Source organism: Phyllostomus discolor, chromosome 9 (genome assembly GCF_004126475.2).
Source record: "Phyllostomus discolor isolate MPI-MPIP mPhyDis1 chromosome 9, mPhyDis1.pri.v3, whole genome shotgun sequence".
In the NCBI taxonomy this organism is placed as follows: Eukaryota; Metazoa; Chordata; class Mammalia; order Chiroptera; family Phyllostomidae; genus Phyllostomus; species Phyllostomus discolor.
This window is the reverse complement of record NC_040911.2, coordinates 102,338,297-102,407,295: the sequence shown is the minus strand read 5'-3', so window position 1 is coordinate 102,407,295 and position 68,999 is coordinate 102,338,297. Positions and strand designations below refer to the sequence as shown.

The 68,999-nt window shown below is 57.5% G+C and overlaps 2 protein-coding genes across 2 annotated transcripts; one reads left to right on the top strand and one right to left on the bottom strand.

Annotated features, from left to right (window-relative positions):
* Window positions 1-10,696: 10,696 nt before the first annotated feature.
* On the bottom strand, window positions 10,697-16,043 carry PCK1 (phosphoenolpyruvate carboxykinase 1). The gene is made up of 10 exons (XM_028524066.2): window positions 15,990-16,043; window positions 15,526-15,790; window positions 14,853-15,034; window positions 14,243-14,446; window positions 13,722-13,909; window positions 13,220-13,382; window positions 12,577-12,801; window positions 12,356-12,487; window positions 11,882-11,977; window positions 10,697-11,661 (listed from the first exon to the last, which is right to left on the bottom strand). The coding sequence occupies exons 2-10, from the start codon at window positions 15,747-15,749 to the stop codon at window positions 11,207-11,209; spliced, it is 1,869 nt and encodes a 622-aa protein (XP_028379867.1). The 5' UTR covers window positions 15,750-15,790; window positions 15,990-16,043; the 3' UTR covers window positions 10,697-11,206.
* A 22,964-nt stretch (window positions 16,044-39,007) lies between these two features.
* On the top strand, window positions 39,008-55,674 carry CTCFL (CCCTC-binding factor like). The gene is made up of 10 exons (XM_036009465.1): window positions 39,008-39,544; window positions 39,971-40,178; window positions 41,217-41,387; window positions 41,923-42,056; window positions 44,448-44,568; window positions 45,145-45,294; window positions 45,696-45,856; window positions 48,860-49,042; window positions 54,109-54,232; window positions 55,486-55,674. The coding sequence occupies exons 1-10, from the start codon at window positions 39,008-39,010 to the stop codon at window positions 55,638-55,640; spliced, it is 1,944 nt and encodes a 647-aa protein (XP_035865358.1). The 3' UTR covers window positions 55,641-55,674.
* The last annotated feature ends 13,325 nt before the right edge of the window (window positions 55,675-68,999 follow it).

Genomic DNA, 68,999 nt, shown 5'->3' with positions numbered 1-68,999 from the left:
GGCCAGGCAGCTAGAGAGCGGGGTGGACCGTGGGACGACGGAGAGGTGCACGGGCAGATGAACGCATGAATGGGCCCGTAGACCACGGGTGGGTGGGTGGATGCCCCTGCGGACAGCTCGATGAACGGACAGATGGAGGGCGAGGTGGCTGAGGCCTCAGACCAGACGCTACATGGCTTCCCTCCTGAAGGTGGCAGACAGCAATTGCTTCGGCCCCTGCGGGGCACCGCGGACATTAACGCGGCCACAGGGGGCCGGAACACTGCACCTTCGCAAGCTGCCGGCCACTGACTCACAGCAGCTCTCCGCCTCCTCGCAAACCTGGGGGGGAGGGGGGCGCAGCGTGACATTTGAGATTGCCTCGCAGCAATCACCGGCTCGGCCTTTAGCAGCGCAGGGCGCTGGGGCGCTCGCCGGCTGGCATTCCCCTCGGGAGGTGTTTGCAGACACCCCGAGGGCAGGAAGGGACCTGCTCTCCCGGGGCGTGCGGGGGCGTCGTGCCCTGAAAAATTGGGGGCCCCTCCCCCCGGCTGCCTTGCCACCTTCTCTCTCTGCAGCAGGCCCAGCTATTACCTCCATCACCCTTCGCTGGTGGGGGGGGGGGGGGTTAATTGACAATGTGGCGGCGAAGGAGGGTTGGAGAACTGGAGTTTCCCTGGCAACCAAGTTTCTCAACACAAGATGCTCTGGGTTTTAAAAGCCACTTCTCATCGAATTTCTCCCCCGAACATTAGCTCAGAACTTTCCCGACGCTGACGTTTTCAGCACACACAGCAGCAGGCTAGTTCTTTCGTCTGACACCCCAGATTTGTCCCCTGAAAGACCCTGGACGTCGTTTGGTTTCCTCTGCCATCTTGTCCCCGGCCCATCCGCCGGGACCGCAGTGACCACTGGGGAACTGCCGGGGACATTTGTCAGCTGTGGTCGGCCTCAGCTCCCGTGCCCCTGACCCCAGCCTGCTGTCTGGACTCCACCCTGCCTGCCTGGAGACCCTGGGCCAGCCAGCCAGTCTGGGCCTGTCCTCACTGTCAGCTCTGGGCCCCTCCCGACCGGCTGAGGAGGACCGTGCCCACCTGCACCCCCAAAACAGAGGGCATACACTTCCAGGACCTGCTCTTTGGCGGAGTTGGGTGCTTCCATCACCCACCAGCTCCCCGTCTCCCTGGGCCCACAGCATGGGTCCCAGCTGAGTTATCTGGCCTGACTTTCAGTAACTGTGTCCGCAAGGTTGGGGGGCAGCTCCCTTCTCTGTCCGTCGTCCACACCCTCGATGCTGACCGAGCCACACCCCCTTCCGTGGAGCCTTCAACTATCTGCCTATCACCTGCCCTCCACCCCCCACCCCCCGCCAGACACGCTCCACCCTCGCCCCACCCCACTCCTGCTCACCTGGAGTTCCTACACTTTGCCCTTTAGATCTGGCTTTCCGAAGGTGATATCATTTCATGAGCGCGCTCCAATGCCGCTTCCTCTGAAAACGCCTCCTGACCCCCCCCACCCCCGTCCTCTGAACCCCCGCAGCTCCCTGTCTATGCCTCGGGGACACCCAGGTTTCTGCTCTGGCCGGCATCGCTGTCACGCTGTCCCAGAGGCCCGAGGGATGGGGGTGGGGGGAAGGTCAGGCCGAGCTCCTCCACCCTCTGGCTCTCAGTGCGGGGTGGGGGCTGCACGACCTGGGTGAGGGGAGGGAAGGGTGTATGGAGGGCGGGTGTCAAGTTGACAGCTGACTGCGCCCTGGAACGGCAGATGGGCCCCCGAGTGCTGGTGGGATGGCGGTCCTTTGGACAGACGGGCCTATGGATGGAGAGTGAGGGGGGGCACGGACGGCGGGAGGGGCCAGGAGTGGGGGCCCAAATGGAAGGGCAAAGGCTAGAGCGATGGGTGGAAGGAGGGGAGGCGGGGGAGGAAGGAAAGAAGGAAAGAAGGAAGCACGGGAGGGAAGCATCCAGCTGCCCAGGCAGAAGGACAACGTCTGGGGCAGGGGCGGGCCAGGAGGCTGATGGCCCCGGAATTCTCCATGGGACAGGGGAGGACATGTGGATTCTCACCCACAGGAAGTACCGCTCCCCGTAACCAGAGGCTCAAGGTTTTCCGTGGCCCGAGGAGAGAGACCAGGCGCCTGTGGGACCCGGGCATTAGAAGGACTGTCCTGGTCAGCTCCTCTGAGCACGTGGGCCAACCCGAAGCGCCAGGCAGTCGGGGGGTGCTCAGTGACTATTCATTGGAAAGTGGCGGATTGATCTTGGGGAGCTGCCACCCAAGGGAGCGTGGCCGGCTGGAACCGCACCCCATTCACGTGCCAGAGCGTGCTTGCTCTTTCTCACGCTCTCTCTCTCTCTCTCCCTCTCTCTCTCTCCCTCTCCCTCCCTCTTCCTCTCTCCCTCTCCCTCTCTCTCTCTCCCTCCCTCTCATTCTCTCTCTCTCTCCCTCTCCCTCTCTTTCTCTCTCTCCCTTTCATTCTCTCTCTCTCTCCCTCTCTCTCTCTCTCCCTCCCCCCCTTTCTCTCTCTCCCCCCCTCTCTCCCTCTGTCTCTCTCTCCCCCTCTCTCTCCCTCTCTCTCTCTCTGCAGCAGGAAAGCTCCATCCTGCTGCACCTGCCCCCTCCATGTGTGTGCGTTGACTGGAACCCACACATTGGAGGGGCCCCGGAGCACCGGCCTCCCTACCGGAGCCAACACCCCTGCTACAAGGAGGTGTGGCCTCCTCTCACCCATCTGGGCTCGGAACGTGAAGGGCACGAGGCTGGCTCAAGGCAGCCCAGGGCAACTTGAGCTGTGACCCGTCCCCGGGAGTCAACTCATCGGTGAAGCCAGGGAGACCGCAGACAGAGGACCCGTCCCCACACACAGAGTGGATGGGAGGAGGCTGGGGGGCCAGAGGTGTCCTCTGCACCAGGTTAGGGGGCCGTGGGGACACAGTCCCTTTCTGGCAGGCGTGGACCACAGACACACTCAGGGGCCGCAGGGAGGTGCCCTGAGCCTGCACCCAGCCTGTGAGCTCCCTCTGGCTTCCGGGTGCAGAGTCTCCCCTGGGTGGCTAGGAGCGGTGGCGTGCACAACCCCAGGGGGCACCCTTTGCCCGGACGGTGGGAAAGGGGGGTGCGTTTCAAATCTTCATCGTGTGTGGGGGGCGGGGGCGGGGCTCTGTTTCCCGAGGGTACACCTGAAAGACACACAGAACTCCCTGGCACAACGCCCTGAACTTGCACTGTTCATGACACTCTTCATTCACCTCCTCCGTCGGACCCCTCCCCGTGAGAGTGCAGGGGCAGGAACCAAGGAGGCCGGTGACCTCACTGCTACCTCACCTCAGAGCCATTCCCTGAGGGTCATCGGCCCGAAACGAGCCCTCCACAAATGACCATTGCCGGGGAGGAAAGATGGAGGACATCGGGCGGGCCGGGCTCAGTCCTTCCTCGCAGAGGTGTGGGGCTCCTGCCCGAGGAAAAGGAGAGGAAGGGCGTCTGGACTGTCCATCCCCTCGTCTCCGAGACCAGCCACAGCTGCGAGGGGGTGCCCTCCCGTCCCCTTGCACCCGCAGCCCGTAGGAAAAAAATAAAAAGAAAACGCCAGTGTGGTATGCCTGACTGAGTCCCTACCTCTCCGGCCCACAGCTCCCTCCAACTTATGTTTCATTTCCTTGGGTCTGATGATCCACTTAATTCAAAATGCAAATTTCGTGCCCTGTGGGCCGATGGCCCGGAGCTCCGCTTCACAGGGCAGCAAGCAGCTGCCGCACCGAGTGAGTCACCGGGCCTCTGGCGTTCAGCTCTCTGCTCCTCACAGTGGCAATGGCCTCCCAGAGGCCTCTGGTGGGTGCAGCCTGAGTGCCCACCAAGGCCAGACCTGAGTTCGCCTCTGAGGGCAGAGTGTTCTATTAACCAGGGCTGGGGGCTGGGGCGGGTGGGCCAGGAGGTTAATGGCAACCCCAGGGGCCATGCTGAGCCCAGCTGGGCCAGACCGGTCTGTCTCAGGGGCAGTCTTGGGCAGCCCCAGACAGCCTGTGCCTGCTCCCCTGATGCAGGAGCCTTGGCCCTGGCGGGGCAGAGAACTTCACCACCGGCCAGGGGGGAGCTGTCTTCACCCAGCCCTGAAACGTAACCTTGAACCCTCCAGGGTCCGGCCTTGGAATGGCAGCCAGTGTCTTCCGGAGGCTGGCTTCTCTGTGGCCGAGGTGGTCCTGGAGCTGCCCCTGGGCCACAGAACAGGCCCCTCTGTCTCCCCAGGGGAAGTGAAGGGCTGCTCACTGCCCCCTGGGTATCCCATTGCTGGAGCTCCCCGTGCCCCTGAGGACAAAACAAGCAGCGGGGTAGGAGGGACCAAGGGGCAGGGGACCTGCAGTGTGCCCGAGAGTTTGAGCGCCCCGTTCCCCACCTCCCTTCCCAGGGTTGGGGGATCCTGGCTTTAGGAGAATTCGGGGGGCATATGTGTCATCCGGTGGAATGAAGAACGGGGGGCGTCCAGGGGGTGGGACGGCAGCCATGCTGAGGAGGTCCGGGTGAACCCTTGGGGTTGGAGCGTACCCCTGGCCCTGGAAGTCAGCCCCGGGCCCCCTGAACCATCACGATCCCCACATCTGCGCCGGCCTCTTTAAGTCCCAATTCTAAGCCCCACCCCACCGCCAAGAACCACACGGCCCAGACCTCAGGGCAGGTGAGAGGTGAGGGGACTTCTGTGGGGCCAGGCCAGGCTCTCCGGTACAGCTGGGGAAACTGAGGCTCAGGGAAGAAGGGCCTGTCCCCTGGCCACGCCAGGGGTCTAGCTGCTGTGGCGGGCACTCATTTCACAACCCAGCACCCATTCCTCAGGCTTCCACCACTTAAGTGAGCGCCCTGCGCGCTGGAGCCCCGGGGTCCAGACCCTCCAGCACCTGGTGACGTGAGCCCGACCCTCCCTCCCTGCACGGGCCTGTGTGAGTTTCCTGATGCACTGTCAGGGCTGGGGCAGGGGTCCTGGCCTCCTGCCCCTGGGGTCCTCCCCTCATGCTGGAGACGGGCTTGGACATCAGCCCCCGGGGCCTCAATGCCAGTGAGCTGCCTGCAGCCTGGGATGTGGGGCCTCTGGGTGTCTCAGTGCTGCCACCTGCTGGCCTCTGGCCGTTGCAGGCGTCTGTGCTCCACCTGTTTGATCTCTGGGGCTCCAGGATCACTCACAGATGGTCCCCGGCCTTGACGCTGAACCCCACAAGGAGAAAGCCTGTCCCTTTCCCCTGAGGCTCCCTGGTTCTCTTGGGGACAGCATCTCAGCGGGCTGCCTCTGCCCCAACGTCTCCCTCTTTCCTGGTCACCTCTGTCTCTCTCTCTTTTTAAAAATAGTGTTCCTTGATTTTAAAGAGAGGGGAAGGGGAGAGAGAGAGGGACATCAGTGTGAGCGAGAAGCACCGATCAGTGGCCTGCCACACGCACCCCAACCAGACCGGACGGGCCGGGGATGGAGCCCGCCACCTTTGGGGGCATGGGGCGCAATGCCCCAACCAACCAACCAACCAAGTGAGCCCCCCGCCCCCGCCAGGGCTGGACAAGCCACTCTTTTTGGACAAGGTGGATGCAGGCTTCGAACTCAGAGCCTTCGGCAAACAGCTGGCTTCTAACGCACATGCAGACACAATCCTGTCTTCACTGTATTTATTCTCTCCCAAAACGACTTTTATGGCGCTGTAACTCCCGTGCCGTAAATCCACCCACTTCCAGGGTACAACTCGGTGGTTTTTCACATCATCACAGGACTGAGCGGCCGCGGCCACAGTCTAGTTTTAGAACATTTTCATCACCCCCAGAAGAAATCCTCTTCCCGTGAGCAGTCATGGCCCGGTGCCACCACCACCCCTGACCTCTGGCAACCTTCTGTCTCTGTGGCTTGGCCAACACGTGGCCTCTGGTGTCTGGGTGAGCGCGGTGTTTGTGTGGTCACCTTAGAAGGAAGGCTGGCTTTTCACTCATGAATGGGTGGAATGCAGTGCTTCCCTCTCAGGCAAATCTCTTTCAGTCCACCCTGATTGCCTTCTGCCTCGGGGAACTGACTATTTGCCCGGGTTACCGGTTATCCACGGGAGCTGGGAAGTGCACCCGGCATCCGGGAAGCACAGGGTGGATTCCGTCCCAGGGGCTGGGGGTCCCTTTGGGGCTGGTCCTCTGATCTGGGGGACTCCTCCTCTCCTTCCTCTCTCCAAAGCCCCCCCGAGCCCCCGCCCTCCCTCCTCTCTGGCTGGTCTCAAAACCCCCACGGTGGGGACAGGAGATGCGGCCACGCGTCGTCTTTGCAAACACACCGCCAGGGCCTCTAATTAACAAATTCGGAGGGACAGCTGCGGTCCCAGCTTCTTTTCCCCGTCGTTTTGTCCGGAAGCGTAATCGACAACGAGTTTAATTATGCAATTAAAGTCATTTTCCTGGGCCGAACAAATATTTACAGCGTACTCCGCCGCAAATTGCTTCGCCTGGAGACAGGTTCTACCACTGGGGCTGGCACGCCGGGCTGATGCATGCATTCATACCCACCCCCCCCCCCCGCCCCCAGTACCAGGCGGCCACACTGGGCGAGCAGGTGGCAGGCCAGAGGGCCCCCGAGAAAGAGTGTCCCTGTGGGGACGTGGCAGGTGTTGGCCAGACAGACATGCTCTTGCTCCCGCCGCCTGGCTTCGGAGAACTGGTGACGCCCGCCGGCGGCCCCAAGCCCCAGCTCTGCCGCGTCAGAGCTACCTCTGGGCCCTGCCGGCCCCGCGGGGGCCCAGCTCAGTCACGGTCAGAGCCGCATCCATCCCACACACACGCCTGCCGTCTTCCTGTCGTCCGGGCGATGGCCGGGAGCCGTCCTGAAGGAGAGCGTGGGTGGAACCTCTCTCCCAGGCCCCCCAGGGCTCCGCTTCCCGTGGGAGCCGGGGCGGGAAAACTCCAGGCGGAACTTCAGAACTGCAGAAGAAGCCGCTCTCTTTTCCTCCTTCTGAATCCCGCCTCCCTCTCAGGCCCTGTCTCACCCCTCGGGGGGGGGGGGGGGGGGCGGGGGGGGGACCGACCCAGGTTCCTGGGTGTGGGGCGGGGCTGCTGACTCGGGTTTCTCCACTCACAGGCCCTCTCTCTCCCTGCCAAGCTCTGCGTGTGCGGCCAAGCTCTGGGTGGGGTGGGGGGGCTGGTGAGACATCAGGCACTGGGGTGGGGTGGACAGGAGCGACCCATTGGAGACGACCCAGGGCTGGGTTCAGAGCCCCGCCGCTGTGCGGGGAGGTCTGGGGGTCCCGGGAAAGGACCTGGGATGCAAAGTGGACAAGGCAGGGTGGCAGGGGGCAGGGGCAGCGGGGCATCCAGCAGCGGGGTCGGGGGGTGATTTCAGTTTCTCCCCTCCAGCCCCGACCCCCTGTTGAATGTTAGCCCTGAGTGGAGTGGGGGGCTGGTCCTCTCCCCGCCTTGCTCTGGGTGGCTGTGCCTGGCCTCTGGGGCCAGGGCGGGCTGGGCTTACACCTTCTCAGTCCCAACCAGCCACACACACACACACGCACACGCACACACAGCCCTGCACACAGCAGGGGGCTCTGAGGCTTGGCTGCACCTGGAAAGCCGGCAGGGTCCCCGCCCAAACAGTCGAGCCTGCCCGGACCCATCCAGGCTCCCTGCTCAGAGGTGCTCCAGCATCCCACCCCATCTCCCTGGCCTGCTGAGCTCGGGGACCAGCCGCCCCCGGAGAGAAGCAAGGTGATGCCTGGCAGGAGGCAGGGCTTGGGGTCAGCCTGACCTCTGGCCCCGCTCCCCGTGGCTCAGGCTGCTGGTGAACCAGGGCTGGCAGCAGGACCTCTCTGGGCGGGGCCTCCTCAGTGCACAGTGGGGGCGACCTCAGCTTCCGGGGGCTCTCCTGCGGAGGGCCCACCATCGGCCTGAGCAGGGTGGGCCCTGTGTCCCGGAGGGTGGGCTTGCCCCCTTCCCTCGGCCAGCACCCCTGGCACTGCATGGCCCCTGGCGGGGGGCATCATGTACAGGTCTGGACAAAGTGGTGGAAACACACACGACCTTCCTGGGATCAGCAGTGAAACCCAGGGTGGCCGTGCGAGGCAGACGCCCGCCCCTGAGCCAGGGCTGGTCCCCGGTGGGCCAGCTGCTTGGGGGGCCTCGGGGTCCCTGTCCATAAATGTGGCACCATCACATCCCTTCTGAAGATCCGGAGAAAAATAAATGGGAACCACTGTCCCCATGGGCCCCCGCTGTGGTCAAGGTCCCTTACACACCTCCCCTCCCTGAGTATCTGCACCGGCCCTCCTGAGACAGGGCGGTTACTGTGCACCGCTGGGGGCGCTGAGGCTCGGGGTCTGTGCAATCGCTGAGCGCTTAGCCCCGCTGGAAGAGGGGTCTGTGCCGGTGGGGACATTTCATTTCATCCTCCTCTGACCCCGGCAGGGACACGGTTGCCCCATGGCACAGGTTGGAGTGTCACTCCAGGTGACGCTGCTGGCCAGAGGCAGCATGGGACGTGTCCAAGGCCGCCCGTGTTTACCACCGCTCTCCCTGCCCCCGCGGAGTGCAAGAGGGCGGGAGGGAGGGAGACGTGGCCGGCCCTTTCCCTCAGATGCCCTCACTGGTGCCTCGTTACTGCCACTGGTGACAGACAGCGACCTGGCAGCCGAGGTCACCGCTGGGGCTCAGGGCCCCTGGCAGGGTCAGGTCAGGGGGCCTCCAGGGCCCGTGCCCTGTGGTCTTAAAGCCCCAGAAGGCGCACCCCAGTGGGGGCCCACCCGCCCGCCAAGCTCCCCGATACCCCCAGTGAGTGCAGGGCGGGCTTGCTGCCCTGGCTCGGGGTTCACCGTGTGCGGGCCCAGTCTGCCCTTTCACCCCGGCAGGGCTCCAGGAGGCCGCGGGGGTCAGGGGCAGCTGCTGTGCTGGACATCGAATTCCCATGAAAAACGTCATCCCGGGGTTGATTTGGGGCCTCGAGGGGAGGGCTGACCAGAAATCAGGACACTGGGTTTCCGTTCTGCCAGCGGTGAGCCACTCCCCCTCCTGGGGGCCTCAGGGCAGCCTCCTGCCAACCAACCAACCAACGGGCACCGGGGAAAATGCAGCAGGGTCCTGAGAGGGGTCTCACATGTGCCCGGGGGGCCGGGACTGGGAGTTGGAGGGAACACTCAGCTGGCTGGCTGGGGGAAACTGAGTCAGGGACCAATCAATGACAGCTGTTGAGGCAACTGTTGAGCCCTTCTGGTCCCTTGAAAACTCTTATTCTATGTAAGACGCCTCCTCTAGGCTGTCCTCCAGGCTTCCAGGGACTGGCACAACGTGGTCGTATGCAAGGCTGATGGGTGAGTGGGTGACGCTGGGCGGGGGCCTGAGGAATTCCAAAATGACCAGTGTTGCCTGGAAAGGAATGAAACCAGCCAAGAGCCAGACTAGGGCGCTGGGCCCGAGGCGTGGGTTTTAACTGTGGTGCCCAGACTGTGCCCCGGACGCCCCTCGTAGGGGCCCAAGGAACCACCTCCGAAGCCACTGGACCGTGGAGAAACCGGAGCCGGGTGGCCTGGGCCCCCCCACCCCCGCCCCTGCTCAGCCTCAAGTGGGCTGCCCTCTGTTCCGTGTCCCGTGGACGTTCGGTCCCCGAGTCAGAGGGCATGCCACGCCAGGCTCGCACGGAGACACAACAAGTCAGTGTGAAAGCCACTGATTTAAAGGAACAGCACTTCATTGCCTCAGTGCCTCCCCGCCGCCCTGCCCCCACCCAGGTCCCGGCCTCAGAACGCGACTCCGGCAGGAGAGCGGGTCTGCTCTTGGCTCCCTAAAGGGCAAGAAAACTCTGGCCGCTGTTTGCCAGCCCTGGGGACAGTCCTGGCCTCGGTTTCCCCATCGATAAAAGGTGGGTGGTCAGGGCTTCTCTGTCCACGTGCAGCTGTTGCGGGGTGCAAGGCTGTTCAGGGGGTCGGCCGAGTCTGTGAGAGGAACGCCGGGGCGTCCGATCACCCTGGAGAGGAGTGAGGCCACTCGCACCCGAGCCTGGGCCCAGAAAGGGGGTGACCTGAGCAAGTCACGCTTCTCCGGGTCGAGTGTGTGGCTAGTTCGGGCGCCCCCATCGGCACCCAGACCTGCTCTCTGTGGGAGCAGAGCGGCCAGGCGAGGCTTCAGGCTGATGCCAGGGGCAGCCCCCAGCGAGCCCCCTGTCCACCGTCGACGCCAGGCCTCGGAGACCCCCCCAGCTTCCCCTTCTGAAGGACAGTGCTCTCTCCGCCCTCCCCCCTGGGCAGAAGAGCCTCATCCCTCAGGAGACTGTGCAGGCAAAAGCCTGTGACACTGGCCACAGTCTCAGCCTTGCTGAGGCCAATTCCCAGACTCGGGTTTGGGTCCAGAAGCACATTTTGACCTTCCCCATTCCAGGCACACGAGACCCCCCTGTAAAGGTCCCTGGGCCCTGATGAGTGGTTAAGTCAGGAAAGCCACCAGGTGGTGCCAGGTGCCCTCTGGGTGGCGCTCTCTGGTCAGGCATCCTCGTCAGACCCCCTTCTCCTCCCTCCATCCCCCCTTCACCCCTGACCTCCCCCCATTCTTTTCGGGGGGTTTGAATCACGTCGTGTCTCCTCCAGGAGCCCCCTCTCCTTGGTGGGCCGAGTTTTCAAAAACCAAGCGAACAAATCCGTCTTTCTATAAAAGTTTATTTTGTGATTTTCTAAGAAGTGATAAAGGGGGAAAATTGAAATTATGCCAAGGTAAGAAACAATGGTGTACAAAAAAATAATTTAAACACACGTATTAATAATAAAGCGACATTTCCAGCAACAACTAGTAGGTCACCGTGCCCGAGATTTTTCCAAAGGTATTAAATATGTGTTAGATATGGATACACACACCCAATACACAAACACTCCGCACACACACACATGCACACACACTCCTATATACAGCTCAAGTCCTCTTTGTTCTGTGCCTCGCTGCTAACTGATACAACTACCGTGAAAAATGGTGAAATGCCTGCGTGCCCTTCAGATTGAACCAACGTGCACGGGATCGTGAATTTCGGAGACATGCTAAGTAAGATTCCCGCCCCAATCTCGCGCGCTGCTAGCCTGTACCCTTGCAGTCTCGTCTGAACGATTAAAGCGTGCCCGTCGGATCTGCTCAGCGGGGTGGTCACTGCGGGGTGGCAGACGGCGCCCCCTCAGGGGACCCCGCTCTCTCCGGCTCCCAGCCCACCCCCCGGGTCGGAATGGGAGCACTCCGGCGGGCAGAGGGGCTCTGCGCCCGATCACATCTGGCTGACCCTCTGCTTCAGGGCCAGGATCTCCCTCTCGATTTCGTAGGGCAGGTCGGAGTTCACTTGCTCCTCCAGGTACCTCCGGACGTCTTCCGCCTCCTTCTCCCAGAACTCCTTGGAGACGTGGAAGAGCTCCTTCACATTGACGTCTCCCAGGCCCTTCAGGTTCAGGGCACCCTCCTTGGGGACGTAGCCGATGGGCGTGAGCTCGGCGCCGCCCTCCCCGTTGACCCGGTTGAACATCCACTCCAGCACCCGGGCGTTCTCTCCGAAGCCGGGCCACAGGAACTTGCCTTCCCGGTCCTTCCGGAACCAGTTGACGTGGAAGATCTTGGGCAGCTTGGCCGCGGGGCGCTGGGCCATGCTGAGCCAGTGGGCCAGGTACCGGCCGAAGTTGTAGCCGAAGAAGGGGCGCATGGCGAAGGGGTCATGCATGATGACTTTGCCTGTCAACAGAGAGGGGGCGCTGTTGGTGAGTGACACTCTCAGGGGACAGCGTGGACGCGGTTATTGTGGACACGAGCATGCTTGGCTTCCTGTCTCTCTCTGCACGGATGGAGAGAGGGAGACACCGACACAGACAGACAGAGGGACGCAGAGACAGAGACAGACAGAGCGCACACCCGTCACCGTCCCTCGTGGTCTCAGACTCCGACTGGGATTTACCTTTGTGCTCGGCAGCCGCCGTGGCCTCGGATCGCATGGCCGCCCCCACAAACACTCCATGCTGCCAGTTGAGAGCTTCGTAGACGAGAGGGACACCTTAGCAGGAGAGAAGAAGCGTCCTTAAAGGCTCTGACCCTCAGACCCTTCCGTCGGCGATGCCAGCTCACAAAGCGGGAAGACCGCAGAACGGCATCACCCTGATCCCCGAGCATCCTGCATTCTCAGACCCCAGGGCGGGGAGCCGCCAGCCACGCCCCCAGGCCATGAGGCCGGAAGGAAAACAGATGAGGCTACACAGGATCAAGGATCCAGCGAGGCTCTGGGTGGCCCCAAGGGGAGCTTGTGCAATACACCTGAGCTCGCCCATCGTGCCAGATGCTCGGAAAGCAAGCTCATTCTCTGGCACCCTCTGGCAAGACCGTGGAAAAGGATCAATGTCACAGACCCTCCCGGCCTGGGTCAAGGGGGGCTCACCAGTAGGTCGGCGCCCTCCGAAGATGATGGCCTCGATGGGCACGCCCTCCGGGTCCTCCCAGGCAGGGTCAATGATGGGGCACTGGCTGGCGGGGGTGCAGAACCTCGAGTTGGGGTGAGCACAGGGTTCCCCTACAACAGGCAGAGAGGAGAGGCCCTGAGTGCCTGGCCCCAACACGGGGCACCCAGGGGCCGGGGCCGCGGGCCTCCGGAGGGCTCACCATCCTCGGGGGTCCACTCCTTGTTCTTCCAGGAGGTGAGCCTGACGCCGGCCGCCAGCGGCTGGTCGATGCCCTCCCAGTAAGCACCCCCGTCGCTGGTCTGGGCCACGTTGGTGAAGATGGTGTTCTTCTGGATGGTCTTGATGGCATTGGGGTTCGTCTTCACCGAGGTCCCAGGAGCGACACCGAAAAACCCGTTCTCTGGGTTGATGGCCCTCAAGTTGCCTAGAAGGTTTTAGACCCGAGAAGCAGAAGTGAGCGCCGAGGAGTCAAGTGCTCTGATACTTTCGTCCCAAATTCTCAAATCTTTTTTTCCCCTCCTCCTTAGACTCTGTCTGTCTTTTCTCATCCCAACAATGTCATTTCCAACTCCTCCTTCCTCATCAGTTTGCCACCAGTGCTACCTTAACCTGGGTATTAGATAAACCAACAGCCACCGAGGGGCCCGTTTCGATCCAGATTTGATATTAAACGGAAGAATGCTTGTGTAAAATACGTATTTCTAAGACTTTGCAAGCCCTGAAATAACGAAATTCAACATCCCAACCGTGTGAACTTAGGGGAACTCGGCACGTTTGAAAAAAAGCCCAGAGTTCCCCGAGATCCAGCTACTGTCAGCCACCGGGGGGCCTCGGAGAGTCACCTTGCTGGTCGAACTTCATCCAGGCGATGTCATCACCCACACACTCTATCTTCCAGCCCGGCAGGCTGGGGTTCATCATGGCCAGGTTGGTCTTCCCGCAGGCGCTGGGGAAGGCGGCTGCGAAGTACTTCTTCTGGCCCTCAGGGTTGGTTATGCCCAGGATCTGCAAGACCGGAGTCCTCCGTGAGCTCTTCCCGCCTTTCCTTCCCACTCAGTGGTCCCTGCCTCAGCCTCAGACTGCGCCTAGAAGCCCCCAAAGCCTGGGTCCCCGACATCTACGTCTTCAGGTAGCCACCCAGATATTCTGGGTGACGCCCACAGGCTCTCTCTCGGTGTGGTTGTGTCTGAAGTCCTTCTAAAGAGGCACCGGTGAGTGTGTTCGTAACTATGGGTGGAGTTTCCAAGTCTGTGCTCTTGGCTGACGGGCTCGGGGATGCCCCAGGCCTTGGGCAGCCCCCGCCCCGCCCCCGCCCCTGCATGCTCGGAGTCCCCCGCATCTCACCAGCATGTGCTCGGCCAGCCACCCCTCCTCCTTGGCCAGCCGGCTGGCGATCCTGAGGGCGAAGCACTTCTTCCCCAGAAGCGAGTTCCCGCCGTACCCGCTCCCGAAGGAGATGATTTCCCGGCGGTCGGGCAGGTGGGCGATGAGCGTCAGCTCCGGGTTGCACGGCCAGTTGTTAACCAGAGGACCTGCCGAGGGAGACACCGGTCACGTCAGCACGGCCTCACGCTGCCGGAGGTCCCCAGGGGGACACGGGCTCGCCGGGGGTGGAGGCTGAGCTCGCTTTTAAAAATTCTAGCTCTGGCCCTGGCTGGCGTAGCTCAGTGGATCGGGTGCCGGCTTCAAACCAAAGCATCGTAGGTTCGATTCCCAGTCAGGGCACATGCCTGGGTGGCAGGCCACGGCCCCCAGCAACTGCACATTGATGTTTCTCTCTCTCTCTCTTTCTCCCTCCCTTCCCTCTCTAAAAATAAATACATAAAAAAAATTTCTAGCTCTGGATGTTGAAACAGTGTACTTACTCTTTAGAGGCAAAGGGCACCCCACGGAGTGGAGGCACTTGATGAACTCCCCGTCCCCCAGCGCTTCCAGGACAGGCGCCCCCATTCTCGTCATGATGCGCATGCTGGCCACCACGTAGGGGGAGTCCGACAGCTCAATGCCGATCTTCGACAGGGGCGAGCCCAGGGGCCCCATGCTGAACGGGATGACATACATGGTGCGACCTGGGGGGCAGTCGGGGAGGGGGACAGATGAGAAAGGACCCTGGACTCACAGCAACAGCACCGTTTTCTACGGGGGACTTCGTGCCCTGCTTGCCACCGCCCCCCCACCCCCCGGGTTACGTGAGTCCATCGGAAAGCCGACAGAGTGCCCAAACAGAAGCGTGTTTATAAATGTGTGATTCGGCTTCCACCGTGCGTGGAAATAGTGTTCAAGTTCCTAGGAGGCAGTGTGTAAATCTAAAACCGGGGTGTACGTTTTCAGGACGTTGCCAATGTCACGTACGGTACGGAACCTAAAGACCTAGGAGGCCGTGCATTTCCCCAACTGTTACAAGTACCACGAGGACAAACATAACAGGAAAAGGCTTGTGGATATTTTGCCCAGTCAAATAAACGTCTTATTTACCTTTCATGCACCCTGGGAATCGGGCGTTGAATGCCTTCTCAAAGTCCTCCTCGGACATCCAGCGACCCAGCTGGCTGGGGCCGCTTTGGGGGATGGGCACTGTGTCTCTTTGTTCCGGGGTGATGATGACCGTCTTGCTTTCAATTCTGGCCACATCCCTGGGGTCCGTGAGAGCCAACCAGCTGCAAGCATCAAAAGCAGACACATAGAGTGGGATTGGAGAGGGGCGTGCAGCCGTTTTGAAGGCACCTGTGTGCTGGGTCCCGTCAGCCGAGCGTCATTCAGGACCACACCTGTTCGCTCATCGTCAGGTCCCTCCCACACCTAGCGGAGGCCGGGCACACTGATGAAGTTCTGCCAACGAGGGCGGCGGCCACACCAGCTGAGACGTGGCCCGGGAAACATTTACTAGGCTGGGAGCTAGCCTGGGAGGACAGGGACGTTCTGACTTCCATGGTTATCCGGGATCTAGTTTGCAAAAAGCGTCTGTCTGTGTACGCTGTCTCGTCGAAGACGTGGGCTCGGCAAATGTGGTTCAATACAAGTCTGTACGGTTCTGGCCACTATACAGTTCCCCGAGGGCCTACAGCCCCTCCTCCCCAGAGATCCCTCCCTCTCCACCAATCCGGCACCGGCGGGGGCGGGGCGGGGGCGGGGCTGCGGGCGCACTCACCAGTCGTCGTACTTCCGCAGCCGCCGGACGGTCCCGGCCTCCTCCATCTGGTGCAGCAGCCGGCGGTTCTCCTCCGCAGAGCCGTCGCAGATGTGGATGTGCTCCGGCTGGCACAGCTGGGCGCTGCTCTCCACGAACTCCCGCACCGCCTGGGGCAGGCTGTCCAGGGTGCCCTGGACCACCTTGGCTGAGCAGTCGAGGCCGTTTTGGATCTGAGGAGGCATTTCTGCAGAGATGGGCTGAGCGTCCCGGGCACCAAGGTTCCCTGCAACAGAAAGCACAGGCGTTCTGGACCTCGCCAAGAACCCACGCCTCCAGCCAGCGCCACGCGCTTTGCTGGGGCCTCACACCTGCAGACGGCGGTGGCTGGAAAGGAAAAAGGTCGTAGCTGGAAGGGAAAAAGGGCGTGGGGTGTGTGTTATCTCTGGGATTTTTAGCAGTGTAAATGCAGAAGCTCGACCTACCTTCCTTCTCTCTGGGCGACCTCGATCAGAGAGCCAAGGCGCGCTTTCTCGGTGGGAAGGCCGCCTCTGGTGTCTGGTGGCAGAACCGCCTGGCTTTATGGGCCCTGGGCAAGAAGGATCCGCCCCCGGCCCCACCCGGGAGGCTCGTCTCTGACGTCAGGGTCAGGCTTCTGGATCGCGGCCAGAGTCGGTGCGCTTTGGCCCGGCTCCCCACAATAAACCCCAGGAGATAATCATTGAACAGCTGGCTGTGAACAAGTTCTGGAGGCCTCTGACCCCGCCACCGGCCACAGCAAGTCCTTACACAACTTCTGATGGACTAAACTTTGCCCCAGCTCCCTGCTGATGCAAAAACCCGGGGCCCTGCCATTGACAGGAGCGGCTCCTGAGTTTCGCATGTGCCCAGGGCCCGAGCTGCCAGCGCGGTGCGTGCGGATGGCAGCCGGCGGGCGGGACAGCACACTGGCAGGTGTCAGCCCCCGGGGAAAGGCCCCAGGGAAAGATGCGCCCAAATGCTGGCGAGTGGGTGGCTTGGTGGCAAAGGCCCGGCCTCACTGGGGGCTCGTGAGCCTCTACTGAGTGTTCACTCTGTGCCCCTCCCCAAACAGAAGGGCAGGGATTTCTGCCTATTTTGTTCCTTTTGGGGAGGTACAGTGTCTGGCACATAGTAGGCACAGCATGACCACAAGGCGAGCGTTGTCCTGAAGTGGCTTTGCGTCAGCTGACGCACAACCGGCCTCTGAGATGGGTCAGACATCTCTAGGTGCAGAAAAAGAAACCGAGGCACAGAGAGGCAGAGCAGGTGCTCCCAGCTCCCTGGCTGGAGGGCGTCAGGGGGAGGGGTAGAGGGCAAGCGAGCTGGGCTCTGGAGCCCTTGCGAGATGCCAGGGCCACTTCTGGAACTTTCCGTGTATTCTCCAAGGAGTTCTGGGCCAGGTACAGTGATTCTGGTGCCAACTCTCACTTTTCATTGCCCTTGAAAGCCTGAGTGTCTGGGGGGGAGAGCAGGGAGGGGCTTGGCCGCCTTGCCAGATCGCCCTTGAGCAACAAGGCCTTTGTAACAGTTCTTTCGAAAAATGTGCTTTGCAAGCCGTCGGCACTGGGGTCCAGCTTGGTGAACCGTGCAGCGGTTGCTGGTGTTCAAGAGAACTGGGTGAAAAGTCAGGAGAAGGAAGCCCGGCCCCCACTCCCCGCTGCCAGTCCAATGGCTCAGGGCCCCCCCCCCCCCCAGCGAGGTTGGGCAGGGACTCGCCCACCCGCCCCCCCGGGGGTGTGCAAGGAGATGAGCCAGTGCCTGTGAGGAGCTGCGGCAGACGGGAGGCCCTGGGACGGGCAGTGTCGGACCCAGGGCCATGCGAGGGCTGTCCTGGAGAGCTGCTTTCTCATGGCAACATTGCACACACGCTACCACCTGCCGCCAGATCTGTCGCTGCCCCCCGACCCCCGGCCTTAGCTCCTGTCTTTAGATTTTCATCCAACCAGTGGAATCTTGCAGTGCCCATACACTGGGAGCTGTCGTTGTGTTTAGTTGTGGATGACTGCCCGTTGAGGTCCCTGGAATCCGTTACCAGTGGCATCGCCAACCACACACAAGTGCGTGCCCCGTTTACATTCAACCCTGATGTAAGCATGCAGCATTGCTGAGGGGCTTGCTTAGTCTGCGACATCAATGAAGTTAGCCCGCCCAGTGCACAGCCGTGAAGACGCAACAGTGCCCTGGCCGGGCGGCCCAGTTGTTTGGAGCGCTGTTCTGTGCACCAGAAGGTTGTGGGTTCAATCCCAGGTCAGGGCGCATAAAGGGGGCAACGGATGGATGTTTCTCTCCCACATCCCTCTCTCTCTCCCCCTCTTCCCCTCTCTTTAAACTCAATAAATACAGCCCTGGTTGGCGTAGCTCAGTGGATTGAGCACGGACTGTGAACCAAAGGGTAGCCGGTTCGAATCCTTGTCAGGGCACATGCCCGGGTTGCAGGCCAGGTCCCCAGTGGGGGACACGTGAGAGGCAACCACACATTGATGTTTCTCTCCCTTTTCCTTTCTAGAAATAAATAAATAAAAATCTTTTAAACAATAATAAAATTCATAAATATATCCTTCCTTAGATAAGGATAAAGAAAAAAGACACATTCATACCAAAGTGTGGTTCATCTCAACAAATGGGTCCAGCGTCTGTTCAGCTGATAAAGCTGTAAGAGGTCTGGTTCCCTCCAGGAGCACACAGGCCGAAAGCCAGAGTGTGAAACCGGAACTCATGAGCAGTTCTAAACCCTAGCTGTGGTTTGTGTCCCGAGCCTTCCAGGAGAGAAGGAGGAGCAAGTTCAATTACAATTAGGCGCAGTGAGTGAGTGAGTCACCATGCACAGTGCTTCCGATTGCCCCAGGGGACCGAGCAGGGAAGAAGGCCGCCTGGGAGCTTGGGTGGGGCCCTGGGAGACCTCAAAGGTGTGGGCAGGTAGGCGTGGGGGTGGAAACGGCTGTGTTCTAGGTACCTGATGGAGAACAGAACCTTGACCTTGCGAGGGCTCTCACAGAGGGTTCTGAGGAGGTGCGTGACAAACACTGAGGTTTCTTGGTAGCCTGGTGGCCAGTGGAAAAGCAGAGATTGGCAGAGGGTGAACAGATGGCCCAAAGACCATCAACGCCGGCGCTTGGAGCTCCCCCAGAGCCAGGGCGGGTGGTCTCCACGCTGCGCGTGAGGGAACTGGAAGGGGTCCACTGAGCCCCAGCATGCGGGGGCGGGGAAGCCGAGCGAGATGCGCTCAGCACCCTGCTCATACTGGATCTCAGACCGAGGAGTTTCAGGGCCCGGACACGTTGGAAACCCACAGTCGTCCTTTCCCTGGGGACAGGAGCCATCTGAGACCCAGAGAGGGTGAGGAGACCACTTTCCCCAGCGAAGGCTCCTACTGTAAGGTCACAGCCTCCCCGCCTCCCCCCACTGCTGACAGAGGGGACCCTATAGGCTCATTCCATCCAGGGAGTGGCCCCCCAAATGCCCCTCGGTTCTAGAATGGGAATCCATAGACCCTTGTCTGATAAAGACAGAGGGGACGGGGGTTTTCCAGGAGGGGATAAGAAACTAACAATGGAAACCCCGTGTCTTGTCCCGAAGCCAAAGATCCGCGTCCAAATCAACTCCAGGTCTCCGCTGCCAGGGAGCCCAGCTGTGGAAATTTCCAGCACTGTTGGGCTGTGCCAGGGATTGGCCAAGGAGTCACCTGCCCCAGCGGTCCCTCGTCCACCCCTGGTGTGTTTGTTAGGGACAAATATTTAGATGTCCCACACCAACGAGGCAGCCTTTATGTGTCCGCAGCCCAGAGGGTATTGTTACAAGACCTGAGTGAGTCGACTTCCCATTTTGGAGCCAGAGAATTATGTAGTCGAAAGGGTCCTTAAAAGATTATGTTAAGCCAGCTGAATGGGTAGGGGGTCTCCTCTGGGGGTGAAGAAAGTTCTGGAACCATTAGACAGAGGTGGTGGTTGCATAACTATGAATGTACTGAATGTCACCGTCTTGCTCACTGCGAAATGCTTCACTTTACGTTACGTGAAGTTCACCGCGATTAAGAGAAAAGAGACCGTGGAGTCCAGCCTGTTATCTTGAAGGTGTGGGAACCATGGCCTGGGGTGGAGGTGGGAGTATTGTGGGAGGGGCTTTTTAAAGCCTGCCCTAGGATGCAGGCAGCTCTCCTGCACCCCCACACCCCCACCAGCCCTCTTCTTAATCTTTATCGCTTCTCTCGATAGCCTCACAATGTCTTAAGACACTAATCTCGGGCTGAATGCAGAGAAGACCATTTACATCATTAGGAGACTTTCCCCAGGGAGGGTCATGATTTGTTGGCTCGTTCTCTCCACAGTGAACAAATAAAATGAAACGAGAGGTAAACCCCACCTCTTGGCGTGTGCTAATAAAACATGAGTCTTGCAGACGTGCGCACAGAAATCATGTCAAATGAATGCTAACAGGTGGGGCTCTGTGTGGCTGCAAAGTGCTGGGTCACCTGTATTCTCGTCCATCTCTGGGATGACCGGCGGAAGAGCGGGCAGAGGGCCAGGTGTCCCCACGCTGGCCCCGCCCAGCACTCGGTGTCCCTGGATGGGTCACTTACGGCCTCGGTTTCCTCATCTCTCTCCCGACACGGCCATTCTGACTCTGAGTGCCCCTGATTTCCAGAGTTCTACAGCGAGCAAGTCCGCTTTCCGAGCGAGTTTTTGTGGCCAACACAGCGAGAACAAATTTGCCACCGAGTTCTGTTCCAGACACACGCTCAGAGGAACGGCGGCAGCCCCAGGCACATGTGGGGCCAGCAGGCCCACTTGCACGGTTCCCAGAAAAACAGTCCACGGTGCTTGTTTTGCAGCGAGAAAATGGACCCACTGCGTGGCACAGTTAATTCTGTTGGAAACAGCAGTCATTGCCGGGAACGGACGGCTCCCTGGTAACGAGGCAAATCCCCCCCTTCCCTGCAAGGTGGAGGCTCAGAACAAAAGACGTCTTTTCTGATCCGGGCTGAGATAATTCCCAAACTCAGAACGTCTAACTCACGCTCTCAGCTCCTCTCCCGGGGCGGGGGCGGGGGCGAGGATTCGCACCCCCGGGACTTGACAGCACCCCCACCCCCTGGCGTGTGAGCCGGCACGTCTCTCCGGGGGCTGGGGCTCCTCACTTGGCTGCAGAACCCTGAGGTATCTCCAAGTTGGGACAGAGTGCAAACAGCCCTTGGAACCAGTGTCCTCACATGCTGGCAGTACGGGAGCAAAGCCCGTCTCCATGCCCCCAGAAAACCCCATCCGTCTGAACAAGGACCCCCGAGTCTGCCAGCCCCTAACAAGCCCCTTGGTTCCCCAAACCAGCCTGCACGGCTTGGAAGAGGCAACCAAACACGATAAATGGTGAAGGGGGAAAGAAACGTTCATTCTGGAGTTTGGGTCGTTTAAAGAAACAGTAAGATGGTTGGGGACCGGCGCTGGGCTGCCAGAGCCCGTGTGGGTGGGGGCGGGGGGCTGTCGTTCTGTTGGCGAGCTGGCATTCCGGGTGGAGGAACAGGCAGCAGGGGTTGAGGGGGCCTCCGCACCCTCAGATGGAGTAGATGCTGGGACTCTTCCGTTTGCAATCAGGCCGACTTCTGTCCTACAGCTATTCTGCTGAAAGCTGGCTGGGCTTGTATAGTCTCCTTCCCCGGGCTCGGACCGAGGAAGCCGGGGTGCCGCGGGCCCCTTTCCAGCCCTCTCTGCCCGGCCAGAGCCTACCGGCCAGGACCAGCAGGGTCTAGGGCTCATGCATCTGAGTCGGGGCTGGCCGAACTTGCAGACCTCACGAGCTCTCTCTGCAAGCGGCCGCCGGCCACCCCGGGGCTGAGAAGCGGTGGGACACCGGGCCTCTCGGGCACCACCCTCTGCACAGAGGTGGGGCAGCCCCACTGGGCATTCCATCCTGTCGGCCCACCGAGGCCGCCCGAAGCAGGCACTGGCTCAACATCTCCGCCCGCAGGCAGGGCTGTTGGCGTCCGTGGGGAGGAGCCCCCGGGGAATATCACCTGTGGCGGGACACCTGGCGGGACAGCCCTGGCGACCAGCCGGGTTCACTGTCCGCCTGGTCCCCCTCATCCCGATCACAAGCTGCCGAAAACATCCTTCTCCCTCTTGCCTTGCACTGAGGCACAAACGAAAGTCCATCCCTGAGCTGGGTGCCTAGTTGTCACTAACACTATCTTCTCTCCACCCACCGTCGTTAAATAACAGGCGCACCTGGAGAAACTAGAGGATATGGCGGCCCAGGGCGCGTCCCTCCCTGGTGAGTTCCACGGCACCACCTGTATCCCCGGTCTGCACGGTGACTCAGGCCGGCCAGACTGGACCTTCTGGGACAGAGGACACTTTCTCCCTTGGGGGCTCTTTCCTGGGCCAGCAAAGGCTTCTTCTCTGTGTCCTGGGACCCCTCCCCGCTCCCCAGCAGCGCCGGGACAGCGGCGGCTCCCTGACATTGCGGGAACCGGGGCTGGTCCATGCGCCATGGGAGCTGCCCCGTCTGCAGAGCTCAGCCAGCCTGGAGGTCGGCCTTCAGCTCCGAGGGCTCTTCCCGCAAGTCAGGCGGCTGCGTTTTCTCCCGAGGGTGGAGGGGAAAGGAGGAGGACGATGGGGAGCCGAAGGGAAGGCTGAGCCCAGGCACTGGGCGGGCTGTCCTCTCCCTGGCGTCCCGGGGCCGCCTCGCCAGTCCCACCAGAGCACAGCAACAAGGAAGCCCGCCATCTGCCCCACCACCCCCACGCCCGGTCCAGTGACACCTCAGGGACACAATGGCTCGTCGTGGACAGGTCCTTTGGGGGCTTTTGTTTATTACTCCTCAGCAAACTGCAGCCTTCAGGATAGAGGTTCACCATCCTGCACACGGAGCCCTTCTTGACAAAGCGTGACGCCCCGAGAGCGACTTTCCGGTGAGCCGCCCGGGGCGGTGACCGAGGAGCTCGCGGGCTGCGGCCAGAGCGTGTTCCCAACACACGTGCACTCGAAGACGGGCAGCGAGCACTCCCACGCCCAGACGCCGCTGCGTCCCGTCAGGGTGTCAGCATGTGCAGGGACCATGCGAGCGGCCTGGCCACTTTGCTTCTGTCCCCAGGGGCCCGTGACGTACACACGAGTCTTCCCGGCCCCCGTCTGCAGAGACCGGGAGAGAAACGAAGTCATTGCACCCAGGAGGCGACCGAGTATGAAGGAGCTTATGTGAGTCCTTGATGATAAAAACCAAGGATTCTTCAGGAAAGAACAAAGTTCATGGATTCCCTTTGTTTCTCTCTCAGCCCTCGAAGGTGACGAACACCAGCCGGACGTCCCCTTGCAGGCTGTCACCTTAGTTAAAGGGGTGTTTGTGTGACATCTCCAGGGGCATCTCTCAGTGGGTTCTGAGAGGGAGAGATGTCCCAGTGTCTTTGACGGGCGCCGGCTGGGCTTTTCAAAACAAAGGTTCTTGAGCATTTTCATTTCAGAGTGACGTGCCACTGAGATTTTAAATGCTCTCAAGGACTTGGGGGGAGAACAGCGAAAAAGTTCTGCACTTCGGCACAAACACACCAGCGCTCCACAAGTGACATTTGAAAGACGCCGGTGCTGGATAATAAGTGCTCAGAATATACTTAGAAACGCTTAGCTCCTCGTTGCTCTCTATGTGTCTAATTATTCCAGGTATTGTCATGTCAAAGAAAAGTTTCCTGCGACATATGTTGTTCCTTTCAACAGAAAAACTCCAAGTCGGAGAGGAAACGTAACTTTTCCAGGGAAACGGAGGCCCAAACGGGCCAGCCCTGTGCACTCGGGGACTTCATCACCCCCAGCTGCAGACAATTGCATTTTAACAAAAGAGCCTGTATTTGCTGCTCCTTGGCCCATTGTTGCTTCATGTCACTTTCTGCAGGGCCTGGGGCACTGATTACTGATTAACAGGTGTCTGATTAACAGACCGAACACTGTGTCCATGTTGGGGGGGGGGCGGTGAGGGGGTGTGGGAAGGCACACAGCGCGACCAGAAGAATCCCGAACCTTCGTCGTCTGTTGTTTCATAACTGTTCCATCTGCCAGCCCTGCCCTCGAGACCAGACCGTGGTCAGCTCCCGGGACCTCCCAGGGTCGCCTCGGAACTCCAGCATCAGCTTTTCTCGTGTGAGTTAAACTCGGGCACATCCCGGAGACACCTCCCTTCGTACCTCAGGGCCTTTGCACCTGCTCTCCTGCTGGCCTGGAGCCCTGCACCTGGTTTGTGCACGGCTGGGCCACCTGGCCGTGCAGGGCTCAGCCTCTCCAGACCCCCACCCACACACAGTCCCCCGCTGTGTTTCTCTCCTGGCGTTTATGACTATCTGACATTAGTGTCTTCATGTGTCTACATGTTCAATCCCAGGATCCCGGACTCAAATATGAGCTCCAGGTTGGAAAGCACCTTGTCAGTCCCGGCCACAGCCACGTCCCAGTCCTGACGGTTCGGTGCTCAGTAATGCTTGTGGCGTGAGTGAGTGAACTTGGTCGGTCTCCCCAACCCCTTTGCTCCCATTCTGTGGTCCTGAGCTCCGTGAGTTGTAACTGGGTTTCCAAAGGCCAGTGGTCCCAGCCCAGACCTGGCTCCACTGCGGACTGGCACGTTGACTTTCTGGTCCGAGACATCGGTCTCATGAGTTGGCAGAGAGAGCCCCCGCCCCTCCGCAGGGAGCCACCAGTGGCCATGTTGCTCATAACATTGCATCCAAGGGTGGGAGCTCCAGGACATCCCTGGGGTGCATGTCCCGGCCTGAGACCCCTGCCTCTGTCATATCTTCCTCGGGCTTCTAACGGATCACTGAGAAGGTTCCAGGTTCTATGTGTATGGGACACTTTGCCCTTCTCCTTGCCTGAGACCCCGGCGCCTGTTTGCACAAGAATTCTTCCTTCAGAACACAAAACCCGAAAACAAGTGTCTGGCAGGAATGAGCAACAACAGCACCAAACTGGACTGATTGTAGGTTGGCCACGTGACCGACACCGAGGACGCCGACGGGCATTCAGCGCTACGGGCCGCAGCAGGTCTGAGAGCCCGGCCAAGCCTCACTTTCCGGAACCCGTTCCCTCCCAGGGGCAGAGCCCTCAGTCCCACCCGCCAGGGGGCCGCCTTCGGGACCGTGGGGGGCTTTGGGGGTTTTCGCAAAGACAGGGAAGTCCGACTGGCACTGCGTGGGTGGGAGCCAGAGACGCTCCTTGTCCCTCGAGGCACTGGACGGGACCCCGCGCCTGTCCTGCCCTGACGCCCTGGATTCTCGGTGCAGCGCGCTCAGGGTGTAAACCCTGCCCACACGTGCGGCTTCCCGCATCCCCACGGCTCTCGGAGGAGCGCCAGGTCGCCAGGTCGTCTGTCAGCTCGCCCCGGGCCCCAGCTCGCCCCGGGCCCCAGCTCTGAAGGCGCAGGAGGGCTGCTCCGTGAGTCACCTGAGACCTGCAGGCGTGAGGCACAGGTGCACTTTGCATCAGTGACTCATTCGTGGTTTGGAAATTAAACGCTAATTCCCCTCCTGCTCGTTTATATAACTGTGCCAGCCAGAGCCGAGGGGGAGCGGGGGCACCCGCAATAGCATCGACGGTGACAATCAAGGAAAGAAGAAAGAAAGAAAATTATGTAACTTTGCCAGTGAAAACTCTGATGAGTCAGGAGGGAGAGCGTCAGAGAGACATTAAGTGCGTCCTGGATCATAAGGCCGTCAGTGACCATTCACCCAATGTCAGCTGAGGTCCCCAAACACCATTTCCTGGGAGCTCTCCCTGGTCCTTATTACTTCATTCATTCGTTTATTTATTAAACCTTTCCGGGTAGTTTGCTTTCTGAAAAGAGAGATGATGGCAGAAAGACAGGTTTGGTGAGGAAAGGCCACAGGGCAAGCCCGAATGAGCCACTGTAGAACATTCTGAAAATGTTTTTTTTAAAGATTTTATTTATTTATTTATTTTTAGAGAGGGGAGGGAGGGAGAAAGAGAGAGACAGAGAAACATCAATGTGCGGTTGCTGGTCTGTGGTCTGCAGACCACAGGCATGTGCCCTGACTGGGAATCGAACCTGCGATGCTTTGGTTCCCAGCCCGCGCTCAATCCACCGAGCTACGCCAGCCAGGTTGGAAGCAAACCCTTCGGCAAGTCCCGACTGTCCCCAGGCCATCAGAGAAGGCCACCCCCAGGACCCTCCAGTGCCACGCATCACCCCTGCCCCCCAGAGTGCCAATCTCAGGCTGCGTTTCCAGGTGAAAGTACACCTGATTCGTCTGGCTTCTTAATGTCTCCCAAGACGAAGCGACAGACACCTCTGCTCTGCTTGTGGTGCCAGCTCTGAAGATTTCTTCCTTGTGTTCTCCACCCTGCCCACGTCTCCCCAGGGCTCAGCCCCGTGCTGGGTCCCATCCTTATGTCGCTGTTAGCCCCCTGTCTGCCTGGCAGCCCGCCCTCAGGCCCCTGTTTCACAACTCGGTTTCCAACCCCGATCTGGTGACTCATCGAGAAACTTCCCTGGCTGTAACTCTTTGCTGTTCCTTCCTTCCTCCTCGCCAGCCTCCTCCCCCTCCCACTTCGAGAGGTCTGCCCAGCCTGAGCCCCGGGTCGGCACTGCCCTGGGACACGGGCTTATCTGCGGCTTCGGACAGCCTCGGTTTTCACTAATCCGCCTAATCAGCTGAAGGGCTGCACCTCGAGGTTTCGAGGCTCTGTGAGTCAGGGCAGGAGAGATAAACAGGGACCGGGAAGAAAAACAAAGCGATAAATCCATCCGGCAGGCAGGTGCGGGGCCCCAGACTGAAGTCAAGACTGTTTTCTAACCTGAGCTTGATTATTATATAACCAGGAGGTTACGTAAAAGTGGGTTAACAGTCACGGTTCTGGTGACCCGGGACTAGGGCGTCTTAAGAGTTTCTAGGCTCATAGAGGACAGCTTGAGGAGAATTGGGAACTTCTTGTTCTAAGATGCCCCAGTCACAGGTGAAATACCCAGAGTCATGTGACACCGTAGGCTCTCTTCGGGGAAGTGCTGGCCAGAGAATTTCCTGGCGTGGTGCTTGGGAAGAAAGCGGTGTGTGTGTGTGTGGGGGGGGGGGGGGGAGGGAGACGTGTCGGGGGGAAGATCTTGGCGATTGTAGTCTTTAGAGCCAGAAAGGAACACGTGGATCCTTTTCTTATCAGACTCCCTAAGACTTCGATGAGGAAACGAGGCCCCGGGAGGCAGAGAGACTCGGCCAAGGACTAGAACCAGGTCTCTTGACTGCGGAACTCAGCTCTTTCTAGCAATTCGGCTTCTGGAAGCAGATTTTTTATTAGCAGAAAGAATGATTATTTTGAAAGTCCAGCCCTGGCTGACATAGTTCAGTGGGTTGAGCACCAGCCTACAAACCAAAGGGTGGCTGGTTCGATTCCCAGTCAGGGCACAGGCCTGGGTTGCAGACCAGGTCCCCAGTAGGGGGCGCATGAGAGGCAACCACACATTGATATTTCTCTCCCTCTTTCTCCCTCCCCCTGCAAAATAAATAAATAAAATCTTTTTTGAAATCCTACCTCAAGTTTTTATGATCATAACCTTCAAGTCCTCTCTTCCTCTGTCTGTCTGCATAACAACTTTGCTGAGATACAATGAACACGCCCTAAAATTCGCCCTTTAAAATTACAGAGGTCAATGACTTTTCATATACTCACAGATTTGTGGAACCATCACCCCGATCACTTTCAGAGCATGTCATCGGCCCCTAAAGAAACCCCTTACCCCCCACCAGTCGCTCCGCATTCCCACCTGCCCCTTGGCGACTGCCAATCTACTCTCCATCGGTTCATCCTGCCTGTCTGACCCTCAGACACGCGAAACCGAAGACCAAGAACCCCCCGGGCCAGCCCTGCCCTCCTCAGCAGGCGCTGTGGCTCCTGCCTTAAACTTGACATTGTCTCTAAATGGCAGCATGGGGTTATGAAATGTCCCTCGAGACGCCTGCTTTTTCTCCACAGCTGCCCTTCTGTACCCCCTCGGAAAGATCGTTTCAGGGTGCTGGCCTGCCAACCCACCCACTTTCACTGTGCTAAGGGGCCCTGTCGACAGGCGTTTATGTAAAATATTTCTGCTTTTAGTCTTCGCACGGTGCACACCCCCCACCCCGGCCCCCCCGCCCACATCAGCTTCCCAAACTCCATCGTCACAACTCTGGTGGCTGGGAAGACAGAAGATGATTCAAAAACAGTGAAGCTGAAGATCGAAGACATCGAGGAGCCCCCAGGAGACAGAGCCTGAATCCGGCCCCAGTCTGCCGACGCCCAGGACCGTGAGCTCGCCGGCACGGCGCCCCATGGCAATCACTCAGACACGTACTGGAAACAGGTAGAGAGCCAGCGCCTGGGAACACGGATCAAACACCTTTTCGCAATCACTTCTTTCCAAGGACACGTCAGTAGGTGAGACAGGGCACAGCTACACGTGGGCACCTCACGTGAGATCCGGTAAAGCCTCTGCAATAACTGGTGTGACATGAACGCCGCGCACCTGGGACACGCGACAGGCTGCCCTCAGAAAGGAAGCGAGCTAAATAAACCGCGGCGATGCCGGACGTCTAATGGGGCCTCCGACGGGGGCCGGGTTCGAGTTCGCCTCCTGAGATCTTCACAGGGTGCCCTTGCTGAGTACACTGACAGTGCCGGCCCCGTCTCCGGGGGGCTGTTGGAACTGTGTGGGAGCACGAGCGATTCTCGAACCCACGAACAGAGCTGGGCTCCCACTCGCACTCCCCTCTCCGCGGGGTTTCTGCACGGACTCGGACGGGCAGTCGATACGGAATGAAGTTCCGAGTCACTCTCATCTGTTTCCTTAATAGTTCCCTAAGGAATGGTATTGTCACCGTTGCCTGGCCTGGTTCTTGCTCATTTTGAAGATAATGAAACACCTTTTTTTTTAATTGGAAAATAATTTGGACTTTCGCTCATTCAGCCAGGTCTTCCCAGACGGCTGTCTAAATTACAATGGGTCCAGTTACTCTGGTCGCCATCGGGAGCTTTACGAACCGCCGTGCTCCGAGGGCGGGGGACATTTCAAGGGGAACAGTGATGCCGACGGATACAGGCGCTGGGACGACGGAGCAGAAAGGGGGAGCTCAGGCACAGCGAGGGAAATTCCGTCCTGAGAAGCCACTCCATGGTGAATATCAAGGGGCCTGGCGAGGTGCAGCTCCGGCTGGGAGTGAGGTTGACATCGGCGAGGAGAGAGGCGAGGGAAGAGCCCACGGGATCTCGGGACCCATCTGCCTACAGGCGCTGCTGGGCACCGTTTCACTGTGCCTATCCTGCCTAGGAACCCGAGACCCAGCGTGGTAAATTCACGTCCCCAAGGTCATTACGTTAGTAAACATCGTGGGCGTCTGCCCAAGGAGAAAGTCGAGCTCTCGGAAGAAGTCACTCCCTGCAGACCGGGTTTGTCCCTGCAGGGCCACGTCTGGACAGCAGCAAGGTTCAGGAGGCTGTGACCTAGTCAGTGGCCTTGTGACCCTTGCGAGCAAGGGGAGAGCTGCCAGAGGCGGGTGGGAGGGGTCTGCAGGGGCATCCCTCAGGGCAAGGGCTGAGCCTTGCTCGCCACTAGATTATCGTCCAAACGCTTGATTCACAATGGCCGCTTGCTATTTGTCTCAAATGGACAAAAGAGATCAAATCTAGGAAAAGGAGAATCAAAGAAAAACTCTGGTGGGAGTGTGTAAAGGTGTGGACATGCTCTGGGGGTCCTTAGGCTCCTCCACGGTCTGGGCGAAGAGGTCCCCCCAGACCCGTGCTTGTCAAGCGGGGTGAGTCCACCCCTTCTCTGGGGATATGTGGCAACATCCAGAGACAACTAGGCAGTGCTCTGGGCGTCTGGTGGGTGGAGGCCAGAGATGCCACCGAGCACCCTGTGGTAGACAGGACAGCCCCCCACCAAAGAGACCCAGTCAGCCCAATGCACCGACAGTGCCCGGGTTGGTTCCCCAGACAGCCCACCCCTTGGCTGGGGCCTCTGCCCACCGAGCGACCAGCACCTGCTGGCTCTCTGGCTTGTGCGTGCTGCCGAGGTCACTGCTCCTGCTCATTTCTGCGCATAGGCCTAAAAGCCACGGCAGCTGCCATTCCTTGGAGACCCCTCGACGTCCAGGGGCCGTGAGCACCAGGCCACACGCCTTCCCGTGAGTGGCAGCTCATTGGATGCAACGGCAAGTCCTTGAGTTAGACGGCATTCCCGTCCCAATGCACGGAGGCAGATGCTGAATCTCAGGAACGTGGAGCGGCTCATTCGGGCGGCCGCCGCTGCGATGGTCATCCACACGCTGACTCCAGGGTCTGTACCCTTCACCCTTGCACTCCGCTGTCTCGCCAGAATCGTCTGGCACTTTCTCTCAGACCCAGCTGTTTACAGATGTTCCCTTTTGCCCTTTGCTACCGCCCTCGGAGTAGCCTTACACAAGGGGAAACTGAGGCTCAGAAAGGTGCAGGCCTGTCTGAGGTCATTCGTGGGGCTGGGACCCTGTACTGGGTCTCTCTTTCCACCTGGTCACAGCAGCTAAAGGAACGGGGCACCCTGGACGGCAGCGCTGGGGTCTGTCTCCCCGGAAAGGTAGAGCTTTCTTTGTAAAGTACGAAATTGGCACCCTGGCGGATACAGCAGTGCCTTCTGAATTTGGTTAGTTCCACCGCGGAGTCCGAACAGAGTCAAATTTCCGATCCTTCAAGGCTGCCCATCAAATCCTGAGCCCCACTCCAAGGTCACCCCCAGGTCTTCCGAGACATCAGTCACCCTGTGACATCGCCCCGTGTTAACACGCATCCATTCACAAAGCGAAACGTCCCCCAAACAATTGCAGAAAAAAGTCATGACACCTTTGCCGATAGCGAAGGCGCAGAAAATCTGCCCCGCCACAGATAAAGCTCCGGTGAAAAATGCCCCCGGGCGTCTTGAGGCGTCGTTATCTAGAATAGGCGGCGATAGCTGTCGCAGCCGCGGCGTCTGTGCTGCCAGTCCGGGCTCGGAAGCGCTCCATCACACGAAGATGAAGAGTGTGACGCCGCAAAGAACGCGGGCGCCCTTGGAGGCTGTCATCAGCTCTGCTAGCTCCGCTGCCACGGCTGGCCGTGGCTGAAGTCCATCCGCAAGCAGCCGGCGCCCGCCGGGTGCCACGCTCACGTTAGCCAACGGAGGCGGAAGCTAATGGGTGTGTGAGCCGCTGATTCCCCGCATCCATCACCGAGGCGCGCCGACCCGCTCCCGCAGCCGCCGGGGCCCCTGCGCGCGGGGAGGGAGGCTCGGCGGTCTTTTGTCTCCGCGTGTGCGGCGGCTGCTGGTAATTGGAAAATTGCCTCTAAATTCATCTTTCAAAAACAACTTAAGTCCGGTCTAATTGCCAAAGGGTGCTCAGTCTATCACTTCCCGACCGACGGCTGGCAAGCGGCCAGAGAAAACTCCCAGGGAGGACGCAGGCAAGGGGCGCTAAAGCCACCAGTAGGCTCCGAGGCGCGTGGGCGCACGCACGGCCGCACGCACGGCCCCAGGCTCGGCCCCTCCACCCCGACTCTCTGGAACACTCTGGGTCCCGGGCCGTGGGTTTGCAAGAGCTAAAACGCTCGCACAGGCCTAACGCCCGAGAAGACGGAGCCTGGAGAGTTAGGTCTGCAGTGTTGACCGTGGTCAGGGTCAAGAACAGCAGCAGGGCCCTGGCTCCAGCACACTGCGGGGGCGGGGGGGGCTGGCGTGCTCCGGCCGGGAGAGCGCGGTGACGTTTGGACTCTCCACGTTCATTCAGCACGCAGACGCCAGGCCACGTTCAAGGCTCCGAGGGCGGAGGCCAACCAGACAGCCCCGCGCTCCAGGAGCTGCGCCCTAAGCCGAAACGCACAGCGAACCAGGGTTCGAGTAGAGAAGAGAGGAGGGCGGAGCTGGGCTGGAAGTCACGTGACAGGGAGGGGCGTGTCCATGACGGCAGTGAATAGGAGAAAGTAAGGTTCCCTCCGCGGGAGGAGACCTCCAGCGTTTGGCCCTTAGGAGGGAGGACAATGGTCGGCATGGCTGGCGGGGGACAGTGGGGGCGGGAGGGAGGTCGTGTCCCGTCAGGGAGGCCACTGGCGAGAGCTGGCTCGGACGGGCATCGCAAACCCAGGCCGACTGTTCCGGTCTGAAAAAGAGGAACCAAGATCTCGGCCTCCTTCTAGACCACATGTTCAAGGTTGACACACCAAAGATGCACGCCCTCACTTTTCAGCCCCGGCCCTTTACAGCAATAACAACAGGAGGGGCCGCACGCGAGCACCCCCTGAACTTTAACCTGATAAGAAAAATGCTTTGCCTGCCAAGATGTCCCTGTCACTCAGGGGCAGGAGATAAGACGAGGGTGGGTCCTGTGTGTGACCTACATCACCGTAAGAAAATAATGACAGTTTCTGCAGAACTCCAGCTGCAGACCCAGGCTCAGCCCCGTCAGCTGGGGTGTGTTTGAGGGCGGTCAGAAACAGTTGTTTATAGGGGTGGGGTGAGGTGGGGGGGCTTGTGTTCTGGACACACTTGAAATGCTACAGTGTAAATTCCACCTCGAGTCCCTCTAGAAGCCGAAGTCACTCCTCCCTTTTGCCACGGGGGGTCCAAATCGCCAGCTTTTCATCCCAAGTTGCAAACTATGACTATTTCTTTTGTTAGCCCTCCTGAGAGTAATTGTCTTGCAGTTGGGGGCTCTTTCGGGAGCCCTCGGGGGGGCCCCTCCACACCCACCCTGATGTCGTGCACACCTGGGGGGGGACAATTCAGACTGCGCCCAGACCGCCAGCCTCCCAGCCGCTGACTGTCCGCACCCCCACCCCGTCGGGCAGGGAATGGAGGGGGCGGACACCAACATCGCTCCGGAACGCCTTCGGGCACATTACCAACGTTGCTTGCTGTCATTTCCGGGGCTCTCGCGTGAGAAAAACGACTATTTGACGGGTTAACACCGCGTCTCTGAGTCCTATCAAAGTGGCCCCTCCTGCCTGCCATCCAGCCCCTCCTCCTGGGTTTGCTAGTGCCGAGGGTGACTCGTGAGAGCCAAGGTCACCCGCTGGCTTGGGCCAAACCTGGCTCCTGCATCTATTTTGTTTCGTTAACAAGAGGACTTAAAATTTCCTTTCGTCTCCGCCGTCGGAAAATCAGGGGAATTTACTGACACACCAGCCCCTGGCTCCTCTACAGCCATCAGGGTGAGCTACACCTGCATGCGGCATCGCAACCGTGTTTACAGTATCGTTCGGCCGCACCTTCCTCTCCCTCTCCTCTCTGCTCTTGCCCGCCCTCGTCCCACTTCTTCAAGGACAAACAACAAAAGGCAAAGCCAAAAAGGGCAAATTCTTCATTTCCAACAGAGAGGAGTTTCATTGTCTTGTTTCGTGTGTGGGCGAGTGCCCTGCCCTCCAACCACAGGTAATGCTTCAAGGTGACTTCCCCAGGTGGGACAGTCCTGCTCTCAGGAGAGATACGGAGGAAAGCTTCTCCTGCCTTGCGGGGGGGGTGGGGGGGGGGGCCTGGGTCTGGAGGGGCCTCTGGCCTGCACGGCAGCCTCCTCCCCCTCACCAATCCAGGGTTTCCAGGCTGCTTCTCAAACTCTTCCCTCCTTCCTTCTTCCCTCCTCCCTCCCTCCCTTCCTTCCTTCTTTCTCCCCTTCCTCCCTTTTCTCCTTCCTTCTTTCTCCCCTTCCTTCCTTTTCTCCTTCCCTCCTTCCTTCCTTTCCTTCCTTCCTTCCTTCCCTCTTTCCCCCCTTCCTTCCTTTTCTCCTTCCTTCCTTCCTTCCTTCCTTCCACAAATGTTTGGTTGGCCCCTCCAAAATGCCACCCTGAGTGCCACAAACTGAGTGGCTTAAAGTCATTCTCTGTCACTTCTGGGTGTCAGACATCCGAAGTGCGTTGGCAGGACTCCGCTCCCCCTGGAGGCTCCGGGGAAGATCCCATTTCTTCACCTTTTCTGGCCCCTGGAGGCACCTGCTGTCCGGGGCTCGCGGCCCCTACTCCAGCTGCCAAGACAGCAGTGTAGCATCTTCTAACTCCTCTCCCTCTGCGCCCACAATCACGGCGCCTCTTTTCTTTCTTTTTTTACTTCTGTTGTTCAGGTACGGTTGACATTCGATATTATTGTATTGGCTTCAGGTGTGCAGCATAGACCATCGCCTCTTTCTGACTCTCATCCTCCAGCCTCCCTCTTACAATGTCCCTGGACGTTCACTGGGAACTGAGCATGAACCCATCGATATGGGGTCACCGCTGACCTTGACCACAATGGGAATGGAGCAGCTTCTGCAGAACGAAGGACATCTGCCCTGGCCGGTGTGGCTCAGTGGATTGAGTGCGGGACTGCGAACCAAAGGGTCCCTGGTTTGATTCCCAGTCAGGGCACATGCCTGGGTTGCAGGCCAGGTCCCCAGTAGGGGGCGTGTGAGAGGCAACCTCACATGGATGCTTCTTTCCTCCTCTTTCTCCCTCCCTTCCCCTCTCTCTCAAAATAAATAAATAAAATCTTAATTAAAAAAGGAAGAAAGCAGGACATCCCTGACTATTCTCAGTGCTAAGCAGTATTGAGCAGCACCTCTCTTAGGCTTTTGGGGTGAAATTATCAGTCTCTAATTAGCATCTAATTAGGTGTGATATAACCATGCCGTCAAATTCAGCCCCTTTTCTAATGCCAAACTTGAGAAATAGACAACTGTAAAATAATACCTTTTTATCTGTTCTCTGCCAGAAGACTTAGAGATGTCATGTTTTAAAAGGAAGATTTAATTTTAGAACTAGCAAACAATCTGAAAAGTAAAGTTCAGAAGAGTTGCAGAATCCCAATGACATTGAATAACTTTATTATAAGTATTAACAAGAGTTACATAAGTGAGGGAGAATAATAATAAAATAGCTAGCATTTACCTTCCATCTGCCACAGCCCAAGCGATGTGTTATTTTTAAGCAGTTGACATGGATTATTTCATTTCTTCTTCATGATAATAAACTCAGGAGGAACTATGATCAGGCCCATGTGACAGATGGGGCTCAGAGAGGGTGAGTAACCCGTCAAAGGCCACACAGCCGGGGAGCTGTGCACCACCTTTGCCACCACAGCACGCTGCCTCCTGGGAGGAGCGGCAGGCAGCTAGGAGCTTGGGGTGCAGCGACAAACGGGACACGGCCCACAGACCCTCATTTTAGATTTTTCGTCCTCCGAGAATTCTTTCCAACGACAAAAAAAGTAGACCACCCTTTCTAGTGCATGCGCCAGCCATGCTTACTACTTAAAGGAATGGTGCGGGGTCCTTCACGTAATTTGGGGGCTTGGGGGGTCCCAGCAGCCCCCAGCCCCCAAATTAATTACTATTAACGGATCGGAGGACACACTTCCAGATCCCTTTGCCCCAAGATGCTTGTTTTCAGACGCTGTGTGATCAGACCACATGCAATCAGCTTTTACTACATGTGATCTGATCTACTTGTTTACCAGGCGCGCTTTCACAGATAAACAATGTAAGGGAGAGGTTATAAAGGTAAAGTTCCAAAAGGTTCTGGAACAGTCGGCATGCTTTTCCCCGGCAGCCCACTCCCCATGCAGGTGCCCTGCCCCTCCTTACAGCCATTCCTCGTGATTTTAAGGATTCCGTCCCGTGCAGCTGCGCCCCACCTCCCCTGCCCTGTGGCCAAGTCCGCGAGCAGGGCTGGACTGCTCTCTCTGCGTTCGTGCCCAAGTTCAAAGTGCAACGACCCAGCAGCGCTTGCCCAACGGGGTCACTGGATGCCTCTGCCGCCCATTGGTGGAAATCGAGGCAACAACAAGAACCCCGGAGGCCAAAGAACCAGCTGTTTATGTCCACTTCGGGGTACAAATGATCCCTGCAACAGTCACCGGAGCCAAACTCAACACAGGAGACCGGATTCAATAACAGGTGACGTCCCAGGTGCCCTCCGGGCTTCCGAGAAGTGGCATAAACACACACACACGGAAACAAGCGCCCGCACAGAAGGGGAAGCTGGTGTCTGCTCCCCAACCACCGTGATGGTCAGCAAAGCGGGAACTCACTTTCTGGCTCGCTTGGGGCGGTCCTAGCAGGGGCCGCCTCCCTCTGGCCCTGTCCTGTGCGGAATTCTCCCTACTGTAAAGTGGGCCCGAGCACCTCTCCGGGGGAGACACACCCGTGTCAAAGCTGGAAATCCTGGGCTCCAGAAGGCCTCTCAGAAACACCCTCAGAGCACCCCCCCCCCCCCATTTCCCAACAGTGGAGACATCCAAGTTCATTACAAATGCCTTCTGCATGAATGAACAGCTGCTGAATCAAGGTCGATGTTCTGGAAAGGTCTCTTAGAATGAAGAGGCGGGAGGTCATTCAGTCACTCAGGCAAACGTCACTGCGGAGCAGCAAGAGGGAACCACGGTGACACTTACTCCTGTGAGACTCTGGGCTGGAAAAGTCAAGTTCGCCCTCCCCGTGTGCGGGGGTGACGGCGAAAACAGAACAGACGGGGGCAATGGACTCCGACAGCCACCTGTTCCCCCGAGAGGTGGCGGGGGGCCCTCTCTGTCCCAGGCCTTCCGATGTCCTTGTCATAGATAGTTTGTTCTCCCCTCGGGTCAGTAAACAACAGCAACAAAAATAAAATCAGCAAATAGCAAGTTGCACAGGACTTCAGATAGGGATGCTCTGAATCACAGCTCCCCGCGGGCAAGCCCCTTAGCCTGTTTCCTTCACTGTGGGAAGGTGATTGTAACACTGCCGTCCCCTAGGTCTGCCCCTCCAGCCTCCGTCTTTTGAAAGGGGATCCCCTCTATGGCTCCAAAGTGACACGCCCTTCAATGGGAGGCTCCCCGGCGGGCTCCAAGACACCCCCACCCCATTCAGTGACCCCCAGGAATGTCGAATAAGAGCAAAGAAAACTTCCCACAATAGCAGCAAAGTTTGGGGAGCTGCTGGTTTGTCTCTCCTGTCACCCCTTCTGGTCCTTTCATCCCTGTCCCCTCCCCTTCCCTTCAAGGCTCTCTCCTCCTGCTTACCCCTCTGCCCCCTCTCCCTGTCCCCTCTCGGAGCCCCTGCATTTCCCCTCCCAGTCTTCCTCAGTTTCCCCAGGAAGGCACTAAGTTAGGGGTGACTGCTCAGGCAGAGAAACTCCTTGAAATGACGTAAAAGAAGTTACTCCAACACGCTATTTTCCCGTGACCTTTGAACATGTATCTTCTGCATAGAGCATGCAGACTGTAACAAAAACCCAGACGGGGGTCCAGGCCAGCGAGCCCAGCAGCTCCCCAATAAATGCATCGCTGCTGTGCATGAGTTTCTTTCGAAAGTGCATCTAGTTCTATCCTTTGCACTATCAAAATACATTATCAGTATATTTGAGCACAGGCTGTGCTCGAGAACGTGAAATAAGATTCGAAGGGAGAATGGCCGAGCAGACAGAGTGCCCTTTTATGGAAATAGACAGGTCCCTGACCACGGATGGGAGAAAAATTATCAGCTGGTAAGCTCCAGTCGAGGCCGGCTGGGCTCCCCACCCCTCCCCACCTCCAGCCTCCAAATCACAACCAGCAAACAAGAAAATTCCGTTCAAGCTTTGTTAATATTTGGGGGGAAAAAACACTGAAAAAGTGAAGATAAAATAGTGTTTCCCGGAACGTTGTAAAGCGTGCCTTAAAAAAAATATCAGTGCACGCACACTGCACCCCTCAGACTAACATGAAATAGTACGGAAGGTCAGCTGTGCCCAGAAATGTTTTTAACATAATTCTCAATCTATCAGTGCACCACGGATGATTTTAACCTGTCCTGGGTTCCAAACTCGCATGCGGCTAGTGGCTGGCTGGAGAGGGAACCGAATGGCTCCTGGAGACCCACCAGAGTCGTTCATCTCCACGAAGAAGCACGGGCTGAGGTGGCAACCACCCAACAAGCGTGCGCTCCCCCTGGAGCGGACAGGCGGGTGGCGTGCAGTGTGTTCACAAGGTCGTGGCCTCCTGGAGTTTTTAAGTTTCTCCCCTGGGCTTCTGCTTCACCTTCCCTCGCCCTCCTGCCTGCCTTGAAGGGGGAATTCTGAAAAGAAGTGTATAAAGTCTTAAGTTCCGAGAAAGACTTCAAGCGCACGGGCCTCCAGCCCCCTCCTGACACCCACCCCTCTCTGCTTCCTTCTCCCCCACCCCTTTTCTACCTTTTTTGTCCGAACATCCTCACCCCTCTCCTCCTTGTTGCTTCCCCATAGCTCCTCCATAACACACTCCTTCTGCCCCCGACCTCTTTTATGCCATTGATTTCGGGGACCCCCATGTTTGGGGGTCCTGCCTATCTCCCCTCCACTCTCTCTGCACCCACCTGCGGGTCAGGTCTCCGGCATCTCTTCCAGGTCCCCTCCTCCGCCTTCCTGCCCTGTCCCCTACCTGCCCTGTCCCCAACCCGTACTTCCGAGCTCCTTTTGCTCCCTCCCTTTCACTCCCCCACTTTGTCCATGTTCCCCCCACCAACTCACTGGGGACGCTCTTGCAGGACCCCCTCCACTGCCCCTCGTCTATTCCTGTCCGATCTCTCAGCGCCCCCTGCAGGTCCCCCTCCCACTTCCCTTTCCCTTCCACGCCCCCCGCCAGGTCTCTTAGCGCCCCCTGCAGGTCCCTCTGCACTTCTGTCCTCCTTGATCCCACCTCCCCGGTCCTCCAGCGCCCCTACAGGTCCCTCTGCACTTCTGTCCTCGTAGATCCCACCCCCCAGGTCCTCCAGCGCCCCTGCAGGTCCCTTTTCACTTCTTATCCACCCATCCCACCCCCACTCCTCATAGGTCCCTCCCAGGGCACTTCTGCCCTGGCTCCGCCCCTTGAGCGCCATCCCCATTTTCTGCTCTGCGCCTGCGCACAGCGCCCCCTCCATCGATCTTCGTGCCGCCGGCAGGCAGTCCGAGGTGGAGCCCACCGGGACAGGGTGGGTCAGCACCAAGGCCACGCCTCCTGGGTAAAGGATCACCCCGGGGGGCCAGACTCCGGCCCCCAGCGGAGCACGTGCTGCTAGTCCTGCTCCGCGTGGGCCGGTGAGAGCGGGAAAGGCTGACGGCGAGTTGTGGAGGGGCCAGGCCGGGGAGGGGCTGGGAGTGGGGGGTGCGGTTACCCCAATCTTGGAGTGGGCGCGCGTCCGTCTGGGGCGCACTCGGCCAGTGTGCACGGGCTCGAGACGAGTCCCCGCAGTCCGCATGGCTTAAACGGTGCGCGATCTGGGCTTGTGCAATGGTGGAAAGCTTGCACGGGCGCCCCCTTGCTGATCCTAGAAGGTGCTTCTGCGGACAGTCTGCTCAAGCCGCAGTCTGTGAGTTCTAGAATGTTCTGAACAAATGCCTGCTTTAGCCTAAATCCTGCTGAGGCTCCGCCACACCTGGGCCTAGGCCGAGTCAACGTAGTCCAGACCGCTATGAGAATTAAAGCCTTCCGAGGCCTAGGTGAGCCCCAAAGCCCGCTGGGGCCCCATTTCACTGTGCCCCGCCCAGACTGCTTACTCCTTTCTCATGCAGGCCAAGTCAAAATGGCCGGAACCGAGGTCTTCGACACTCTCAAGCAATTCACCAAAATCAAAGAGGTGGTGCCAGTGAAAGCCCGGGAGGAGGGGGGTGGAGTGCGCAGGGCACTGGAGCCCCCAAGTCCTGGGGAGGTGGAAGCCGAGCGCACCCATGGGGCCCTGCTGACCAAGACCCCCGAAGGAGAGCCGGAGCTGGTGCTGGCCGCCACGGAGGACGGCGGGAGACACATCCTGACCCTGCAGCCGGTGCACCCCGCCTTCGACAACGCCGGACTGCCGGAGGTCGGCTGGCTGACGCCGCAGTACCCGGAGGGGGTGCAGGTGACGGTGCAGCAGGCCGGCAGCGCGGTGCCGTCGCTGCTGTGGGTCCGGGAGGGGGCCCAGCAGAGCCTGCACCAGTGCGTGGCCATCAGCACGCAGGACAAGGTGTACTCGCTGCAGGATATGCAAATGATGCAGCTGCACGTGCTGCAGGGCGGGGCGGTGGCCGCTGAAGACGGCGCGCGCGCGGAGAGCCCGCCTGAGAGCCCGGGATGGATGAAGGTACGGCTGGCTTTAAAAAAGACAGACCCCTGACGTGGAATTGTAAAGAAGCAACGTTTTAGGTTGCTCTTGGGGCAGGATTATGTATAGACAAGCAGTTTAGAATGAAACACAGTAAAATAATTCCCAGGAAAATCCTGGGGGACTACGTGGTTTGTTTGTTTTTTTAAGAGTTTAAGAAGTTTCACTAATTAGAATACTACCAGGCATGTTGTGTTTTTGTTTTTTTTTTTAAATAGTTTTGTTTTACCACCAAGAACTCTTGATGCTGAATAATTATACTTAAGAGTTTGGTTGTGATGGACAATCTTCTGTGCTACTTAATTTTCACGTTTTCATTATGCGTTCCTCGGCATCATCGAGGCAAAGGGTGTCACATTTGTTGTTTGGTTGCTTGTTTTTACTGATTAGCTTGGGAAAGGTCAGGAGGAAGACCCGCCGCCCGCCGAAGGAGGCCTCGAGAAGACTCAGAAGCAGTTCTTTCTGGTGGAAGCGAGGCCCGGAGAGGAGGGGAGGAACGAAATCATTCTGACAGTTTCGGACTTGAACGTGGAACACACCGAGGACCGGCCCGCGCCTGTTCCACCGCTCGTGGGACGGGCCGGCTCTCCGAAGCCTCAGAGAGACACCAAGGGTAGGGAGCTCGTTTCCTGTGAGGGACTCGGCGTAAAGCGGGTGGCTGTGTTTCCTCGCGGGAGTGGGACAGTCACTGACGCTGGACGTGGCTGACTTTTAGTGGCTTTCAGAAGGTCGGGAAATGGAAGACATTTTACACTCGTGTTCTGTAGTGTGCGTCAGATCCAAGCGTGTGGCATCTCTCGCACAAATGTTTTAAACGTGTAGAGAAAAAAGGGGCTCCTGCAAAGCACCACGTACTTACATAGGGTGCTGGGCTCTGCTTGCCCTAGTATGCACCTTGGGGCAGGGGTAGGGGGGGAAGAGGGGACGAGAGCTGGCGCTTCATGGCCCGGGGGAGGGACATCCGGAAAGCAGCAGAGCCCCCTTCGGCGGTGAGGAAGTTCAGGTGAGGCTCGGGAAGAGGACCCAGAAACGACTCGGAGTGGGGCTCACCTGTCCAGGCAGCAGGAGGTGGTGGCCTGTGGGCGTGGCTTCCTAATGAGGCTGGACGGGGCTCAGACCAGATGAGGGAGGACCTTGAACCGATGTTAGAACTGACATTGAATCTTGGAAGCCCCTGGGATGCATTGGACCCTCAACATGATCTGCTGGGCTTCTAAAGAATTTTCTTTCTTGTGTAAATTAAGAGTTCCCCCTCCACATCTCAATTTCCAGTTCATGTTTCAAAAGTCCTACCTGGCCACCCTCGGCTGCTTCCTCCCCCCTGCAGCAGGGGGCTGGGGCCGGGAAGCGGCTGGGTGTTGGAAGGCACATGGTCAAAGTCAGTCATTCAGGGCATTGCCTCTGTCTACAGTAGGTATTTGCCTTCCCTCATAATGTCCTAGTTTCTCATGTATTTAAAACAAAAGATGATACCCGCCCACCCGAATTCCCAATCCTGTCTCATTTCCAGGTGTCGAACACACTGTCCCGAGTTTGTGCAGCCATTCCCCCGTCTAACCCCAGCCCACTTTCCTCACCCCCCAACGTGGAACGGGAGCATCTAAAGAAAGAGGTTCACGAGGCTGTCAACCCTGTCATCTCCGTCCCGCAGGGGTCCCCCAGACCTTCCACTGCGACTCCTGCCTGTTCACAACGCCCCGGATTTCCAGTTTGAATCGCCACGTGAAGACGCACAGCAACGAGAGGCCCCACACCTGCCACCTGTGCCTGAAAGCCTTCCGCACGGTCACGCTCCTGCGGAACCACATCAACACCCATACAGGTGAGCCCTCGGGAGGGGCGCCCCCCTCGAAGGGCGCGTTGGGGGGGGGGCTTTAAGAGTTCATGTGGAGCCCTGCCTGGCGTAGCTCAGTGGATTGAGCTCGGGCTGCGAACCAAAGTGTCGCAGGTTCGATTCCCAGTCAGGGCACATGCCTGGGTTGCAGGCCATGACCCCCAGCAACCACACATTGATGATTCTCTCTCTCTCTCTTTCTCCCTCGCTTCCCTCTCTAAAAATAAATAAATAAAATCTTTAATTAAAAAAAAAGACTTCACGTGGGACAGTTCCCAGGTTAAAATTCCACACCATTGGAGACTTTTAGTCTCGTCTTGTTTTCCTCCGTTTCCGTTAAGAACAACAGGGAACGTGCCACAAGCCTTTTCTCGCCTCCGTGTGTGGGTGTGTGTGGTCTTAAGAACCCCCTCCTCACGGCGACAGCCTTCGGAGCCCGAGCGTCTGTCGGAAGTGACACCCCCCCCCCCAAGGAGAATGTGCGGGAACCTTGTCTGAACGGATGGACTCTGTGGTTTTGCAGGAACCCGGCCCTACAAGTGCGGTGACTGTGACATGGCCTTCGTCACCAGCGGAGAGCTGGTCCGGCACAGGCGTTACAAACACACCCACGAGAAGCCGTTCAAATGCTCCCTGTGCAAGTACGCCAGCGTGGAAGTAAGTGCGCTCTTCGGCTTAAGGCTCCGTGGCGTCTTATATTAAGGAGCCGCTGTAAAAAGTCACGTTAGGTTAAGCTAACAGGAGAACCGCTCACCAAATCGGTTTTATTAAAGACATTACTCATGCGACACCCGCGCAAGAAATCGTGCTCGTTCGATTTTCTAAATTGAAAATGGAAAATCGGATTTCTTCTGGCTTTGATGACCCGTGAGCGAAAGCAATATATAAAAGTGTGCAGATTGCAAAGAAATTTGCCCGGGGGACTCGGGAAATCGAAGCGCTACCCGGCGGCTGCCGTGGTGCTCGGCCCGCAGACTCGGAAGGGGTCGGCTGCCGCAGAGCCCCCCCAGGCCCAGTCTAACGGCGTGCCGACACCTTTGTGCCAACCTCGGTGGCTCTCGGTCAGATACCAAGCGACCTGCTCGGAGGTTTCAACACCCCTTTGTCCCTGTTGTAGCAGAGTCCGGGGTTTTCGCACTTTTCCCTTACGTGTGCCGGCCCTGTCAACGCCACCGTGGTCTCCCTGCGTCTGGCAGGCGCAGGAGCTCTCTGAACGAAATGGCAGACACACAGTCGCTTCCACTGTCGGTTTTCTGCAGTTAACGGTCAAGGGCTCCCCTTGCAGGGTTAGGACGCTGCCCGGCCTGAGCCTGAGCCCGGGGGGCGGAGGGGGTGGGGGGAAGGAGGTAACACGCCGGGTCAGGGGACTAAGTTAAAGGCCAGACTCGTGCCGGAACAGAGCCGTGATGCAACCGCGTGTCAGAAACCAGGAAATTGCACCAGCGGGCTGAGGATTTGATTACAGGAATTTTTTCCTGCTATTGCTCTCCTTAGAAGTTCTTTCTCATTGGAGCTAAAGGTTACAGCTCTCGTTTGGAAACCCAAAACGAAAGTTTCAAGGGGCGAAGCTGTCTGAGGCAGCCGTGCCCGGGGCGGACTTGCACTTGGTGTCCTGCTGCGCTGGTTCTGGGCACAAACATCCGGGGTCCCCTGAGACCCTCCTCCGGGGTCCCAGGCTGCGGACTGGCCGGCCCAGGCACACGTGACCCCACGTTCCTCAGTTTCCAAGTCTCGTCGTGCCGGTCTGCTCTCAGCGGGGTAGCCTCAGCTCCCCGCACCCACACGCCTTTCCTTGCACAGGCACCAGCCAGAGTGTGTCGGGGTGCGTGGCGTAGCACACCGGCCTCCAGGGCTCGGGGCTCCCCTCCCCCCTTCACCCTCCCTTGCAAAGCCACCCGGAGAAGGTTGGCGCACACAGCACTCATCCACTCTTTCATGCTGTATTTTTTAAATTTTTTTTTTAACTATGTGTTTTGGGTGAGAGGGGAAGGGAGCGAGAAAGAGGGAGAGAAGCATCGATGAGGGAGAGAAACCTCATTTGGTTGCCTCTCACACGCACCCCAACCAGGGGCCAGCCCACAACCCCGGGTATGTGCTCCCCAACGGGGACCCAGACCTGCGACCTTCCACTTTTCGGGCCGGCGCGCAAGCAACTGAGCCACGCCAGTCGGGCCTAAAATTCTTTTTGTTTCACTTTCCAATATCCGTGGAGACACCACTTTCCATCTAAAAACCTTAATAGTTTGGTTTGGATCGGAGTCTTCCTTCGCTCTCGAGTGTTCCTTGCGCTGCCGTGCGCCTGTCGCATACTGGGGAGCCAGACGGTGTGCAGCCGTCCCGAGATCACGGGCAGGGCCACGGGCACCCTCTCACCTCTGCCCCCCGCCCCCTGTTCTGCCAGAGGCAGACGAGGCCTTCAGGGGTGGAATACAGGGGACGGTAACAGCACAGGCAGGCAAACGGTGATCATATGGGAGGTGATATATGGTTTGCCTTTCCGCGAGTCTCCTGGGATACACAATTAATGAAACCAGAGTGGAGGCTCCTGTACCTAAAAGGTATTTGTTATAAGAAAGCACGGGTGTGTGGAGCTGAGAGGGGTCTCGGACAGGCGTGTGCCCAGCAGAGAGCTAGTATCTCAAGATTCTTGTTTGATCTACACAAACGTAAGAACTCTGGCTCCTGCACCTCTGCAGCGCGGTCCGAACGTTGCAGCGCTGAGAGTGCGGGGCCATCGACACGGAAAGCAAATCCCGCGTGGCACTGAGCAGCGAGGCCGCCCTTTTCCCTGGGTAACGCGACCTTGAACCTCAGGGTCTCTGGAAACCACAGCTGATTATTCCCAGAGGGTCTTAAACCCACATCAAATGAAACAACAAAAAAAAAGCCATTCACCCCAGAAAGCAAAAAGTAATGCCTTCGCCGTGTGTCTCGGGGTGCGGAGCACGTTCCGGGGTTAAGATGTCAGTAACTCTGTCTGGTGCGGCTGGACGGGGCCTGAGAACGTGAGCTTTCTCGTGCAACAAAGACCTCCCCTGTGCTGCGTAGGCGAGCAAGCTGAAGCGCCACATCCGCTCGCACACCGGGGAGCGCCCCTACCAGTGCCAGCTGTGCAGCTACGCCAGCAAGGACACCCACAAGCTGAAACGGCACATGAGGACGCACTCAGGTAACCACGCCTCGCGCGGAGGGCTGTGTCCCGGAAGCAGGGGCTCGTTCTCAGACATGAGACTTGCCTCCTCGGGGGCCGGCTGGACACCCCAGGGCCCGAGGGAGTGTCTTCGGGCCTTCTTTGGCGTGGGGGTTCTGCTCTGTCCCTGGGTGGGTATTTTGCCCCCAGGGAGTCCACGTAAGCTCTGTGCGGTCACCTCACCGACGGTGACGAGGAAGACACACCCTCGAGGGCGGGCCTCTGTGGGTGGCTCAGGCCTCAAACGCCGAGTCCGTGCACCTGGGACGCGGAGGCCACATGAGACAGAGCGTGCTGGCCTCGTCAGGCCCTTTATGCTCTGCTGCAGAACGAGGGCCTGTCTGTGTGCTCCCGGTCCTTTGCACGGAGGGCGGGAGCGGGGCCGCCGTCTGGGAATTCTGGACCCGTGGGGGGCGAAGGGAGCAGAAAGGGGTCAGAAGGCGCCCAGGGGACAAAAGACAAGCTCTGGGCGCCAGGTGTCCTTTGGGGAGGACGGGGGGCCTGCAGGGGCGGGGGAGCCGCTCTGCAGGGGGTCACCGTTGTCCTCCCCCCCAGGGGAGAAGCCCTACGAATGCCACCTGTGCCACGCGCGCTTCACCCAGAGAGGCACCATGAAAATACACATCGAGCAGAAGCACAACAACAGCATCCCCAAGTACCAGTGTCCCCACTGCGCCGCCAGCATCTCGAGGAAGAGCGACCTGCGTGAGTGTCTGGGTTCATGAACTCCCTCCCGCAGGGAAACCTGGGGAGCCCCGGGCCTGGTTCTGGGAGGCGGGGCTTCAGGAGCTAGTCTGGGAAGGGAGTCTCCTTTTTTTATTTTTTCAGAGGTCCTGGGGTGCCACCTGGTGGCCGACTTGCATCAGTGCCGTTTCGTAGCATTTTTTGGCTGTCCCTGTGTGCTGGTGACATCTAGTGGCCAGGGGCCAGAGTTGCAACGCACAGGAGGGCCCACCGGAAAGGGGACAGGCCAGCCCCACGTGCTAACAGTGCTGGGGGCCAGAAAGCCTGGGTGGGCTACGGGGCAGAGGCAGGTCTGCCTCACGGAAAATAACACTCCCCCCCCACACCGACCCACCGCGAGTGACGCCCTGTGCCCGTCCCAGGGGTGCACCTGTACAACCTGCACAGCTACAGAGCCACGGAGATGGGGTGCCGCTACTGCCCGGCCGTGTTCCACGAGCGCTACAGCCTCCTGCAGCACCAGAAGACGCACAGGAACGAGAAGAAGTTCAAGTGCATGTACTGCAGCTACGCCTGCAAGCAGGTACTGGGTTTCGTGTCGGTCGTCCGGGCAGGCGGGGAGTGCAGAATAACGGAGGGCTGGCGTGGGGGTTCTCCCACGTTGAGAATATTGGGAAAAGGTCATGCTTCAAAAAAAAAAAAAAGACCATTAAGCCCTGACCAGTGTGGTGGGGCGTCTTCCCACAAAGTGAAAGGTCAACGGTTCGATTCCTGGTCGGGGCGCAAGGCTGGGGTGCAGGCTGGTCCCTGGTCAGGGAGAGTACGGGTGGGTGTGTCTCTCCCACTCCTTCCCCCTCTTTCCCCTCCCTCTAAAAACAAGTAAATAAAATCCGTATTAGAGAAGAGTATGAAGCATAACCAGGAGGCAACCACGAGCCGAGACACTCCAACAATGGCACTTGGAGCACGGTTCACAGGCCCCTGGAGATCCTCACAGCCGGCCGGTCGGTGCCGTGAGATCAGCCTGCTCTTGGTGGCTCACGAGTTCACGCCGGAGTGTTCGTTGCCCTTCACCGCGCAGGCCTTGGCCCCGGTGGGGCCTAAGCTGCGGAGGTGCCTCCACGAGGAGCAGGGCAGCGACCTGTCACCCTGTGCTCTGCCCCTCCAGGTGCTGTGAGCAAAACCAAAGGGCAGCGTCACTCAGTAACGTCCTCAGAGAAGCAGTGGGGGTTAACGTGACTCTGTCTTGACCCTGAATACTCCCCGGTTGTGTTTTCTGTGCATTGAGCTGGGAGGTCGGTAGGAAACACCCCCGCCCTCCGGGGCGGGGCAGCGCCTGGAGACCTCACCTGCGGGGCTGGTGCTGGGGGTGCCGGCCACACTAGCCACTTTTTCGTGAACCACCATGTTGACTTAAGAGGGCTGGCGGCGAACTCAGCTCACCAGGTGACTAGATACTTGTCTGTACCTGGCGCCTCCTCCCCGAAGGCCCACGGAGGGAGGGCCTCCCCTCACAGGCAGCGTGGGGGGGGGGCCAAGGACCCGATGCCGGCCTGGATGAGGAGGTCAGAGTTTTGGAAAACTGACTTCCGAAGATGGGCGTGACCTTAAGAAAGCGATTGTTACATGGGATCACGAAACACGTCGGCCTTCAGAAGCTCCCCGTAACTCCAACTGATGTTTTCCCAACGGCTACCCCGTTATTTTACAGAATCAGGCGGGGTCAAGGGTCTAATCGTAGTATGAGATACACCAGCAGCTTTTAATGTAACGGAGTACGACAAGTCCGTTGGGGCGGTTTCAGGTTCCCCATTGTAGCCAGTTTTTAAGAACTCGTCACTTGCTGAGTTTGGGTGTAATGTCGGAGCAGCATGTCTGCAGTCACGTGAAAAGCGGCTAAGATTTTGCCCCCTTTTCCGACTGCGTGTCTGTGGGGCAGGTTCCCCGCCTCTGTCCCAGCCACAGCTGCACACCTGGGCCCCCCGAAGGCAGACGCCCAGGTGAGAATCGGGCTGTCCTCACCGAGCAGGACTGCCAGGCCTAGACGTGCAAATAAGGGTCGGCCAGAGACGCAGCAGATGTTTGGGGGTACAAGCGGGTCCCAAATAGGGCCGCCCGGATTTTAACTGGAAACCTTCTCTGTTAAGTCAGACAGTAATTTTTTTGTTTTTTTAAAATAGATAATGCATGGGTTATATAAGTATATGAACGTGTAGTTGGGTTATTGCTGTTTTTTTAAAGAATCGGTAAGTCCTTTCCTATTTGAATGTCTCAGTTTTGATTTCTAGTACGGGCAGCATCCCTAGACACCACATCCTAAACCAAAGCTGCCTGCAGCGGGAGTGATTTTTAGGAGCGAAAGGGGGTCCCAAGGCCAAGGGCGTGAGGCCTGAGCAGCTGCCCCGAAGCGGGTGCCGCTTGGGTGCCCCACCCGGCGACCAAAGGCGGAGTCGGGCGCTGGGTTTCGGGGTGTGGGCTGTACTGCACGGTACAGGCTTCGGATGAAGGGGGAGAGTGTGTCCGGGAGGCGTGGAGCTCTGGGGTGTCCCGAGCCCAGGCCCAGATTTGTTCATATGACCCGGGAGAACTACTCCCCGGGGGCAGACGAGGCTTGGAGAGGAGGCGGGGGTCCCAGGGGGGCTCAAGTCTCCGGCGTTTGGGGAGCAGAGCACATGGGGGGGACCGTGAGGCTGGTACGCTGCTGGGTGCCCCACGTGCTTTGGGCCCGGAGACCTGGGCTCCCGGGCCGGACCCCGACCCCAGTGGGGGCCCCAGAGGACACAGTCCCAGAGGCGGGGGTGAGAGGCAGGGAGAGACGGGGAGAAAGACGGCAGTCAGGTTACGGGGAGTGATGCGGGTGTGTTTGTGGAGTCAGGTTATGGGGAGCGATGCGGACATGTCCGTGGATTTCGTCTGAATGACCATAGCACATTAAATAAAACAAACGCACCGTGTATTTTCACGTATATGTACCTGTGTCCTGATTCCCCAGGTCATTTACTCCTAGAAGTCTTCGTTAAAATTTCCGATGGTTTCTTGGCTGAGAACAGTTGTTTTCACCGGGAGGCTTTTCACCCGATGTAACAACGTGCCGTGATTCCGTCGGGACGTAGAGGGAAAGCGTGAGCTGCCCGCACCCCCGCCCCCGAAGGCCCACTGACCTGGACGCGAACACTAGGTCCTTGAGTCTGCGGGTTGTGGAAACGCAGGTCATCACAGATGTTAACGATTCGTGACAGACGGGGGCTGCAAATGCACGAGCATTTCGGCGGGAGAATGACGGTCATTTCCCTGCCCCCAGTATGTCCCCCCCCCCAGGCCCGTGGGCCCATGGGCCCAGCTGGGAACTAGTCGTGAGAACTTTGTAGCCAGAAGGCAGGGACCGGCTGTGACTTGGTTTCGTAGACCCCAGGCTGCGTCCCCACCCTAACAGCGTGCCGTGTTGGGGACCTCTGTACTGCGGGTTTCCTTCACGGTGCACGCATCCTCGGGGAAGGAACAAAGGCGGGGGTACAGTGAATAACGCCTGACACCAAGCCCTCGCTGTGAGGAGCTGAGCCGCTTGCTCCCCCGCCCCCCCCCCCAGGAGCGCCACCTGACGGTGCACACCCGGACCCACACCGGCGAGAAGCCGTTCGCCTGTGGCTCCTGCAACCAGCGGTTCCGGCAGAAGCAGCTTCTGACCGTTCACGTCAAGAAGCACCACGACACGGAGTACATCCCGGCTGTGCACGCGTGTCCCAAGTGCGGCAGGGGCTTCTCCCGCTGGGTGAGCTCCCCCGAGGCGCCGTCGGTACCCCCAAAACATGCCTCTGTCTCCCAGGCGGGGTCCCACGCGGGGGCTTTCGACGCGGTTTTGGAACTAGCCAGGCCTTTGGAGAGTGGTTGTCAGCCACAAACCTCTCAAAAACCTTCTAGAAGTGTGGTCTCTCCTTCTGTGGAAAAAAAAAAAAGCACAGTTCCTGCAAACAAAACCTTGCACATAGTTTTAGGGAGTTCTCGGGCTCCCCCAAACCTACAGAGAATCCCCGGTTTTCGAACAGCATTTAAAGATTGTTCCTGTGCATTAGGCTTAGGCTGCTTCGCAGACGGAAGGCAGGTTTCAGTGTTGGGTAGGTGGTCTTGGTCTGGGGCGGTGGGCTCCATGCTGAGGAAAGCGTCCCCCCTCCCGCTGGTTCTTTCCGGGTGTCGGGTTAGTGGTCCGCCGCCGCCGCAGGCCGAGTGACCTCAGAACCGAGCGGCTTCAAACACCAAACGTTTACTGTCTCCCATTTCTGTGGGTCATGCTTGACTGGGTGGGTCTGGCTGGAATCTATGGATGCTTCAACCCCCCACGGCCTTGCCCTGGCTGGGCAGCCCGGGGGGTGGGCTAGAGCGTTGCCCCCGACAGGCCAAGGCTGCAGTTTGGTCTCCCGTCAGGGCACGTACAGGACACAAGCCATGAGTGCATCGCTAAGGGGGACAACACACGGATGCTTCTCGCTCCAAAATCAATAAATTAAAAAACCAGCACAAGGGACTAGCTAGACCCGTAGGCAGTGGGGGCTCCGGTCTCACTGGATAAAAGCTTTGAGTTGTCTGAAGCTGACTGTTTTTATGGGGGAAAGCTTTATTTTTTTTTCTCTGAAAAGGTGGGGTAGTTGCGTTTTTCGGGGGGCAGCACAGTGGGGTAATTCTGGAGTGTGCGTGCAGTTAGTTCAAAACGTGCCAAATAAAAGCAAGAACAGGTGCGCTCGTGCCAAGGTCAAGTTCAGCAGAGCTGCCCTCTGGCGGGAGAAACGAGAGAGCAGAGGCGAGGAGGCGGTGGCTGCAGCGTCCTCAGCAGTAAAACCAGACGTTCCGAAGCGTTTCCGTTCGTTGGAGAAGGCGTGTTTGGATGTACACCTGGAACACGTGAAGAACTCTGACACTTCCATGACAAAAAGACAAACGCCCAGGTAAAAAGAGGGAAATGATCTAAACAGACACTTCGCCAAAGATACACAAATGGTCTAGAAGCTCAAGAGAATTGCTGTGGCATCATTGGTTACTAGGGAAACGCAGATCAAACTCGCAGGAAGACGCCCCGTGCACGGGCCGCTGGGGTGGCTGCCCTTGGAGAAGGCGGACGGTGGGAGGAGGCGGGAGACCCGGGGTCCCGGACGTTGCTACTGGGACTTGGAAGTGAAGAAGGCTCCTCGGAAAACAATCTGGAAGTTTCTCAAAGAGTGGAGCGTAAAGTTGCCATACGATCCAGCAGTTCTTCATTCTTTTTCCAAGTGCCAAAGACGTCATGAACATCCATGGGCAGGTGCCTGAGATGAAACCACAGAGGCCCGGACCTGCCACATTCGCACGGTGCCTGTCACGTCCCTGTGGTGCCAGCCGTGACCCCTTGCTCACTGCGTGTGGGCCTTCGACCTCTGCACCCAGCCCGCAGGCTCCCGGGGCTTCTTTCTTTGTCCTTTTTTTTTTTAATTTAAAAATTTTTTTCAATCATAGTTGACGTTCATTTTAGTTTGTATTTGTTTCAGGTGTACAATGTGGTGGTTAGACAATCATAGGCGTGTCACAGGGGTCCCCCGACACTCCCAGTCCCCACCCGGCACCACTCACAGTCGTCACGGCGTTACTGACCGTGTTCCCCGCCCTGCCTGGACTTGACGTCCCCCTGGACCCAGCAGTTCTCGTTCCCCAAAGAACTGGAAACGTGGCCACGCGAAAACGTGTGCACGAATATCCACAGCAGCGTTATGTACGGCAGCCGCAGAGGGAGCAGGCCCGCAGGACGGAACCGAGGGCCCCGAAACAGATCCCCGTAGATATTAGAGCCTCTGACCTCTGACACAATGGAGCGAAGACGGTCTTGTCACCGATGGGTGCGGGAGTGCCCGGACGTCCGCGTACCAGAAAATACAACTCCGCACACGGACCTGACACCCTTCCAAAACAGTCACTCAAGATGGGTCGTAGATTGAAATGCAAAACACAAAACTGTAAAATTCCCAGAAGATAGCATGGGAAATACCTAGAAGACCTTGGGTGTAGTGGTAACTTCTCAGCTACAGCGCCAAAGCACAATGAGAGAGAGAGAGAGAGGAGGAAAGAAGGAAAGAAAGGAAGGAAAGAAAGAATAGAGAAAAGAAAAGAAAGAAAAGGAAGGAAGGAAAAAGGGAAGAGAAGGAAGGAAAGAAGGAAAGAGGGAAAGAAAGAAAGAAGAAAGAAAGAAAGAAAGAAAGAAAGAAAGGAAAAGAAAGAAAAGAAAAAGAAAGAAAGAAAGAAAGAAAAGAAAAGAAAGAGAGAAAGAGAGAAAGAAAGAAGAGAGAAAGAAGAGACTAAAGGAAAGGGAAGGAAGGAAGGAATGGATAAGCTGGGCTTCATTAAAATTAGGAACTTATGTGCACGACAGCGTCACCCCGGAGAAGGAGAAGGAGAGGACACGGACTGGGAGAAAGTGCACGCAAGAGTCACATCCGGTGAAGGACTGTCATCTGAAGTGTGCGAGGAGCTTTAGAAAGCCAGCAATAAGGAAACACAACCCGATGGAAAGAGAGGTGGAGAGTTGTAACAGGCCCCTCACCAAAGACGACACGCGGACTGCACAAGGCGGGTGAGCAGATCCCGACCCCCCGTGTCGTCGAGGAAACGAAAAGCAAAGCAAGGAGATGCCGCCACCCACCGATCAGGAGAGCCAAAATCCGGAACACTGACCACGCCGAACGCTGGAGCGGGTGGGGAGCAGCCGGAACCCCCCGCGGGTGGGCACGCGTCGGCAGTTTCTTCCAGAACTAACCCTCCTCTTGCCGTGGGTCCGGCCGTCCTGTTCCCTGGCGTTCGCCCAAAGGAGCAGAAGGGTTATGTCCACAGGCAAACCTGCCGGTGGGTGTTTGCACCAGGTTTGTCCCCAGTTGCCAGAACTTGGGGGCCAGCTGGGCGCCCTGCCGCAGGGGCGGGGCGAGCAAGCGCAGCTGCGCCCCAGCAACGGTGTCAGGCCACGAAGAGACTGGACGGACCTTCAGTGCACATTACTGAGTGGGGGAAGCAGTTTTTGCAGCGTTCGACGCCGTGGGACCCCAACGGCGTGGCACTCTGGAAGAGACTTAGCCATGGAGACGGGGACAGTCCCCCAGAGGCCGCCAGGGGCTGCGGGGCGGGAGGGGGGAGCAGTGGGGGGGCTCAGAGGATGGTTGGGGCGGTGACACCACTCTGTGGGACACCGTATGATGGTGGACACGTGTCATCACACGTCTGTCCAGACCCAGAACGCCCACCACCAGGAGTGAACGCTAATGCAGACCACGGACTTGGAGCGGCGGCATGTCCGTGTAGGTCTGTCAGCTGTGACAAAGGCAGGGGCAATGCCAGTGGGTGGGGGGGGCGTGCAAACGTGGGGTGGGAGGGGCACATGAGAATCTCTGCTTCCCTCTCCGTTTCGAGATAAACCTGAAACTGCTCTAAGAATTCAAGTCTTTGGGAAGAAACAACTGAAAGCCTATCTGAATCCTTGAATCCCACTTCATTATTTCAAAGTCGAGTGGCACAGACTTGGGTCTCGAGCACGTGATAGTCACGGTCGGTGTGTGTCGAACCGGGCCCCTCCCCCCCTCCTCCGGCGAGGACCCTGCTCTGGGTCGGGACCGGGGGTCCTGGGCGCCCAAGCAGCATTTCTGAGACACACACGTTTGTCCTGGCCCGCCCGCCCCTGTCGGCCCTCGCTGCCCTGGAGGTCTGCCCCCCTTGCGTTTCAGAGGCCGGGCGTGTTTTCATTGCATCTGCTTGTTCTTGCAAAACCGACACCAGTCCTCCTAAACCGTGAACTTGGTGAAGTTGCAGGGAGGGCGCGGGTACGGAAATGTGTCGGCGCTTCTCCGGGGACAGAGCCATGGCTCAAAGGAGTCCTGGACCCCAGGAGGCTCCATTTGTCTGCCGTCCTCCTGTGAGCCCGGGGCGGCGGGCGTGTCCTGAGAAAGGCCAGACGGGGAGTACTTGCAGCATCTCAGACCAGACCAACCGTCTCTGTCCCGACTGCTGGCCTCGGAGGCTGTGGCGCAAGCTCGGCCGTGGCTGGATGTTCATGAATGCAGGGACCTGGCTCTTCCAGACCGCTTACTTTATGGGAGCCGCGGGCAGGCCGCACCGGACCCTCCGCACCAGCGTGCCAGCCGTGTGCGTGAGCGTGATGTGGAGTTTCAAAAACCCACGACGTTCCCCTTACGTGCAAGTCCCCCTGCCTCCCACCCACGAGCCTGCAGGGCCCGTACTGAAGCCGACATGGAACTTAGGTGAGGTGTTTTGCAGAGTCAGCAGCTTGAGTGACGTGTCACGAGGGTCCTCTGTTAGCACACGGACTCTTCCACTAGCGGAAATGTCCCAGCTTATTTCGGACCCTAAGTGTCCACGTGCAAGGAGGCGGCCCCGGTAGCTCCCACTGGGAAAGCGGTGGCCTCCCGCTTCTGTCTGAGGGTTGTGCTCGGTTTTCCTGACCCTGTAGCAGGTCCGGGCGGAGGCTGGCGGGGCAGCCGTGTCTCTGTGGTATTTCACTGACTTTCATAAAATTGACCGACACCTTGAATTCCTGGTGTAATATCGAACCTCACTTTGGAGAGGAGAGCCATTCCAGAACAGTAAGTCTGGTCTCCTCATTGGCCTCCATGAGAAAGAAACATCTAAGGTGAGCTAGCTTGCTCCTGGACCCAGCCACGAGGGGGAGGGCCACCTTGAACAGCGTGTCTTTTCTCGCACAAGACTGTAAGGGGTACATGTCCGTCATCCGCAGCGCGTCTTTGACTGCGTGCTTTTCAGTGGTTCTCCCTCGGTGACGCCGCCCCCTGCGGGCCCCGTGCCGTTTCCCCACAGACCAACCTGCGGAGACACGCCGAGAAGTGTGTGGGGGGAGAGGACCCGGCCGCCCCCTCGGGGACGGGAAGAAGGATGAGGACGAGGAAGCCAGCCGGCCCGCAAGACGCGGCGAAGGAAGACGGTACCTCCTTTTAAACGAATGGGGTTCCAACTTGACTGTGACTTTCTCCCGCACACACCCCTGGGTGCTGAGTGCTGACCTGCGGGGAGCGCACCCAGAAACCCCAGACCCCGAAAGGTGCCGTATCCTGGCCCGGCTCTGTCTCGGCTGCCTGCTGGTCTGGGAGGGTCTTGAACTCCCTTTAGCCCCGTGGGGTTACAGGCAACGCCGGCCTGGTCACCGACCCACCTCTCAGGACCACAGGGAGGGCGCAGCAGGAAAGTGACTGGGGAGGCCCGGAGGTGGATCCCCCACCACATGCGTTCCTGGGGGGCGTTTTCATGAGGCCCAAGGACAGACACACGTGCCCACTGCTCCCCTGCCCCCAGAGCTCCCCTCTGCCAAGCTGGTGGGTTGCCGGGCGCTGTGCTCGTGTGCTGGACACGCCGCAGCAGCAGCAGGCAGCCACAAACTGGGGGGCCTCCCAGCCTGGAGGCCACACGTCCTGGGCACGAGCAGGGCCACGCTCCCTCGGGGGCTCCAGGGGCCGAGCCTTCCCGCCTCCCCCAGCTTCGGGAGGCCCCAGGCGTCCGTGGCTTGTGGCCACATCGCCGCCGTCTCAGTCTCCATCCTCGCACGGCCTCTCCTTCCTGCCTGTGCCTTTGCCCTCCCTGTCTCTTGTGAAGACACTTGTCACTGGATTTAGGGTCTGCCCCGAACGTTCAGGGGATCGCATCTTAGGACCCTTAATGATATTTTCAAAGACCCTCACTTCAAATAAGGTCACGCTCCCCGGGTCGGGGCTTCAGGATGTGGACACGGCCTTTTGGGGGGCCGACAGCCCAGCCCAGCCCACCACAGGTACACTCGCTTGCTGGCGACGACGCACCAGGCGAAACCCAACGCCCGGCCCCAAGCCGGGTCCCTGGCCCCCGAGCTCCAAGGGGTACAGACCTGAAAACGTGTCTGTACCTGCGTGACTTCCCGGCTAACGGGGCACCTGAAGGCCACTCTGGGCACCTCCGTGCAGGGCTTTAAAAAAAAAATGCACAGCAGAGACTGGCCCGCCCCAGGAGTCTGCAGAGCGGAGGCGGGGGAGCCGGGGCGGAAAGCACAGTTGAGACCGGAGTGCCCCATCCAACCCCGGCGCGGGAAGCTTGTCTCTGCAGACACCTGCTGCCGGGCTAACCTCGCGCGCTGGGTTCCGAGATCTCCTGGCGCCTATTGTTGGCCTTATTTCACACGTGCCAACCCTGTGCCTGCCTCCCCCCCAGAAGCCGCTGCCGAGGGAGCCTCCGCGGCGACCGGAGACCAGTGCCCGGGAGAGGAGGCTCCTGCCGCCTACGGAGAAGCCTCCACGGCCGCCGGGATGGAGGACCTGGACGGGGACATGACCTGCGAGATGATCCTCAACATGCTGTCCCAGTGAGGGGGCGGGCGTCCTGCCGCCGCCACCTCCCGGCCTGCTCCAGGCGCACGTGAGGGATGTTCGGCGCCTTTGAAGCCGTGAAGTTCGTGGTCACGGCACGGGTTTTCCCAAAGCTCGAGGGAGAGCCCGGAATTGTTCGCCTGTTCTTGACTGGGCACCCCTCCCCCTCCCACACACACACACACACACACACACACACACACACACACAGGGCAGGTATTTTGTAAAAGGCCCCCACCTTGACTCGGAGGTTCAAACCTCAAACCCATGAATTGGCTCGCTCGACACTGGCAACAGGGGCCCCCGGTGAACGAGCAGCGATTTTCAGACGAACCTTCTCTCCGTCGGAGCTCGGACTAGCGAGTGCTTCGGCCCAGCGTCCGAGACGGGAGATTTTATGTCGCATTTGAACACGCCCGTGATATTTCTCACAGGGCGATTTTAACCACAAAATGCTAACTTTATATCCTTTGTACACAAATGAATTTTCCATGAAATTGAAAGCCCGTTGCAATACTTTTAATTTGTTTCAAATTCAATGCAAAAGATCTGAATGTTGTACCAAAGAAAACCGAGTAGAAAATGGAAAACTCTAAATCAGACTAGAAGATAACGCTTACCCTCTTTTCCCTTGCTTGGTGCACGTTTACATTTTTGTGCTCTGCCTTAATTATGTGCTTAGGTAGGGGATCCTCCCTGGCTCCATCCCGTTATGGCTTATCTGCATTTCAATTCATCACCCTTTTTTGCTAAAATGACTTTTTTTTATGTTTTTAAAATAATTGGCCAAGAAAAAAACAAAAATTGGATAATGGAAACGTGTACTTGAATTTGTCCTTTTTTTATAGCACCCTCTACCCTGGGAGGATTTCCGTTTCACCGACTGCAGAGACTTTTCCCGCCTCAGAGCAGGATGGGAAATCCTCCAGCCCTTAAAATTAAGGAGTCCTTATCTTTATAACGAGTCACATTTTTCTTCTTAGCTCAGCACTTGCTTTTGCTGTGCGTTTTTCCTCCCCGTATTTTAAGATCAATGATAGGTCCTAAATTCAAAAATTTTTTTTCAGCTTCGTTGAGGTATAATTGACACATAAAATCGTAGGGTACTCCAGTGTACACCGTGGTGGTTTGATAATGCACCTACATTGTGAAAGAATCTCTCCCATCTAGTTCATTCCATTCCAATTCTTAAAATGCTGGTCTCTTGTGAAAAACATCCCCAGCCCCAGAAGCCCCGTGCAAGGTACACACGTGAAATCAATTTCTTGGGAGGAAGGGCATCATATTCTTTGCAGGACACCAAAGGATTGAGTTTACATAGTGAGACTTCAACTCCCTGGTCTCTCATCTGCTCTCATCAGTGTAACTATTTGAACTTTTGTAATGGTTTCTTATTTTTTGTTGTTTAAAGATGTTTTGCAAAACTCAATAAAATGACTTTAAGTTATCTTTGTTATATATGAATCGTGGTTCTTAAAAATGTCTTTTTTCTTTCCCTCGTGAGGCCATGGAGAAATTGGAACCGTGTGTCCTGGCTGTGGGAATGTAACATGGTGGGGCCCCTGCAGAAAAGGGTGGGGCGGTTCTTCAAAACATTAAAAACAGAACTCCCCTCTGATCCCGCAGTTTGGGCATGTGCCCCAAAGGACCAGAAGCAGGGTCTTGAAGAGGTATTTGCACGCCCACGTGCACAGCAGTGCTACTCACGGTAGCTGAGAGGTGGGCGCAACCCCGGCGTGCAAGGACGGGTGAACGGATACACAAATCTGGCCTGTCCGTGCAGTGGAATAGAGTTCCGCCCTGAACAGGGAGGACGTTCTGACCCCGCCACCACACGGGTGAACCTGGAGGACGTTGTGCTGAGGGGGACAAGCCGGGCACAGAGACACGAGTGCTGGTGCTTCTGCCCACAGGAGGGGTGCGGAGGAGTCAGATCCAGAGGGACGGGAAACAGAGCGGCGGGTGCCGGGGCGCCCCGGGAGCAGGGAGGGGGGAGTCAGTGTCAAGTGGGGGCAGAGTTCCCGTCTGGGGAGGTGAAAGGAGTCCTGGGGACGGGTCGTAGTGACAGCTGCACGACAGCGCGAGGACACCTAACACAGCTGAACTGCACCCCGCAAACCGGCCCAGACAGTCAACACCTACTACGCACTTCACTGCAATCGCACTTTCTAAAGCAACCAACGAACAGGTAGACACATTGGGGACAGCAAGCCCCGCCGGGATCTGAACACCATCAGCGCCCCCGCATACACAGGACCCGCAGGGTCTGGCACGGGTGACACCGGGATGGGGTACGATGCAGCGTGACATGCGGATGGCCGGCTTCGGCAGAGTTCTGAGTCCAGACCCCCACCAAGCCCCTGGGTGAGAGGAGAACCTCATTGGTCCCTCAAGTGCAGCGACTATTGGTGCGTTTGATTCTGGGGCAGAAGCAGTGACCACAGTGTCCACCAGAGGGCGGTGGTTTCATCCACCCCCCACCCCCACCCCCAAACATGGAGGCTGACTCCCAGCCCCTTGGGGCTCTGATAACAAGGCCATGTTATAACACACTCTCCACCTGGGGTGTGACCAGTTCTGCACTGTGCAGAGAGATGAGTAAAAAGCGCTTTGTCTTCAACAGGACCGGGAGGGTTTGTTGCACTTGACCTTGCGAAGTAAAGACAGGAGCCTTCAGCAGACCTGGAGGCGAGGGCCGTTTTGGTGGCTCCGTGTCTCAGAATTGGGGGGTGGGGAGCGAGCTGCCTTCGGGACGCGTGGGCTTGGGGCAGGGCTGCGATCCAGCAGGAAACGGTTCTGGAATGTACAGCTGTCGCACGATTTACCGTCTCCGTTTCAGGGGAAGGGTGTTTAAGTGACCACACTGTGTGACAGCAGTTTTACTATGTGAAGGATGCTTTTTAAATCAACCTGAGACCCGGCCACAGCCTCCGTCGTGGGGTCAGCCAGTGAGTGACCCGGGGTGGGGGCGGGGGGCGGGGGAGCTGCCACCACAGGCTCAGTCCTGAGCAACCCAGTGGAAGAAGCAGCTACTTCCGGAACAGCCTACCTACGGAAGATGGCGAGAATTTCCAGGTGTCACTTCCAGGGTAGATGTGATGGCTTTTGGTAACCTTTTCTAAAATCTCTTCATTCACTGATTTTTTAGAGAGAGACATCGACTTACTTGTTGTTCCACTTAATTGATGCAGTCACTGGTTGTTGATTCTTGTATGTGCCCTGACCGGGGATCGAACCCCCAACCTTGGTGCATCAGGACAGCACTCTAACCCACTGATCTACCCGGCCAGAGCCATTGACATTCTCGCTGAGTGTCTGCTTTATGACTCTCTGTCACGAATGGGCAGCGTCATTCATCCTTAAACACGTTCAGTTAAAGCCTTGGGACGTTTGGCTTCACTAGTCAACGGCCTCTACCTTTTGTCCATCTTTTTATTGCAGTTTATTTGTAATTGAGTGTGTATCAGAGGACACGGCTGTTACACAGCAGCCTCATTCACGACGCTACTTTAGTAGGTGTGTATCCCTTCCAGGGCATGGCTGATCACGGGCCCCGTGTCTTTAAACCATTGTCTTTCCCAGCATGCACGATTCAGGGTTTCCAAAGACACACGGGCGGATGCCTTTCCTCAGCAGTTGCAGAGGGAATACCGCCGCGCTCCCAGGGACGAAACGGCCGTACGGGGACCTCCGCACCGAGCTCCGATGACTGGAAGCCGGTCACAGGGGGGCGTGCAGGAAGGCTCAAGGTGAAACACTCATTTGGTTTCGGTTTTACTTGTTTTTTGGCGGGGTGGGAGCAGGGGGGAATCTAAGAGCTCATTTGGTTTTTGGGGGAAAAACCAAATGAGCTGAGAAGCATGTTGCTGTCATCTCCTGCTCACGGAGTATGACAGTTGCCACCTCAGTCCAAAGGTCACTGATTAGAAGACTCATCCTGATATACATCTATATCCGAAGGCCCCAGCCATCAGAATCGGTCAGGTGACAACAGCAAATAGTGTACTTGACCGGGAATCCCTTTATTTTAACGCCATCGCCATTGGCCCTGCTGCCTCCAGGCGACACCCAGTCCCCTGGGGGTGCCTCTGCTCCAGTGGCCTCCCGCCCGGGTCCTGCTCAGGGGTGCAGCGTCACCTGTCACTTGGGTGTGCACTTGTCCTTGCGCTGGTCCGCTGGTCACTCCATGGGGTTGGGCCAGTGGGGTCCCTCCTCCCCAAGGGTGGCTCTGTCTGTGCCCCACCACTCAGCACACCTGACCTTCGCCCGATCCCGTCATCTTGTGGGAAACTCCAGCTCCTGCAAGGCCCTAGACCGCCGTGGCTCAGAAGTCTCCCTGGGCACTGGGGTTACCTAGGGAGACTCCCGGACCCCAGGGCCACCGTGTTAGAATCTCAGGGGTGGCCCCGGAGAATCGGCATTGTCCATTTTTGCTTCCAAGCCAGCTCAGGGGCCACTTGCCCCCCAGGCTGCATCCCTTCCCCATTGTCACACTAGTTGGAAATAACCAGAGATGCTTTCAGCAGCCAGCCCTGAGCGTGTCGCTCTCAGTGGCTCTCCCCGAAAGAGCGACTCAGCCTCTCTCCGGCGGCCTCTCCACCGGCCACTGTCCCAGTGGGGATGGAATAAGGCGGAGCTTCTGGAAGCGACCCGTGACCCCTGTTGTAGAATTTGCCAGGCCTCCTCCACGGTCTGGCACCGAGACAGTACACGCAGGTGGACAGGAATAGACATGAGAGCTGTTTGGCAGTGTCAGAGCGTTACCCGTGACACTGGGAGGGGACAGGGAGAAGGTTCGGGATCTGCTGACCGAATGGGAAGGAGGTGGCGCTGGGGCGGAGGGTGGGCGTATCAGGGAGCGCACGGGCTGGTCAACGTGCCCGTGTCTGACTTCGCAGGCCTGCGTGTCCTCTGTCGGGGTGACACTCCCCTTCCTTCGGGTGCCACAGGCCCGTTCCAGGACGAGAGCAGCTGGTTCTTCCTAAAAATGGTTCTTCCCATTGACGGTGACGGATCGGACAATCTCAGCGTGTGCGGGTAGGTGCACGGACGGACGGACAGCTGGATGGATGATACACGGAGATACTTGCTCACGTTTTGTTTATTTTGTTCTTTAAAAACTCCATAAAGAATCAGAAATTAGTCCCGGAAGGTGCGCCCTTCCGACGCTCAGCCAATGGAAACTAGTTTCCCGATCTCAGCTTCTTGTCTAAACGACGTGGGCATTGTAGCGCTTCTTGGTGCTATTTCCCAACAGTACGTCTTTGTTTTCCCTTATTTTAAACATTTTTCATCTTTCGGGGTATAACTCACACACAGTAAAATCCCCCTTTTAGGTGTATATTCTAGGAGTTCTGACAAATGAGTGGTCATGGACCCATCACCACCATCAAGACATGGAGCATCTCCTACACCCCAAATCCCATTGTCCCCCGCTCCCAGCCCTGAGCAACCACTGGTTTCTCTATGTCCTTCTGGGTGGCCTTCCCAGAACCTCGAGTAGACAGGATCACACACCACGTATCCGATCCCGGCTCCTTTGAGATTCAGGCCTGTTTCTCGGCCACCTGTTCATTTTACGGCAACGCAGTGCTCCGCTGTATGGGTGCTCCGTGACGAGTTCATCCAGTTCCGGGACATCCGGGTGGTCCCCACGGTGGGAGGGCCGTGAATCGAGCTGTCATAAACACCGGTGGGTGGGTTTCGTGCAAACACACACGTCTATTTTCATTCCTCTTGAAGCGAGCTTCCCGCGTCGTGAGGCAGGAGTATGTTTACCTTGGTGAAAACCGGTCACACCTGTGCCCAAAGCTCCATGCTCCCACCAGCCCGGTCCGAGCGGCGGGAGCCCACGTGTGCACCTACCACTGGGTGCTGCCCGGGCGTGTTCTGGTTTCCCCATCCTCTTGGGTCTGTACTGATAACTCCCTGCGGTGTTAATGTCCAGTTTACACACAACTAGCGACTTTGAAAATGTTTCCCATGGACTTAATGTGATGTCTGCCTATCTGCTTTGGTGAAATATCTGGTCAATTCTTTTAACCGTTTAAATGGGGTTGTGTGAGAGTTATTTATAGATTCTGGACACGAGTTCTTTACGAGGCAGATGTTTCTCAAGCATTTTCTCCCAGTCTGTGTCTTCCCTTTTCATTCTTTGAACGGTGTTTTTCAAAGAGCAAAATTTTAAAAAAGTTTTAATGGATTCTAATTGAGCTGTTTTTCTTTGATGATTTTTTTTAGTGTTGTATTTAAGAAATCTTTGCATAACTTGGGGGTCACAACGATTTCTTTCCCTAAGTTTACTACTAGAAATTTTGTAATTTTATGTTTTGCGTTTAAGCCTGTGATCCCTTTTGAGCCAAATTTTGTTTACCGTGCAAGATGTGGGTTGAGCTTCATTTTTTTTCACATGTGGGTGACCCGTTGTTCCAGCAGCATTTACTGGAAAAGCCCCTTTGCCCGTCCGATTCCCTCTGCGGCTGGGTTAAGGGTAAACCAGCCCCACTTGGGGGTGGGGGGATCTATTTCCGGACTCCATCCCGCGGTCCTGGCCCTTGATGACCGGGGCATTAGAGCCAGAGCCGCAATCAGAAAATGTGAGTTCTCCAACACCATCTGCTCCAACATTGTGTGGGTTGTCCTAAATTTCTCACCCTCCTATGGAAACTTTCAAACACACTTGTTGACATGTACAAGAACATGTTGATGCAACTTGGCAAGGGGGATGAATCTGGAGATCAACTTGGGGAATTTAACATTTTAACAATATCGAGTCTTCCAATCTGTGAATACAATTTATCCCTCCATTTATTTCAGTCTTTTTTTATTATTTCTTTCATCCTTAGTCCCTTGTTTTTAGAGTTTTCAGCATTCAGCTCTTGCCCAGATGTTACATTTATATCAAAGTTTTTCATGTTTTTGGGGGGGGAGGGGGAACAGGGGTTACTATTCTTAATTGTACTCTTTTTTAATTTTTTATTTCTTATTGTTCATTGCTAGGCTAGAGGAAGACTATCGAATCTGGTATGTTGACCTTGCATCCCGGAACCTTAATAAACTCACTTGCAGCCATGGTAAAACACCATGGAATCTACAATTGTAGATTCCATGGTGTTTTCTACAGAGACAATCGTGCCATCTCCACATAGGGACAAAAATGTTATTTTTCCCCTCTCCAATCTGTCTGTGTTTTGGTTTTCTTGCCACAGTGCCCCAGCTGGGACTCTGGGATGGTGCCGGATAGGAGCGGTGAGAGCGGACATCTTTGCCTTGCTCCCAATGTCGGGGAAGGCACTGGCGTTTTTGCCATGAAGTATGATACTAGTTGTGGGGGTTTTTGCACATGACGTTTACTAGGTCGAAGACATTTCTTTTTTTATCAGTTTGCTGGGAAATCATCATGAATGGGTGTTCAGGTTTGTCAAATGTCTGTGAACCAAAGTGTGGCAGGTTCGATTCCCAGTCAGGGCACATGCCTGGGTTGCAGGCCACGGCCTCCAGCAACCGCACATTGATATTTCTCCCTCTCTCTCTCTTTATCCCTCCCTTCCCTCTCTAAAAATAAATAAAATAAATAATTTTTTTAAAAAGTTTGTCAGATGTTTCAGATGACTGATTACATGCTTTTTTTGTTGTATCTGCTGAATTACAATGACTAATTGTCTAATGTTGAACCAGCCTTGCATTCCAGGATAAACATCACTTGGTCATAATGTATTATCCTTTGTACATGTTTCTGGGTTTGACTTGATACTATTTTGTTGAGGTTTCTTTCGTTTATGTCCACAGGCAATATTGGCATACACATTTCTTATCATGTATTTGATAGTAGGGCTATGGTAGCCTCATAAAATAAGTTGGGATTGTTCCCTTTTCTTCTGTTTTCCAGAAGAGTTTGTGTAGAATTAAGATTTTTTTCTTCCTTTTTTTTTTTTAAACCAGTGAAGCCGCGACTATGGGACTACTCAGGTTTATCTATTCTCTCTGCAGTAGCATCTCGGGTAAAACAGAGGCTGTGGCCAGGCCCCTACCCCACCACAAGGTGGCCACGGACTAAACCCCTGACCTCCGGGAGCCTAGTGTCCTCCAGTTTCTCAACGTGCATAAGTGGAATGCCCTTGCCAGATGCTGGGGAGACCGAGAGAGATCAGGGTGGTTCTTGCCCTGGAGACACTTACAATCTCTTCTTCCTCTTACTTGAGGCTCCTGGACAGCAGAGGAGGCGCTGCCTGTGAAGGGGCCTCCATTCAAGGTAAATGTTTAACGACAGCTTTGGGCGGGGCGACCCTACCTGCCGATTTCCATGGTGTCAATACTCCCGCCGAGCCGTGGCGGGGTTTCAGGCCACCAGGGGGCTCACTCCGTGGAGCTGGGAGGAGACACCGGGCAGGCACTGCCCCTGACACAGCATTTCCCCTGTGCAGAGACCCCAAGGGCAAATGACCCCAAAGGCGTGGTTGATAGTCAAGTTCAGTAAAATAACTAGGGAGTGATACGTTCTGAGCATAATTTATTGCTTTTATTTTTAATATATTCTTTTAGTGATAAGTTTATATGTTTAATTTTAGTATTGGCCATGTTCAACGAACCGCATGCAAGATGGCTGATCATTCAGCCATCTGCTGGTGCGGGTTCACGGCCGCACCGCCTCCTTTGCTCGCAGGGACAAAATCCTGACCCAGACGAGCCTCAGACAAGCGTGAACAACAGGCAATGAGTTGGTTGATGTGAAAGAAGGTTCCACTAGGTCTAAGGCAGAGGGTTTGGACTCTCCGTGTCCAACAACGTCCACTGTTTTCTCCCCACTAGCGGCCAGACACTGCCCCGAACCACCAGGGGCTGCAATATTCACCTGGGCCAGCCCTGGCCACGCCCCTCCCAGGGGCTAGGGGCGGAGTCAGCACCCTGTGGCCCAGAGCAGGAAGCAGTGGCGGTGTTCTGATTGGTCACGCCTTGTTAGGCCCTCCCAGCAGCTGGGGGTGCTGTCAGCACGCAGGACCACAGTGCGGAGCAATAGTGCCCCAGTCCCCGGTCCATCTGAGTTGCAGCAGGGAAGAGGCGGTGCATGAGGCATCCACGGTGCTGAGCGGGTGGTGGGGGGCACCACACGCAGCCTCGGAAGCCCTTGGCTAACCATGGAATCTCATATGCGCGTGCAGTTTGAGGCCTTGCAATCTGCGGATATAAACTTCCCGGCGCTCCGTGTTTTCAAACATAAGAAGTCACACACACTCGTCCCCCACCCCGCCCCGCGCGCTCCAGTGGCTCCATTGGTTAGAGCACCATAGAGTCCTCTCGATACTCGGAGGTTGTGGTTTGATCCCCGGCCAGGGCACATACAAGAATTAACCAATGAACCCATCGGTAGGTGGAACAACAAATTGGTGATTCTGCCTCCTTTTCTCCTTCTCTCTCTCTCTCTCCCCCAAAATCAGTTTAAAAGAAGAAGTCATACGCACTTCTTTGAAACAATAAATACAAAGCTTTGCCTAAAGTCAGAGCTACCGCCTCCCCAGTCTCCAAGCCCACCCCCCCACCGGTGGTGCCGCCCTATGCCCCCATTCCCATTGTTAGCAGCCTGTGAGGGCCCCTCCCACACCCCTCCCCTAGCCACTCGGTCCTAGACGCACATGCAGGGGGCGAGAGGGGGGATTGTTTAGGCTTTGCGGAAGTAGACCCAGACTGCACACGTGATTCTGCGGCTGCTGCATCTCACCGTGAGACAAAGCCTGGGCTTCCCTACCGGTCCGTGGACGGAGCCCTGCAGGCATTCGGGGTGGGCTCTGGCCGGACAGGAGGCCTTTTCATTCATCGCTCCCACGCGGGGCGTGGAAGTGCAAAGGCCTCTTGAGATTTCTAAATTTGGTCAGAGTGTAGGAGGTGGCGCAGGGTGTGCGCGTGCTAAAAATAACAGCCCGGGTCTAGGGTGGAAGCCGCACCCTCCCCACAGGCAAGGTGGGTGAGTGCCCGTGGCTGCGCATGGGAATCCATGCCCCTCGCAAAGCCCCTGGAGTCTCCTACACCAGTCTCTGCGCCCCTCAGCACCACCACCCGGGCCCCAAGCCTCGCTGGTGGCAGCGGTGCCCGGTCACAGGTGACCAGGGGGCCGTGACAGAGTTACCTCCCCACCTGGGGATCTGGACCATCTCTAGACACCACACACAGATACTAGCTCACTCTCCACTCGCTTTTAAAAACCAAATACGTTTAATTTTAAGCAAAGCTTCACAGTGCGATGCATGGTAAGGGGGAACCAGTGTCACTTATAATCAAACAGTACCGAGCGAGATAAATAGGCAATAGGTGTGATGCCTAACATTCTTGTGGTTACTCACATTTTGGGGGCTTTTTCTCTGGGCCAGGCACAGATGTAGCCCTCGACGCTGTCACCTCCGCCCTTGCCACAGCCCCCTGAGCGAGGGCAGCGTGGCCCCTCCTACAGGTGTGCCCATCGTGCAGATGAGGAAAGCGGCACCTTGAAATAGACACACTACAGCCAAAGACCCTCTCCCTGGTGCTGGTGCCCGTGTGGGGGAGGGGGGAGCTCTGCGGTGCTGGACCCTGAATCTGCACTTACTCCTTTCATTCACTCACTCATTTATTCCAGAAGTGTCCACTGAGCACCTACCCTGCGCCCTGCGCTGGGGAGGGGGTGGAGTGGGATCCCGTCCCCCCCCACCCCAGAGGAGCTCTGTCTCGAGGTGGAGAAAGGTTCACTGAGGACAGGCCTGTGGGAGGTGTCTCAGAGCTATGATGGGGTGGGTGGGGTGGGTGTGGGGGGAGAAGGGTACCAGCAGCCTGGAGGGAGCAGGGACGGGGGAGGGAGGTGTGATTCCGGACTGAGACTGTGAATGCTGACGGATAGACAAGAGCCAGGTGAGGTGGGGGAAGGGGGGAGGGGACGGCAGTTCAGGCACATAAAGAAGATGGGTTATGCCCTGGCTGGCGTAACTCAGTGGATTGAGCGCGGGCTGGGAACCAAAGTGTCGCATGTTCAATTCCCAGTCAGGGCACATGCCTGGGTTGCAGGCCATGACCCCCAGCAACCGCACATTGATGTTTCTCTCTCTCTCTCTCTTTCTCCCTCCCTTCCCTCTCTAAAAATAAATAAAATCTTTTAAAAAATTTAAAAAAAGAATACATGTATCACATAAACTTATATATATATATATATATATATATATATATATATTAAAAAAAAGAAAATGGGTTAAAGGTAGTTTCAAGTCTTCACTGGACACCCCTGTCGTTAACACACGGATTTAACCTCGGTTTCCTCATCTGCTAAATGGGGAGAATGGCACCAGCTCCACACCTGTGGGACACCCGTGAGGACGAGTGTGTCACCATTTGTAAAGCCTCCCAGCCACGCCTGCCACAGAGTAGATGCTCACGACGTCACTAACAATAATGATGACAATTACTAGGGTTTTGGCAAATGACAGTGTTTTTCCATTCGCCATAGTAGTGCGTGTGTGTGTGTGTGTGTGTTTAAGGTATTTGATTTTTAAAGTGAGTTCGAGAGCGGCGCATGAGTTTACGTTAGCTGCAGTTTGCATTATCATGTTTGTCCTCGTTTGCATCCGTCCCGGAGTTTTACCGGCCCGGGAAAATCGTCCCGTGACGCCCACGTGCCCCTGCTGCCCGCCCGAGGCTCTCTCTAGAAACACGCAGAGGCCCAAGGGCATTCTTTCCAACGCGTGGCGATTCAGTGACTGGGCGGAGGGTTTAACTTCCTCACCAAATGGAAAAGCAACTTAATAACGAGCAGCACTTCCGAGGAGCACGGCTCACAGCCCGCGGCTTTCTGAAGCGGACTGCGATGGGGACCGATCCATCTTTCGAGACTGGACTCCTGCTCTGCGCAGCCGTGCGGCTCTGCAGGGACATGGACCACAGTCACCAGCCTCCCCCTGGGACAGGCTGTGCGCTCTTGCTCACCCCTCCCGCCCCCAGGTGTGCTCAGCACGGTGGCAGTGAGCAAGGTGGGGTCTGGGGGAATGAAAAACCTGGACTTATTGTTTCTTTCATCCGAGGACAGCAGGAAGAGCGGGGACCCTTAGCCTGGCCTTGGATTCCAGCGACCCCCTCCCCTTGGTGGGGGATGTCCAACGTCTGTCTTTTGCAGCGTGTAATGGGCTCCCGTGGGCGGTGTGCACCCATGCTTCTGTGCGCATGACACACGACAGCATTATTATACCCACGGTAGGTCACCATTATACTCATGCCTACTGCGCATCCCTACTTTCCCCTCAAACACTTGGGCAAAACAGTGTACATTATACACTGCAAAGTATGGCAGTTAGCTCCTCTGAGCTTCGTGTCTTCATTGGAACGGGTTCCTGAACCCCTCTGTGCCTCAGTTTCTCTCAGTGTAACACAGGCCACCAATTGGACTCTTGAGATGGCTCAGTGAGACAAGACAGAGACACTGCCCGGCACAGACCCGGGTGCTCAGTGAGTGCCCAGCACATTCTTTCCGCTGTCACCGTCCCTGCTGTCTGTAGACCCGGGATGAGCCGCATGTGGCTGCGGGTGGTTGGGGGGTCACTCGGGGTAACGCCAGGCAGAGCTGGACATAAGGGGGCGGGGCCAGCCGAGGTCACAGGCATCTCAGATGGACGGTGCGAGGCTCAAAGCTGCTGCTTTTCAACACTTTCCTCCGCAGGAGGGGAGAAGCCAATGACCCAGCCCCTGCCCCCACCCCCCACCCCAGGACTGGTGTCTCTCACACACACACACACACACACACACGGCCCCAATGGAGCCCAAGGCCGAGGCCACGCATTAGTAGCGTAAACCAACACACATTTGTCTTCTCACGGTTGCAGCGGCAGCCAGGCGTCTCAAACCATCTCCGTGAGGCACCCTCCGGGTGTCGGGGGGTGGGGGGGAGCGGGTTCCTGCCGGAGGCGCTGGGGAAGTGTCTGTCTCCTTGCCTTCTCTGGGGTCGGGAGGCACCTGCCTGCCTTGGCTTGTGGCCCCTTCTCCAACCTTCAAAGTCAAGAGAGGCCTGTCTTGGCCCTGGCCAGGCATCTCCGCTGGGCACAGCGTCGTCCCCAGACCCCAAGGTGCTGGGCTCTATCTCCAGTCCGGCCACGTCGAGAAGCAACCAACGAATGCATAAGCGGAGGGAAAAATCGGTGCTTCTCCGTTCTCTCCCCCTCTTCCTCCCTGTCTCTGAAATCAATCAATAAAATAAAATATAAAGTAAAATAAAATATAAAAACACAGAAAGACCCCTGCTATCTTTCTGCTCTGGTGCTGAGTCTTCGCCTCGCTCTCCCACATTTAAAGAACCCATCCGCTGACACCGGGCCCACCTGGGTACCCCAGGATGCTCTCCCTACCTGCAAATCC

Bases quoted from the DNA above. Each gene is read 5' to 3' on its own strand.
- PCK1 (XM_028524066.2), bottom strand. From the start codon at position 15,749: ATGCCTCCTCAGATCCAAAACGGCCTCGACTGCTCAGCCAAGGTGGTC. The intron at 15,035-15,525 runs GTGAGTGCGCCC...TGATGCTTGCAG, and splicing joins CTGCGGAAGTACGACGACTG to CTGGTTGGCTCTCACGGACC. The intron at 12,802-13,219 runs GTGACTCTCCGA...AAAACCTTCTAG, and splicing joins GATGAAGTTCGACCAGCAAG to GCAACTTGAGGGCCATCAAC.
- CTCFL (XM_036009465.1), top strand. From the start codon at position 39,008: ATGGCCGGAACCGAGGTCTTCGACACTCTCAAGCAATTCACCAAAATC. The intron at 40,179-41,216 runs GTAGGGAGCTCG...TCCGTCCCGCAG, and splicing joins GCCTCAGAGAGACACCAAGG to GGGTCCCCCAGACCTTCCAC. The intron at 44,569-45,144 runs GTAACCACGCCT...CCTCCCCCCCAG, and splicing joins GCACATGAGGACGCACTCAG to GGGAGAAGCCCTACGAATGC.